General features: G+C 45.5%; 2 long non-coding RNA genes across 5 annotated transcripts; both read left to right on the top strand.

Annotated features, from left to right (window-relative positions):
• The first annotated feature begins 954 nt into the window (after window positions 1-954).
• Window positions 955-22,842, top strand: LOC310838513. The gene is made up of 4 exons (XR_014561003.1): window positions 955-1,121; window positions 18,132-18,182; window positions 18,845-18,965; window positions 20,241-22,842. It is a non-coding gene; the product is annotated as an uncharacterized lncRNA (long non-coding RNA).
• Window positions 22,843-46,938: 24,096 nt separating this feature from the next.
• Window positions 46,939-63,451, top strand: LOC310838502. Of its 4 annotated transcripts, none has more exons than XR_014560990.1 (8): window positions 46,939-47,065; window positions 47,382-47,477; window positions 48,512-48,655; window positions 57,711-57,765; window positions 60,458-60,666; window positions 61,223-61,342; window positions 61,764-61,824; window positions 63,097-63,440. It is a non-coding gene; the product is annotated as an uncharacterized lncRNA (long non-coding RNA). The 4 variants fall into 4 exon arrangements; XR_014560991.1 differs by having other exon boundaries at window positions 61,764-61,820; XR_014560992.1 differs by lacking the exon at window positions 61,223-61,342 and having other exon boundaries at window positions 46,942-47,065; window positions 61,764-61,820; window positions 63,097-63,451.
• Window positions 63,452-65,717: the final 2,266 nt, after the last annotated feature.

Below are 65,717 nucleotides of genomic sequence, written 5' to 3' on the forward strand. Positions count from 1 at the left end.
TGTGTTGTGTAGTGTGGAGAGTAAAGCTGGTTTGTTTGTTTTTAAGACTTGTGCTCACCCCAAGAGAAGAAACCACATATCCAAGTAGAGAGGGGACAGGACAGGTGCCGTAATAGATTATGGAGGATTTCCTAAAACACAGGCGGAGAAGCAAAACAAACAAACAAACAAACCAAACCCAGTCCCAGTCCCAGAGGATGGGGTTGGGGGATTCTCTTGTGTGTGCAGAATAACTTCCCAGTGGATAACGTTGATAGGAAAGTGATTGCCGGATGACATTAGGCTTGTTTTAATGGAACCCTTCTCTCACCTGGAAGTCTCACCTGTCCCTTATTCTGGAGCATCACCACTTTACAGGACATGATGCTCTTATAGTAGCTCTGATTTCCTGAGATGTCAAACTCCCAGCTGCAGCTCTGTGAAGTACAGTACTGAGTATATTCCAGGCATGTCAGAAGAGCTGGGAAGGCCTTACCAGAATCTGGAGTCTGCAAACAGCATAAAGAGGGGAAATGCAGAAGGCCATTTCCTTTCTCTGCTCATAATTCAGGAGGGGGACCTGTGTTAGATCCCATTCCGTGCATGCAGAAAGGTCTCGGGTTCAGTATCTGGCATCTTCAGGGAAAACTCCACAGGTGAAATCCCTAGAAAGCTGCAGCTAATATCAAGCGAGATGGACTAATGTTCTCATTCCTTACAAGGCAGTTTTGTAGCCTCGTCTTGCCCAAAAACAGCAGGAAAAGTCCCTAGACTCGAGCAGTCCACTGACAGACTGACTAGCCCACTTCTCTCCTAGAGGCTGGAGGTTTGTGTCCTTATTTGTGCCTTGCCCATTAATTACGTCTTATCCCACTCTAATCTTCTCTGAAAGCAGTCATGAGTGCCTGCAGGTGACCGGGTAGAAAGCAGCCCTCCCACAGTGGCTTTGCATGCCAATCTCCACCCCACAGCACCGGTGAGTCAGAGTCAGGCGGAGGCCAGTGGAGCTATTCTGCCCTTATGCTCCCGCGATAGTGATGCCCCTGGTTTGGTAATGGGGGAAGAATCATGTGCACCACCATCTTGGTCATCAGCACCTTGGCATTTCTGCTGCGCCGGCGCTTCTTCAACAAAGTCGAACCGTATGTCCTTCCTCCCTTCTTGTACATTAGAGAAGCTAGGGTAGTAGATGGTCAGATCTCAGGGAGAGTGTCTGTAGGAAGGATGCCTGGCTTGTAGTGATATGTGCGTGTCTTGTGCTTTTGTTTTGCTCTGATAATTGCTCTGTGACTACAAAGTGGACCGATTCACAAGTTTTTAATTTAAACTTTTCTTTTTACCTCTGTATTCTGTTTGTTGAGGCTGCAGTCTTAGCTCCACTTACCGGGTGGAGTAAGCCCCACTGCAGCTAAAATGATTCTATTTATTGCGGAGCTTCCCTCAAGCATAGAAGGATCACATCATAAGTTGCCCCTATTTGAAGGATCTCACTCACATGAGTAAAAGGTCCGCGAGATGTGGGAATAATTCCGCAAGAAAGGATATCTGTGTGGCTCTTATGTAACACATCTGAAACCGAATCCAGTTTCTACTGCCCGGGGGGGGGGGGACTCAGTGGCAGGGGTCCTGTGGAAATTTGTCCCCAGCTCACCACACCCCGACTTTAAATTCATAGGATCAAGATCTTGAATTTCCTGGTGGGCATTCTAAACAAACTTTTGGACTGTATTATCCATCACCTTTGGGTCCTTTTCAAGAGAGTGTGGGTTATGCCTTTCATTTCATTTCAAAAACATGTGGAACAAAGAAGTTAGGAAGAGACGTTAAGGTGAACAGTTTGACCACAAAGCATCTTTAAACCCTTGCACAGGTCAATAAAAAATATGATTTGGTTTTTCTTTGCTTATAAATAATGTGAATTGGACTGGGGGAGAAATAGCACCGTTTGAGCAAGGCTGGATGCGGTGCTCTATGGATGAAGACACTTAATCGCCCCATACCTAAGATGGAATGTTCCGCAAGGCCTTTCCTCCTGTGCCAAAACATCAAGTAAAACCCTTCAGATCCTACTAAAGATAACAAGGCCTTAGAGTTCTCTGTCAGGCCGGAGGAACACATCCTAAAATGGGCCTCCACTTTTAAGTTGCTACCTTCCAAGATTCTTCAGTGGCTGGTAGACCTTGCCTTTTCAGTAAGAGATGGGGGTTTATTTATTTATTTTGCCTTGTTTCAATTGTATGTATTTACTTTCAAATATATAACCAGCCTTTCCAACGTAATTTGAGCCTTGGGTCTTCATGCCACACAGTAAAGAATAGTATATATTGCTTCCTCCTTGGGATGCCAACCACTCTGTTCTATTGCCTACTCCCAATTTTCCATTTCTGCCCTCCTCCACTGGCGGAGGAAGAGGGTGCGGGGTGTGTGGACAGCCCAGGTGTCATCCCTGAGGGGGGTGACATTGCCCCCCGCCCCCCTGGGATGCTCATCGCCTCGCTCCCCTGGGCAGATTGCCCCGCCCCCAGGTTCACAGCATGTGACTGCTCCGGGTCTAGCTAGCTCCGCCTCTGCACCCCTCCCCAGTCAAATCAGTGTCTTGTGCCCACTGACATTGCTCAGTCCTCTGTTTTGGAACATTGCTCAGTTTTTTCTTTCTTTTTTACAAAAGCTTGGAATTCCTACAAGCCTGCTGATTCTTCCTTATTCTGCATAGATGGTGCCATTTTGGCTGCATGAAGACGAGATCTCAGAGAACTGGGTTTGCTATTAGTAAATCATTTTGCAAGTCAAAAGAGGGCCAGGATAGGGAAATGTTGAATTAATCCTTCCCCCCCCCCCCCGAGCTTATTTACCTCCTAGCAACCTTGTCCCTAGCATCACTTATGAATTTCAAGAATCCTAAGAAGCTGAAAAAACAGAGCAGTTTTGTAATCTATGGTTAAAATCACTGTAGTTTTGAAATGTTTGGTCCGCCATCTTGATTCAAAATGGCATCCAAACATAGGTAAAAACTGGTTCCTCAAACACAGGAACCATCATGCAAAATTTGACTAAAAGCAGTGCTTGTTTTGCAAGGTCCAGTCCACCTTTTTTATTCAAATTGGCATTCAGTTGTCTCCAAACACAGATGAAAATCTGCTCCTTGATATCAGGAAACATCCTGCAGAATTTGTTTACGATATCTTAAGAGGTTTCCAAGTGCATGGCAAAGAAGCAATGTTTCATTATAGTAGATTTTATTTCTGCTCGCTGGGATGTATCATTACAAGATTTCAATATTCCAAGGAAAAAAAGAACAGATTCATCAAAAGCACATTTAAATTACATTTCCCCATCCCCAAAGAATCCTGGGAACTGTAATTTGTTAAGTGTGCTGGGAAGTGCAACTCTGTGAGGAACTCTGTGAGGAATAAACTATGGTTTCCAGGGATCTTTGGGGGGTGGTTAAATGTGTTTAAAATGTGTATGCAGCCTAGATTGGAGCTGGGGAAGCTGTGGCCCACTAAATGTTCTTGGACTCCAACTCCCATCAGGCATAGACAGCATGGTCAATTGTTAGGGATGATGGGAGTTGTAGTCCATCAAATTCTGGAAGCCGCCTGCTTTTCCGCCCCTGTGGGAATTCCAAAATGCTGTGTAATTTTCTTAAAATTCTCCCTTGAAGTTCTAACTTTGGTATCTTAGGTCAGCAGTCATCCTTGGAAGCACCTGACAACCAAAGTCTCCCTTGCACATTGTACAGACAGGAAGGATGTAGGAAGTGGTGTCCCCAAGGACCTATGCTTTTCAACTTGTTCATATATCACCTGGAGTTAGGGAGGAGCATTGAGATAACCAAATTTGCTCAGGGCAGAACACCCCCCAATATTTTTTTTAATAAAACCAGAATAATTGCAAAGAGCTCCAAAAGAATCTCTCCGAACTGGAAATAAAGGTAAAGGTAAAGGAACTGACTCTGGGGTTGCAGCACTCTCGCTTTACTGGCTGAGGGAGCCGGTGTTTGTCCGCAGACAGCTTCCAGGTCATGTGGCCAGCATGACTAAGCCGCTTCTGGCGAACCAGAGCAGCACACAGAAACGCTGTTTACCTTCCCGCTGAAGCGGTACCTATTTATCTACTTTGACGTGCTTTCAAACTGCTAGGTTGGCAGGAGCAGGGACTGAGCAACAGGAGCTCACCCCGTCGCGGGGGTTCGAACCGCGACCTTCTGATCGGCAAGCCCTAGGCTCTGTGATTTAGACCACAGCGCCAATACATTGGGGCAAAATGGTAGCCTTTCAATTCCCCCAAAGAAGATTGTGGCTTTTCTTATTGTAAAATGATATCGGGGGTCAACCATATCACAGCTGCATGGATGTTTTGAGTTGGTTTTTCTTTTAAGTTTTGTATTTGATCAAAAGCTTTGTATCTCAATGGTCTATGTCAATATTTTGAATAATGTGTTATCCACATACTATCCATTGGGTCATATGTGCAAGATAATTGACCATTTTGTTTATAGTGAAATAAATTTTATTTATTTATTATTATTATTTTAAAAAACTATTAGGACAAAATATACTTACTTGACATATACCCGAATGGGGTCTGAACTGGCAGTGATTAACCAAGACTGAGACCTTGAGGTCATAGTGAATAGCTTGATTCCATATTAGGGATCATTAAGAAAAGGATTGAAGTGGAACCTATCAATGTCATAATGACATTATATAAATTTGTGGTGCAAACTACACTTGGAATACTACAGTTCTGATTGCTGAACCTCAGAAAGGATAGTGTAGAGCTGGAAAAGGGTTCAGAAAAGTATGACCAAAATCATCAAGGGGCTGGAGCAATTCCCTTATGAGGAAAGGTTAAAATGTTTTAGGACTTTTGTGCATGATGCAGAAAAGGGGGATAGAGGGTTTTTTTCTCCTTGTCTCATATTACAAGAATCTGGGGGCCATCCAATGAAGATGGACAATTCAAGACAGACCAAAGAAAGTGCTTCACACAACACATAGTCGAGCTATGGAATTAGATCCCACCGGATGAGATGGCCAGCAACGTAGAAGGTTTTAAAAGAGGATTAGACAAATTCATGGAGGAGAAGTCTATCACAGAATCATAGAATCATAGAGTTGGAAGAGACCACAAGGGCCATCGAGTCCAACCCCCTGCCAAGCAGGAAACACCATCAGAGCACTCCTGACATATGGTTGTCAAGCCTCTGCTTAAAAGACCTCCAAAGAAGGAGACTCCACCACACTCCTTGGCAGCAAATTCCACTGTCGAACAGCTCTTACTGTCAGGAAGTTCTTCCTAATGTTTAGGTGGAATCTTCTTTCTTGTAGTTTGGATCCATTGCTCCGTGTCCGCTTCTCTGGAGCAGCAGAAAACAACCTTTCTCCCTCCTCTATGTGACATCCTTTTATATATTTGAACATGGCTATCATATCACCCCTTAACCTCCTCTTCTCCAGGCTAAACATGCCCAGCTCCCTTAGCCGTTCCTCATAAGGCATCGTTTCCAGGCCTTTGACCATTTTGGTTGCCCTCCTCTGGACACGTTCCAGTTTGTCAGTGTCCTTCTTGAACTGTGGTGCCCAGAACTGGACACAGTACTTCAGGTGAAGTCTGACCAGAGCAGAATACAGTGGCACTGTTACTTCCCTTGATCTAGATGCTATACTCCTATTGATGCAGCCCAGAATTGCATTGGCTTTTTTAGCTGCCACGTCACACTGTTGGCTCATGTCAAGTTTGTGGTCAACCAAGACTCCTAGATCCTTTTCACATGTACTGCTCTCAAGCCAGGTGTCACCCATCTTGTATTTGTACCTCTCATTTTTTTTGCCCAAGTGCAATACTTTACATTTCTCCCTGTTAAAATTCATCTTGTTTGTTTTGGCCCAGTTCTCTAATCTGTCAAGGTCGTTTTGAAGTGTGATCCTGTCCTCTGGGGTGTTAGCCACCCCTCCCAGTTTGGTGTCATCTGCAAATTTGATCAGGATGCCCTTGAGTCCATCATCCAAGTCGTTGATAAAGATGTTGAATAAGACCGGGCCCAAGACAGAACCCTGTGGCACCCCACTAGTCACTATTCTCCAGGATGAAGAGGAACCATTGATGAGCACCCTTTGGGTTCGGTCAGTCAGCCAGTTACAAATCCACTGAGTGGTAGCATAGTCAAGACCGCATTTTACCAGCTTCTTTACAAGAATATCATGGGGCACCTTGTCAAATGCCTTGCTGAAATCAAGGTAGGCTACATCCACTGCGTTCCCTTCATCTATGGCTACTAGGCAGATGGCTATATTGTACCTCCACTGGCAGAGGCAGTGTGCATCTCTGCAAAGCAGTTGATGGGCATTACAAGAGGGGAGAGTGCCTCTGGACTCCTGTCCCGCTTGCAGGCATCCGATTGGCCACTGTGAGGACATGATGCTGGATTCAGTGGGCCTTAAGGATGATCCAGTCATAGGTTCTTGCTATGTTCTTAATCTGGTTTTTAGAATAGAGCAGGGCTTACTAAATTTGTGCCTGTGGACACCATGGTTCTCATGATGTTTTCTCTTAGCGTACATGAAAGCTCTGAACCCCCACAACGCTGCCCCCTTGGTCATGAGGCTGCGAGGGTGGCTATATTTGTCTCCCTTGGAACGGGTGTAGAGATGAAGGAGGAAGTTGGAAGAGTGATGTTCTTTCCCACTTCTTCTTTCAGGTTTGTGTGGGTTTTACTCGGCTGAAACACACACGTTAAAAGGAAACCATTATCTAAGGGCCTCCAGGTATTGTCTTTATTACACAGTCAGGATTAATTGTTTTCATGCCGCTGTTTGGGTCGTCACATGCGATCCTGCTCTCAGTATGGTTTGTCACATTGCCTGTGTGGTGTAGTGGTTAAGAGCAATAGACTTGTAATCTGGGGAACCGGGTTCGCGTCTCCGCTCCTCCACATGCAGCTGCTGGGTGACCTTGGGCTAGTCACACTTCTCTGAAGTCTCTCAGCCCCACTCACCTCACAGAGTGTTTGTTGTGGGGGAGGAAGGGAAAGGAGAATGTAAGCTGCTTTGAGACTCTTTCGGGTAGTGATAAAGCGGGATATCAAATCCAAACTCTTCTTCTTCTTCTTCACTTCGAATCAGTGCATATCTCGTTGCATCCTGCTGAAATCTCACAACATTTTATACACCACAAATATTCTTGGTTTTTCTTTTCTTTTCTGCGTTTGTTGTGCCATAGCCCTCAGGATAGCAATATGTGGTAGTACTGGCATCAAAGAATGAAGCAAAGCAGAATAAAACTACCACTAATGCACTAGCAATGTATCAATAACATGTTGCAGAATATACCTGCAACAAAACACTAGTCTGGAGGGGCCCTAAGTCCAGCACAGCCTACTTAAAAAACAACAACCAAAGCAACATTCTGTTATTTCGGTGCACTGCGACATTGCAGAATACAACCCTGGTTACAAGGCACCTCTGCAGAGAGTGCAGCTGTTCTCTGCAAACAAGAGTCTCTCAGCTCAGGGACATGCAAATCTATTTTTCAGCCAAGCCTGGAGTCTGGCTGAAAGTGGGTAGGTGAAATTGACATTTAAAGAGCCGTAATACCTCAGCCAATTATCATCCAAAATTGGGTATAGTTGAGCTCAGTTGCATAGATGAGATGATAGCATGTTCCCTTCAAAGGGAAATTAAGGTGCAGCCGCCATTTGTGTGTTTCACAGATTAACAAGCGAGAGGTTAACTTGGGTTTTTTCAGTTTGCGTGTATCAACAAAATTGGTCAACCAGGAGGTTACAGTGGTACCTCGGGTTACATATGCTTCAGCTTACATACACTTCAGCTTACATATGCTTCAGGTTACAGACTCCACTAACCCAGAAATAGTACCTGGGGGGTTTTTGGAAGCCGCCCAGAGTGGCTGGGGAAGCCCAACCAGATGGGCGGGGTATAAATAATAAATAATAAATTATTATTATTATTATTATTATTATTATTATTATTATTACCTCAGATTAAGAGCTTTGCTTCAGGATGAGAACAGAAACTGTGCTCTGGTGGTGCAGTGGCAGCGGGAGGCCCCATTAACTAAAGTGGTGCTTCAGGTTAAGAACAGTTTCAGGTTAAGAACGGACCTCCAGAACAAATTAAGTACTTAACCCAAGGTACCACTGTATCAGTTTTCCTTGCAGTGCTGTGGCTAGTTAAATAGCAAAGCCCACTGAAGAAGTTGTTACTTGGGAGTACCGGGAAAAGGGAGCGTAGAGTTGTATGGTGAAGCCAAGAAAGAGGGAATTCAGTGGAGAGGAAAGGGTAGTGGAACATCTGTTTTGCATGCAGAAAGTCCCAGGTTCGGTCCCTGGCATCTTCAGGTAGGGCTTAGGAGAGATGCCCTGGCTAAAACCCTGAAGAGCTGCCATCAGTCAGCATGCAGACAATACTGAGCTACATGGACTGATGGTCTGACGGTGTAAGGCGCTTCCCTATGTTCCTATATGGGTCTGTAGCTCATGAGGAGGCCTTATGTGCACTTTTCCATCCTTCTCTCTTTGTGTGAGCTTCCACAAATAGTTTGCAGGGTAGCTGTGATGTGTGTTCGCAGCAGTTAGCATTGGAACTTTATCAAGTTGGATGTTTGTTCACATCAGAGATCGCAGATTGTTTCTCGTTGCTTCTTTCCCCCTTTTTATTTTCTATTGATTTTTTCAAAATTCTCTCTTCCCAAGAACTCAATATACATGGTGGGGCCTGGTCCTAGAGATTTGGGGAGCTGCAGATTAAGCCAAATACAGTTTCTGTACAGAGTCTAGAAATCTCTGTTTTCATTCTCTCTCTTTAAAGGAATTCCTGGTCGAAGCCCAAATATATCTTGTGGGTGGCTAGAATCCAGTCCCCTGCCCCCACCAGACCAAAAAAAGAGGGGCATTTTGGGGAAATCCAGGATGTTGGAAACATTTTTATTCAGAAAGCCCTTTTATGAACAGTTTCTTTTCTAATTTTAAAAGCTGGCTTATACGCGTATAGGTGTGTATATTAAGAAGTAATTAAACGGAGTTCAGTATGCAGTGAGTCCCTGCTTCCAGGCAATCTGTTCATTGAGTCTTCCTCCTGATCTGTTTTGTAGGAGATTAGGCAACAGTAGCTATTTAATGGGCATTTACTTTCGTTTGCAGCAAAAAATGTCACCCACCCTTTGAAGTGCATTTTTTCGGTCATTTCCTGTTTTCCTTTTTGTATGCCGCTTTGGGAACCAGGTGGTGGAAACAGGAGTTATACATCTTGAAAATAAATAATGAACTTCCGCCAGCATTTTAAATCCGAGTTGCCAGGCTCAGTCATAAAAATGGGCCGGCAGAACATGTGCAGGCAATGTATCCAAGCCTCAGAAGCAGAACTCGGAATAGAATCTCACTGTTGCCGACACGCTAATGTGTTTTCCATCTGTATGAAGCGCAGCCCCCTATCAGTCACACAGTCAAGAGGCATATTTCTGAAAGATGAGCAGGCAGCCAAGCACATCTCCTATTAAGCGAAGAGTGATGTAACATAGAGCAGTGATCCCTCTGCAACATAAATGCCTGAGCTGCTTTTGTTGCTGGTACATAACAGAAAAGCGGCAAGTAGCACTTCAGTCAAAGGAGGACTGATGAGCATCATTTCAACAAGCGGAAGAACAATTAGGGGACATCAAGATTCTCTTGTACATTTGACCCTCTTCAGATCCTGTGGTCTTTTTATATCATGTCGGCTTTGGGTGTTTCTCATGGACTTGGCATCAGGTCTCAAATTTCTTTAATGCACACATAGAATGTCTGCAGCTTCAGACATTAGAGCAGCGGCTCAAAAACAGCTGTTTAATAAGCCAGGTAAAATAACTTCTATATATCTATAAAAGCCTGCTCTCATGGTACTGCTACACTCTTTCAACAGAAATAAAGGCAAAAGAGAGTTAGGACCGGGCTAAATTCTCTGCGGCTCCTGTTGGGTTCTTGGAATGAAGTTTGCAAGTTTGCAAACAGGGATGCAGATGAGAGGGGTAAAAGTTGCCCCTTCATCTCAATACTAGGGTTACTAGGTTCAAATCCCTGCGGTGGGATGAGCTCCCGTTGCTCTGTCCCTGCTCCTGCCAACCTAGTAGTTTGAAAGCACACCAGTGCAAGTAGATAAATAAGGTAGGTACCACTGTAGCGGGAAGGTAAACAGCGTTTCCGTGCGCTCTGATTTCCGTCATGGTGTTCCGTTGCACCAGAAGCAGTTTAGTCATGCTGGCTGCATGACCCGGAAAGTTGTCTGTGGACAAACACTGGCTCCATCGGCCTGAAAGCAAGATGAGCACCGCAACCCCATAGTCGCCTTTGACTGGACTTAACCATCCAGGGGTCCTTTACCTTTTACCTACCTTTACTAGGGACAGCAATCAGGTTTTTCCTGTTTCCCCGTTGGTGCCACCCAGGATTCTACTTTGTTTTCTTATTCTCCTTAGTGGAAGAAATCACTGCCATTCACTCTTAATGAGGAAAATTAAAGCACTGCATTGGCAGACACTGTTGCAATGAGGGCAAAAACTGTCCTTAACCCCTGGCATGAAACTCATCTTTCCGGCTGTTAATTGTGTTATAGGAATTCTAAGGTCTTATATATAGAGAGAATAAATGTTCATAAATGTAAAAGGCAAACACACATGCATAAGTATAGTGTCTGAAACAGTGCAGGAGAGCAATCCTGAAGCCATTTTGACTCTCCCAAATTTACTTCAAATATTTCCCTGCAAGGAGGAAGGAAATGGGAAAAGCTTTCCAGTTGTCTTTGGACTGTAGGGGCTTACACCTCCGTTTGCAAATACAGTCTGGCAAGCATCTGTTAAGCTGAGCAAACTATCAACATATAATAATAATATAATAATAATACAATTTTTATATCCCACCCTCCCCACCCGAAGCTGGCCTCAGAGCGGCTAACAACAGTAAAAATAACACAGTTTACATAAAATCACAATCAATTAATTGAAATACATTCCAAAATCAATTCATTCTAAAATCAATTCAGAGTCAAATTAATGGCAACCATTGGGCTAGAGTTCTATGAAAATTACAGAAGGAGGGGGTCAGACTGTGCCTTGGACAAAGGCCTGGTGGAACAGCTCCGTCTTGCAGGCCCTGCGGAAAGATGTCAAGTCCTGCAGGGCCCTAGTCTCTTGTGACAGAGCATTCCACCAGATTGGGGCCACGGCCAAAAAGCCCTGGCTCTGGTCGAGGCCAGCCTAACCTCTCTGTGGCCCGGGATCTCCAATATGTTTTTATTTGAAGACCGTAAGGTCCTCCGTGGGACATACCAGGAGAGGCGGTCCTGTAGGTACGAGGGTCCTAGGCTGTATAGGGCTTTAAAGGTTAAAACCAGCACCTTAAACCTGATCCTATACTCCACCAGGAGCCAGTGCAGCTGGTATAGCACCGGGTGAAAGTGATCCCACAGCGAGGACCCCGTAAGGAGTCTCGCCGTGGCATTCTGTACCCACTGGAGTTTCTGGGTCAGTCTCAAGGGCAGCCCCACGTAGAGTAAGTTACAATAATCAAGTCTGGAGGTGACCGTGGTGTGGATCACAGTGGCTAGGTCAGGGCGAGAGAGGTAAGGAACTAACTGCTTAGCTTGGCGGAGATGTAAGAGATTCAGGAACTAAAGTATTTACTATCACAAAAGAATGGCCAGAGTGCCCAGGTTGAGCAATGATTGACCATTATCAGGTATCCTGGCAGACAGGTTTTCTGCTGTAGACCACCCCACTGTGATGTATGTATAAGGTTTTAGGGGGTGGTCTTGAGCTACAGGGGAGGCAATTTCAAAAGTCTGCATAAGAGTTTGCACACCATTGTTCGGGGGTTTCTCTCCTCCCTCCTTGCGGGGGCGGGGAGTGGAGGACCCTGTTGCAACAGTTTAATAAAGATCATGCTTACTAGCTGCTTTGCTTCTCAATATTCTCTGGCTGACCTCTGTTATTTTATCCTACCGATAGAGAACCTACATATGGACTCTATATGGGCTCTTGGATAAGGGATAAGGAAGCAGTTTTTTCTTATATCAATCCTTTGCGTCTTTCCCTTCATTGAGAGCCTTTGACCATTTTGCTTCCCCAAAAGCCCAGAAATGAAGATGCTTGAAGTCTCCGCTCACATGAAGGTGTGACACCTCTGGGCTCTGGAAAGTAACAACCAATTGGAATGGTCACCTATTGATTCCTCTGAAAAGGAAGGAGTAAATTATCCTTGCTGGAGAATTGCAGAAGTGTGTTTAATAGGCATATAACTAAGGGGTCTAGATTCTAGAGTTTTGCATTTTCAAACAACTATTCTGCAAAGCAATTAAATTATACGCAACACTGTACACTGTTAATCAACTGTCTTTTGTTTTCCAGTTGCAACATTGGGATTTGATGGTAGGGCTGTGCATGTAGGGTAACAAATGAGTCACAGGGCAGTTGTTCTTAGGACACAGACTTTACCAGAGAATAGGATATTGTGATAAAATATTCAGAAGATATGTACAATTCTGAGGGGATGGGCTCTCCAGATGTATCCTGTGCTATAGGGAGCCTCAGCAACAAATATTTGTGAGCATCCACCATTATAGAAGATACTAGGGAGGATGCTGCCTTTGAAATGTCAAATATCTTTTCTATATGAACAGTTAAGAATATATAAGGAGAACAGAACAGAACTGCTATTATAAATAACTGTTCTTGAAGTAAAGCAAGCTGGCAGACTAAATATCTACATTAGTCTCAGCACTATATCCTGTAGTAGGTGGAATGTAATAATAAAATGTCTGCTTTTGCACCATGCAGATAAAAACAAGCCTATTTTCAGAATATAATATCTTATTTGAAATCAGATAATAACTCCTCTAGTTTCTCTGCATATCTATTAGCATTCTAGTTTATTGCCTTAAGTTGGTAGGAACACCTTAGATTTATCATTGATTTTAAGTAAGAAACCTTAGCCACCCCTTCCATTCATCTTCACAGTATCTCATCTTCTGTGCATTTTGCTCGGCAAAGAAACAAACAGCTGTATACTATGTTCAGGGACAGAATGTCAGTCAGATGTTTTGCCCCACTAGCCAAATACCTCATCACTATCCATAGAAGTGATACCTTTGTGTCCAGGGCACTTTTAGAAGGTAGGCTGGAGTCAAGTTGCAGACTTTTCAGCATGTTGAAGGTGATATCACAGAGGCATTGTTTGCTGTACTCTACACACTGAATGACTCCCACTTATAACTTTGGGAAAGAGGTTTTGAAGCTTTTTGCAGGCTTCCCCCCAAAACCCTGCAAAACCTGTTTGACCACATAGGAAATGTGTTTGTGGGGATGAATCATCTAGCAAGGGCTATGTGTCTTCTATCAAACCTTGAAATCTGTTTAGAGGTTTTCTTTATAATTAAGCGGCATACAAATGCTGTTAAAAATACTTTCTTGGAAAGTACCCCTCCTTCTCCAGTCTTACAGTGTCTGCAAAGTTATATTTATTTGAATATTCTCTCTCTCTGTGCACCACTTTTTGGTAAGAGAAACATAACATGACAATATCCCATTTCAATAAAATGAAATCAGTTAAAAGAGCAGTTTAAGATAACTCGCAATTCACAAACCATACCAGAATGAGGTGAGAAACCTCCAGTGTAAATATTCCACTGATGGTGAAAGAGAGTTCACCATCTCTTTCAAATAATAATAATAATAATAATAATAATAATAATAATAATAATATGTTAGGGAGTGTTGGGAATCAAAGATAAGATTTGGTCAGCTTGACATTAAAACTCCAATTTTAGAAGGCAGCAGGGAAAATCAGCTTCTACTTGTTATGGGTTGTGTATAATCCGGAAAGCTCTCCCTTCTCCCATCCTGTTTACAATACATAGCTAATTGCCGATCATTCTGATTTGTGTATCCCCAAGGGCCGTAAGGGAATTTCCAAGTTCATGGCCAGACTTAACTATTGAGAGGTGAAAAATAGTGACTCTTCCTGCAATTATTAATCTGAATGAGCATGGGGAATGGAAACCTCAGCCTGTTCTAAACTTTGTGGATTGGCTTTTGTCACAAGCCCTGCCACTTCCCAGTTTCTATGACTTTATATTTTAATCCTCCAAAAGTTTGGATTGGTTCATATCAAAACTCCTTTTTGCAGTCTTAATGCTGTATCAGTTTTTTTAAAAAGGTACAACAAGACCAGCAGATGCCTCTCATGGTGTTGAAATTTACATGGTGTGTGTATAAGTGTACATATCTGCCCAAAAGCAGCCCCAGGTCAGAGATGACTGGGAAACCATGTGGACGTTGTGCCATTTTGGACGTCTGAAATTCCTTGATCAAAGCATTTTAGGAACATGTAAGCCTATGAAGTCCTGCTTGGTTATTCTACACAAGTGAAGCAGCAAAGAAAGAGACTCACTGCAGTCGTCCTTTGTTTGCTAAATCTGATGATATAGGCACTTTTGCTTCTTTTCTGCAATATAATATTGCATTCCGTGAGAGTTTGTTTAAAGAAGATCATGGAAGAGATTTAGGTTTTATGAAAGAGACTGTCTAGATTGCTACACTATGCAAAGAAAAGAACTTTATCTCCAGAGTGTCCCCACCACACTGTGGCACGTGATTGTTCCAGGTTTTTAGAGGAAAGTGCCAAAAAAGAGAAATATCTCACAATTTCCAGTAAATAGTTCTGGAGGTATTTCTCTAATTTAGCACTTCATTCTTGGATGCTTCCTATTCTAGTTGTTGCTGTTTTTTTTAAAAAAAAAATTTGAGTAGCCTGTTTTAAGGTTTTGAATCCAGGATTGTTTGTCTCCTTGATCCTTGTAAACAAAGGCTAATGAGGAGAAATAGCTTTTGCAAACAGATAAAAGTGGCGGAAGAACAGGGCTGGCAAGAGTAATTTTGCTGCCTGAGGCAGAGGACAAAATGGTACTCTGTCTTCCATGTAACTGAAGTCAACAGAGAGGTAGGGCTTGCCCACATGTGAGTAATATGTTGCTGCAGAGACACTCCTTTTACCATTGAATTTGCTTTTAGTGGTCCACACAATGTTCTCCAGTTACAAAGCCAATGCTTTCAGGCCATACCAATGGGAGCTTCAGTGTGTTGGATCAATCCTGCTGAAAGTTCAAGTCCGTGGCTCAAAATGAGTGTGTTGCAGGACCCCCCCCCCACATCATTTAGTTTGTACAAACTTGACACACACACACACACACACACACACACACACACACGACATACGCGATGTTTCTGTTATAAATTCATAAAAAAACAACTGTACATCAGATCTACACCGTTCCACTTTTATTTTGCTCCATGAAGAAAAGGCTATCAAAGGGGGAAGGTTTGATACAGGGCGGCCATAATCCCTTGAGCGTACCAACACGTACTCAGGAGCCCTACCCAGTTGGCATGCCAACCGTGATGGTCCCAGGCAGAAGACCATCAAGGTCACAAAGAACTTGCATATGGGAGGGGATTCATCATGGACTGAGGCAAAGGACAATGATCAGCTCTTCCCTCTGGGGGCAGGATACTGTAAACTCCCCTTTGTCTTCTGGAAAGTACTCATGGGGAGGGGGAAAGGAGGGACCAGCCAGGTGACAAGATACTCAGGTTACCTCCACAACTCCTCCCGTAACCCCTCCTTTTTGTGATGTATCAATGATGTAGTCGTGATGTAGTTATGATGTAGTATTAGGGGTGTAACATGGGGATTAGTAGTTAATAAAAGTTGGGGTCTTCTTTTGTTCTGGGCTTCCATCTTGTTTCACCTGGTGACAGGTGGGAGTCCTGTCGCGACAGTCTTCAGTAAAGACCAAGCCTACTGGCTGCTGTTTTGCTCTGGTATTCCTGGCTGGTGTCCTTGTTTTTTGTCCAAGGGAGCCCTCAGATTTCTCCGTTAACAGTGGGATGGGGCTGGTGGAGGGGAGCATCATGTAGATTAGGGCCAAGTACTTTGGGGCAAGGAGCTGCAAATACTCATTAAATGTTCATCACATTTAATGGACAAGCACATCATTGACTATTCATTTAATAGTCTAGCTGTAGAATAGCATCCTACCATGCCACTGGGCAACAGGCTAGCTTAAGGAGCGACAGGAAGGCATACTCAACTCTCTTCCCCCAAACCTCCTTGCTGCTGCCAGCCTCCCAGTACCTGCCACCTGAGGCACCTTGTCTCATTCTGCCTAATGCCTAATGGCAGGGCTAGGCCTGCTGAACAGGCCTGGTAAAGAACTTTCCCTTCTGTGTAGAATCAACTAGGAATTTAAAGTAGAAAAATTCTTCTTTTTTTCAAAGACAAAGAACCTTACAGTTGATAAAGCAGAGGAAGCAAAAACTCATCAGCAACTTATCATCTGGAAAAGTCCTAGCAAAAGAATGATGAGAATGGGTAGTTTTTGATTACTTCTGACATTTGAGCTGTCATAGGGTTTTCCAGTTTTATATTAAACCATTCAAGGAAAGGAAACATTTCTTTGATCCAGGATTCCCCCCACCCATTGATTTCCATATGCATTTGTCATGGACCCATAATGAGTAATTTGTGATTCCTTAATGCATAGCAACAGAGCTCATCTGTTGAGAGGAAAGGATTATTAGGCAATCTGGTACAAAGGAAAGACTGGTTTAAACGAGTTCAATTAATGCTGGTGTGATAGGGGACATCCGGCTGTGCTCTCAGCATAGCGGATGGTCATTGTGCTATCTGTTCCTCTATGAATCCAGCAGACTGTGGAGCTTGTCCCCCCCCCCCCTTTCATGGACTCCTGTCATTAACATATACTGCTATTTTTCTTTCTGCGATCTTAACATGTGGGTCACAACTCACCTACCTAGAAATATACTTTGCCCCTTCTGAACCCCCGCCTCAAACAAAATTCTGGTGCTGCCACTGGCCATGTTCCTGCCATGAAACAAACCAGTCTTGTTGTGTGCAAACAGCATTTGAGGCCTCAAGAGGTAATGCTTTACATATAGGCCAAGTTTTCATATAAGGTTCTCATATTACTGTGTTCTGTGTCAGTCACCTGGAAGAATCACCTCCTCTGGTTTGAGAACCAATTCTCACATTTAGAATCCTGCTCCATCCTCAAGAATGTGTTGAAAGAATGGGGGAAGGTACATCTGTTGAGGAACATGCCATTGTGATTCAGGATGGTACACAGAGTGTTAAATCATTTCAAGTATGTGCCATGGAGACCAGGCACTTACTGGGGTTCAAGGAGGCTATTAAGTGGCCCTGAAAGAGCCAGTATCCATCTTGGCTCTATAAGGAGACCAATTAGGTTGGAGGTGGTGCATACTGTCTCTGGTCCTGCATCAGGTAAGAGTGCAACACCTGTCCTCCACCATTCCGTACTTCCTTGCCAAATGGCCCACTATGAAGCTGGCTGTGGCTCTTAGAGATGCAAAATGGCCATTTGCAGAGCTAGAATGAGCCAATGGCTCCTGGGATTTAACTTGATGTTTCAGTTTTGTCCAGTTTATATTTAATTTTTAGCACTCTTGTTTCCCATATAGTAAGCCACAGATAGAGCATCCCTATGGGCTTGTGTTGTCTTTCACAATTAAAACAGACAATTTGGCACTGACTTCAGTGGGATATGAGTTGCACTCAGATTCTCATTTACAGTGGGATAAGGTGGGGGTGGCGCTGTGGGTAAAAACCTCAGCACCTAGGGCTTGCCGATCGCATGGTTGGCGGTTCGAATCCCCGCGGCAGGGTGAGCTCCCATCTTTCGGTCCCAGCTCCTGCCCACCTAGCAGTTCGAAAGCACCCCTAAGTGCAAGTAGATAAATAGGTACCACTTTATAGCGGGAAGGTAAACGGCGTTTCCGTGTGCTGCGCTGGTGCTGGCTCGCCAGAGCAGCTTCGTCACGCTGGCCACATGACCCGGAAGTGTCTCCGGACAGCGCTGGCCCCCAGCCTCTTAAGTGAGATGGGCGCACAACCCTAGAGTTGGATACGACTGGCCCGTACGGGCAGGGGTACCTTTACCTTTACCTTTAAGGTGGGGGTTGCCATCTGGTCCCCAACCTGAAGAAAGGGTCTTCTGCTTCTAGTTGCTGCCTTGGAAGATGTATCTGAGTGAACTGAGGCTCCTTTGCTTTCTATCTTTCAGGGAAGGAACAGAAGGAAGCAAGCAGGAGGTTGGGTCAGATCCCCCGCCAAGGTAATGAAGGATGCTTTTATGCAAATCTCTCTTTCATTTCAGGGAGCTTTGCACAGTTGAAGTTCCTGGTGGATTATAGTTGTAATCAGTTTTAATGCAGCCATTTCTACTTTCTTTAGTTCCATGGTCTTAGTTAAAGATGGATGGGGCAATCCAAAATACACACAACTTTGTGGGAGGCTGAACTGGGTGGGGGTGTAACCTGAAAAAAAGAGACATTGCACATACTTTTGTAAACCAAGAAATCTTAAAAAAACATCACTTCCCTCTCCGTCCACTAAATGTCCAGGTGAGCAAAAGTGCCCCCTGGCAGGATCCATCTTAGCAGCTACAAGAGGAAGGTGTTGGAACAAGTTGTTCCAAGGGCAGGGAGTGGAAGGAGCTAAGATCCACTGGTTTCACTGCTGTCACATGATGCATCAGGCCTGATCTCACCATTATTGCTGAACCAACTCCAGGTTAGTACAGTAATCTTCTTGGCCCTCCATTCTGCCCTGGCCACTGTGTGTCCACCATTTTGGACAGGGGTTCATACAAGGCCGTACATTACTCACACAGAATTGGCTAAAGGATTACAACTGGAAGGTTTTGTCTTACAAGGTGAGGATGGTGTACTGTAATGACGGTAAGCTACACAGTGTTTTGTTTTTTGTTGTGTTCAGGGAAACCAGAAATTAATCTCTGGTTCCTGTGCGAGTCAATCTGATCAGAGATGAGTGGAAGAAAAAGAATAAGTACCAACACCAGCTGATGGAAAATTCACTGCCTTTTTGTAATACAATGGTAAGTGCGTGGGAGATATAGGGGCAGGGGAGAAGAGGGCCTCCAGAATGGGGTCAGAGTCCAATGAGTCTTGAAATTAAATATGGACTAATAAGTAGGGCTGCCATATGTCTGGGTTTCCCCTGAAACACCCGGAAATTGGGCTTTGTGAAAGGCATCTTGGAGGATTTTTGCCAAGTTGGCAAAATGTCTGGGAATTCCCAGATGTATGTGGGCAAGTGGGGTGATGTTTAACAAACAAAAAAGCCGAACAACTTTGTCCGGATTTTCAGTTTTTGAGGTTTGGTTTTTGCTGCCCAACTCTCCATGGAACTCTGAGTCCCCTAATGATCCTTAAGCAATAAGTAGCAATGCATTTCTGCTTCAACCCAATAATGCCACTCTGTTTTCAAATACCATAGGAGCACAGGATGCTGCCTTATCCTGAGTCAGACCAACAGGCCATCTGGTTCAGTGTTGTTGACACTGATTACCAGTAGCTCTCCAGCATTTTACACAGGCCACTTTCCCAGTTCTACCTGCAGAAGCCGGGGATTCAAACAGGAATCATATGCATGCAGAACAGATGCTCTACAGCTGAGCAATGGCCCTTCTAGAGAGTCTAGAAATCAGTGGATGGATACTAGTCTAATTCAGAAAAAGTCTAGCCATTACATCTTTATAAAGTGAGAGATCACTTATTTTGTTTTTACTTAGGCTGCAGTCCTGTACATACTTAGGAGTAAGTCCCGTTGAACAAAATTGGATTAACTTGTTTAGCATTGCACTGTTGTGCATTTAGCGTCACACAAGCAACAAGTATTTTGTTAAAATAGCCATGTTGGACCACTTGACAAAGCATTAGCAGCAGTAGCAGCTATATTTGGTTGCTAGTATCGCAGCAAATTTCTGGAGCCCATTATTCCTCCACTGCCCATTCTAATACAGTGGTACCTTGGTTTATGAACTTAATCCGTTCCGGAAGTCCGTTCTTAAACCAAAGCCATTCTTAAACTGAGGCACACTTTCCCTAATGAGGCCTCCTGCCGCCGGTGCCCTTCCACTGTTTGGCTTCCATTTGTAGACCAAGGTAAAGTTCACTAACCGGAACACTACTTCGGGTTTTGCGGAGTTTGTAAACTGAATAGTTCGTAAACAGGGCTGTTCTTAAACCGAGGTATCACTGTAGCTTAAACCGGATGAAGCTCTGACTAGGCCAGGCTCTGTAGGGAAAGGGTACTGCTCAAAATGATTCTGTGTCACAGTCGTGTCCTCACATTTTGCTTTGCCTTTCAGGTTCACTCAGTCACCTCCCTGCTCAGGTCAAAAAGCACAGGTGATGCCAAAGCCTCAGCTTGCCTACAAGAATGTTTAATGTCAAGCTAGTTACAGAAGTCCAGAATGGTGGGCTGGAGGAAGAAATGTTGAAGGCAGCCGGCTCTGTTTTAATAACTCCCTGTAACCAAGGTGGGCCACCTTTTCAAGTGAGTCTTGGGAAAGAGGAAATGAGGTCACCTTGGAAAACATGGTGGCTGAGAGGATATGGCACACAGCCTGGTAAAAGAAGTCACCCCCATGGTATCAGAAGCCACATGGAAGTCTCTGAGATCTTATATCAAAGTAGTAAGAAGAGGCACCTGGAGGAAGGTTTCTCCATTCCCTGAATTCAGGGAGCTATACGCTGTGTACAAAGATGTTAATACCATTTTCTTCAATGGTATTTTTTTCAATAACTCTTTCGTTATTGGATCAGAACAGTAATAGGTAATTGATCACACAAAAGGTTTGACAAACTGGGTGAAGTATAGGTTGCATTTTCAATTGCACCCCACAGTATGATCACATGCTTTTGACAAAATGAAGTTATTCCAAATTTAGGCCTAAAGCATGGTTTGGTCTTACATGAATGAGCACGGATGGATTCTCAAGATTGCAAATTCCCAATGTACCCCCTTCTCCCTCTCTCCTTGTACAGTACATGACAATTCTCTTCCTCCTTTCTTGGTTTGGGCACAAAATGCCAAGGTAAACTATGGTTTGGTCTTACACCTAGGTTCTCCATATCTTTCATGTTTGGCTCTGAAACTCAGTTTCCTTATATATAGGAATGATACTTGATAATTACCTACAGAGATTAGCATTGCTCATCATGTTCAAAGTATTGGTATGAGTCCTGTAAGTATTTAAACAGCAGTCACAGGTGTAAACCTGGCTTTGCAGTTTTCAAAACACACATACAGTTCAGCAAGTCAACTCCTGGATCATCTTATATTTCCCCCCATATCTTCAGGTAGCCTGTCCAAACAAAATTTAAAGCAGCAATTGTGGGGCCGTCTGTTGCTCACAACGGTAGCTGGCAGGATGCTTTAAACAGTGGGAGTGCACCCTCTTCATCTTCCTTATGCTTTGCTCACCACAAAGGAGGTGGTGTGAATGAAAGAGTGAATGAGATGAGAGTTCGGATTTCTTATTCTGGATTTGGAGCTGCAATATGAGGAACAAGAGAAAAAACACCCCTTCAGCTCCCATGCTGAGGTTTTCACTGTCCGGCATGCTGCAAGACATCTGGGGTTGCTCCAGAACCTGAGATGCTTGGTGGGAGTGAAATGAACTGAGTAGCTTGGTATTGTATACTTGTCTAAACTGTAGGCTTTCTAGGGGAGATTGACCTTGGTGCAACAGTACAAATCGTGAACAGCATTGAAGGCAACCTCAAGAGTTTCCTTCCATGAGCTTCCCAACTTCTCCTTTAACTCTGGGCTTAGATTTTTTGTTTGTTTGTAATGACTACAAAGTTCTTTTAATCAGATTTCCTTGTCCCTCCTGGAGCATTTAATTAAGTCTTTACAACCCCCTGCTCCATACTCCTAATGATGTTTTTCGGTCCGGAAATAATGTCTCTCATCAAGGGGGAGCAAAGTCGCTACTCTGTTGGGGCCTTTTCCATTTTTGCAGCTGATTACAAGCAAAAAAAGGAGGACACAGAAGGCACACCTAATTAGAAATAGATTGGGTGAAGGAGCCAGAAAGGCAATTGCAGGCTTTGAGGAAAGGCTATGCAAATGAGGGAGTAGAAGGCTGAGCTGTGAAGGCCGGACAAAGAAGTTTTATTTACATGCTGCAACAGGATCTTTTCAAGCTTGTAGACTGGTACCCTGTGGCATCTTCTCTTATGTGACTTTTCTCCACCTCTCCATCTGTTGTAGCACACTTTTATCTGCCTCATTGTTATTACATACACACACACACACACACACACACACACAAAGCAGATTAATAACATGGAAAAAACATTATGCAAATTAAGTAAAAGTGCACAAGTTTAATCTTGGCTATAGGGAAAAAAATCTGCTTTACACTGACCACTTCTGGTGAGATAGCTCCAAGGTGTTTTCTTAGAATAAGCTTCCTTATATAATCAGTTTGTTGATCAATTCTTTGTTGATCAATGTTTCGTTTGGATTTTTGAGCAGAGTTAGTTTTAAAATCAAACTACAACCTGATGTGAACTAATCAATAGTGGTAATAAAAATATAGCTGTCAACTAAAATATAGATTGCCTATAACAGGCATAAATCTACAACATTATCAATAGAACATGGAGAATTGCCAAAATGGCAAAGAAAACAGAATACCTGTATATAATGATAGGGAGCTTTCATAAATTTTGACTTCATGTACTGACTGCATGAAAATGAGTTCAATTTGTTAACATATATAAGTGTTTTCCGTTGACTACTTCATAAACTTGTATTTGTAATGTTGTATAATCAGTGTCTTTTTCTTCTTTTGTACTCCTGCATTTGAAAGAATGACTAAAAAGAGACGTGAAAAAAGGAGCAAAACATCTGATATTGCTCCAGAATTTTACATCCATTAAAGATTCATATGGACCAAAGGGGTGCTGTTTGAATCATAATTTATTTAATCCGTATCTGTCTTTGTGGATTAATTTATTAATCTGGTTGTGGGACTGACTTGCTTGGTCAACAGAATAGCAGGAAAAGCCAGTCATATATGCTGGGTCTCCTCCACACGCAGCACTCCTTTAGAAGATAAATATCCCAAGACTTGGAAAAAGGCAGTTCTCTGCTCAGAGATTTCCATGGAAGTTGATCCTCTGGGAATTCTGCCCTGTGTTATTTTGTCCAGCTGTAGCCAGAGGCTGAGCTAATATTGGGTGGATTTGTAGATGAGAAGTATGTGATTAAGGGTTTCTGGCCCACCCTGAGCACTTACTGTCTGGGCTAAGATTTGTGGTCATCCCAGAAGGCCTTTCATGGGTGGGAATGGGAAACAGTTCCATAATGTTATATTTCCACCACTCCCGTCAGCCAAAACCACAGGCAGTTTCATGAGAAAAACGAAATTGATTCGGATGGGCCTGTAGGCCTCAGATGAGAAGCTCTCGCCATTACTCCATGTTCTCCTCAAGGGCCCTCTTTTGACACCCATTGAGCCTGTGTGGAATTCAGAAGACTTCAGTGAACTACTCCTAAACAAATAGGCCATAGATACTAAGCATTCCACCACCACCTCAGAGGTCATTCTGGGATCAAATCAGAAACTGGGCTGGCTTCTCTGAATCAGGGACGTCCCTGGAAAATAGGGACACTTGGAAGGTCTGCCAAAATGCGCTATATCAAGGGACATTGCTCTACAATAGTGTGTGTATGTATGTATGTATGTATGTATATTAGACAAAATAGAATCCATTGGATGTGCATATTGGAAGAACCTTGCACTAAAAGGTTGCTGAATTTTCAAGAGGACTTGTTTAATTTAAAAAAATGCAAACTGAAATGTGGAGAACTTTAAGATTGGAAAAATGAGAAACTGAAATGGAGATATTTGCTTCTTTCAGTCTGCACTCCTTTCCTGGTGCTGGAGCACTCCGGGTGAGTAATAAGTATTAGATCGTCCTTCATCACTAATTAGAATTATTCCAATATATATATATAGATCAGGACATGTACACAGTCTCCAAGACCAGCATCTCTAGTCATCTATGCAGGAAATACCTTCACAGCTCAACTTCATTCTCGAACCCTAGCATGTTAATAAATCATCATCATCTACATATATCACCCTTCACCTGAGGATCACAGGGACCACCACTACACACAATGTTGTGTATCAAAAGGCACTTCCAAATACATTGTCAGTGGAACTGTATGCTAATTTACTCACAAATAAGTCCTAATGAGTTACTCCCTTGTAAGTGTATATAGGATTGCAGCCTGTGGTTTCCTTAGAGACAGTGCTGCTTACTTTAATTAGCATATGCTTCTCCACAGCTTTCAGACTAAAATGTAAATATTCAACCATTATTTAACAACTTGGAAAGTTAATAGGTAGAGAATCAGCATCCTGGGCTGTACGTTGAAAAAGCAGAAGCCACCACAATGATTCCCACTAGTGCAATGGGGCTTTCCTCCCCTCTCCTCCCCCTACATCGCCTCACACTCTCCCCAATTCTGCTCTGGAGGGTTGGGAGAACCCACAGAATGGTGCACCGGGGACTAAGAAGAGGGGAGTTTGTTCCATTGGGAAAGCAGAAATGCTTGCACCAACGGAACAATCTCATTAATCCCGTGTTGAATACAGCCCATTCAGAATGGCTGACTTTTTAAAAATCCCGACTGAGAAGAACAGCCTTTCTTTTTCAAAAGGAAAATTTTTGAAGGTGGGGTTTTGCCTTGACCAATTGGGCTAGTCATGGCACCAGCAGATTTGGCAGCCTGTTTAAATTATCTTGACTAGCCAGCCTTTCTAATGATTATTTTGTTTTATTTTAATGGTACTCTAGGTTTTATTGTAGTTGCCCGTTGTCATACACCACCTTGATAGTTTATATGAGGATGGGGACTGTCAACAAACAAACAAACAAACAAACAAATTGTGCCGGTTGCTTTATGCTGCTCTGAATGTTTTATTGTTGTGCTCACTTAGCCCTCCCAGCTGGCCGTATACAAAAGACAGAGGCTAACTCTCTATACCTTTGCACTTGACTCTCAATAAAAGTTGCCACAAAGCTTCAAAAGCTCATCTTTGCTTTTTGCAACTCCATGACACTCTGGACCAAAGAAAAGCAGCCACTGACTGGAGGCCTTGTACAGTGGTACCTCGGGTTACATACGCTTCAGGTTACAGACTCCAATAACCCAGAAATAGTGCTTCAGGTTAAGAACTTTGCTTCAGGATGAGAACAGAAATCGTGCTTCAGCGGTGCGGCGGCAGCAGGAGGCCCCATTAGCTAAAGTGGTGTTTCAGGTTAAGAACGGACCTCGGTACCACTGTACGTTGTTACCTCTGATGTATGAAAAATCTCCTGAAGAAAAAATAAATGCAAAAGGAGAAAGAAAAAAGGAATGCTTACAGGCCTAGAATTTAGTGTAAAGTTCTGATATTTAAACCCATCTGGCCCCATGAATCCAAAGGTGGGGGGTGGGGTGGGATTTTGAGAGATAATTAATAGTGTTCACAAGATTTCCATTTGGGAAAGAGGCAGAGCTGCGAAAGAGATTAAATTCACCCCTGGTGGAAAGCCCGCTGAAATGACACCAGGACCGTGATTGGCCCCAAACATTTTAACTATCCCATTTAATGCTATTCATGCTCTAGTGGAGATGAAAATGTTTATACTAAATGAGAAACTCTAAATGCTTTGCAAATATAATAGAGTGTGAGGTTTATATCTGTTCTCATTTATGGGGATGGCTGGAGAGACACAGCCCTGGGCCTCGGCAGCCTCTAACTATTTCCCTCAGTTCCCGTAAAAAGTAAAGTGGCTTTGGAAGTGGTCAGTACTTATACGGAGCCCAAAGCCTCTGAGGGAGAGGCTGCTGCTGAAGTCTGGCAAGACTAGAAAAACTGGAAAGGAAATGACTTCTGAGGAGGGTGGAGGGGACAGCACAGAAACCTGGCAGGGGCTTATCAGGGAATATCTTAGGCCAGGAGCAAAACAAGGCAGAATGCGGATGAAGGGTAAGGGCCAGAGAGAGAACTGGGACCCAGAGCCAAAGGGCAGGAATGAAGTGGCAGGACAGCTGAGATGATCATATTCCACTAAGTAATACAGTGGTACCTCGGTTAAGAACTTATTTCGTTCTGGAGGTCTGTTCTTAACCTGAAACTGTTCTTAACCTGAGGTACCACTTTAGCTAATGGGGCATCTCTCTGCCGCAGCACGATTTCTGTTCTCATCCTGAGGTAAAGTTCTTAACCCGAGGTATTATTTCTGGGTTAGCGGAGTCTGTAACCTGAAGTGTACATAACCTGAAGCGTATGTAACCCGAGGTACCACTGGGCAGAGATCTTCCCAGTAGAAGAGGGACTAGAAGAGGGGCAAGAAGATTCTGGTAGAATCCGAGGAATGGATCCAGATTGGGGGCCAGTGTCAGCTCTAGGCTTTGGAGGGTCCATGGACAATACACCATACCCTCCAATATTTCTCTGATGAAAATAGGGATGTCCTATTCAATAATAATAATAATAATAATAATAATAATAATACCTCACCCATCTGACTGGCTTGCCACTCTGGGAAACTCCCAGCATATATAAAAACATAATAAGACATTAAACATTTTTAAAAAAACCTTCCCTATATAAGTCTGCCTTCAGATGGCTTAGGGGTCAGATAACCCCATACCCTCCAACAATTCTCTGATGAAAATAGGGACATCCTAAGGGAAAGCGGGACATTCTGGGATCAAATCAGAAACCGGGATGGCTTCTGTAAATCTGGGATGTCCCTGGAAAATAGGGACACTTGGAGGGTCTGAGACACTCCTTGCCACTTGTGTCAGTGTGTTGACCTCCGAACTGCCATTATCGTTGGCTCCTTCTCCTCCTTTCTACTGCCTGCTTGGTTGCTAAAAAGAGAGCCAGCAAGGTAGCAGGGAGCTCTTCCTCACGGCCAGTTTGGTCTGGGCTAGGGTGAGAGGCAGGTAAACGAGCTGAAGGAAGCAGAACCTGGTCCAGAGGACTAAGTTCCTGTTGAGGTAGTGGACCTTCAGAAGATACTTGACTCTGCCGATCTTTGACCCTGGCCCTGATTGCTAGATATAAGTTACCCGAAACAAGGACCTTCCTAGGCTGCAAAAAAACTTACTTTTCTAAAGGTGCTGAGCAGCTCTACAGCAGGTGCCCCTGAGCATAAGAACACAGTTTATGCTCTTTTGCAAATCCTGCTCATTTCAATGAGGTAGGTTTGCATGGGAGAACACGATTTCTGTTCTCATCCTGAAGCAAAGTTCTTAACCTGAAGCACTATTTCTGGGTTAGCAGAGTCTGTAACCTGAAGCGTATGTAACCTGAAGCATATGTAACCCGAGGTACCACTGTACCAAAATACTTCCGCAACTCAAAACTTAAGAATTAGAATTTTGAAAACTGCATGTAATTTCATCTCAGCTCTGTGTGATGCCTCCTCATTTTCAGTGAAGTAAAAGAGGAAGGGTGAGTATATCCACACACCACTATCTCTCTTCAAGCCATGCCTGATTTGTCTTCATTAATTTTGAGACACCAACAGGAACAGCCCATGGTCTTTAAGATTAATAAGAAAATGTGGGATCACTGCCCTGGAGTGCAAGCGCTGTGTGTGACTTGGCTCACAAGTTGTCTAGGCTAAGACACAGCATGGGTGTCCTGTCTGGCTAGTGCTCCTAGCTGTCATCCAGAGGTTATTTCATTCACTAAACAATCTGTCTCCAAGGCCTTCCAACTCACCACCCAAATGCAGTTCCAGGAACATCTTCGAGCTTGGTTGTTATGAAAGGTTATCACACCCATCACAACAAATCTCTCCAAGTTATGTGATGGTTGCCAGTCCTAGGTACAGGGAAGGAGCTTCTCGCTTCCTACAAATGAAATTGGTGATTGCAGCAATAAGAACTCGCTTGAAACCCTTCTCCCTGCCACATGTATGGACTTACAGATGGGACTACAACTCCCATCATCTGTGACCACTGTCCTTGGGACTGATGGGAACTGGAGTCCAACAATGTTTGGAAGGCCACAGGTTCTTCACCTCTTAGTTAGCTCATCGCCCTGCCTTCAAATGGAATTTCCACTTATGAACAGAGTCGTTCCTTTAGAAGCTGGATGCCAAGCATGAGCCTTGATGTCCATCTTTGCTATTGTTAATACAAGGAGAGACTGGAGCTCAGTAGCAGAGCACATGCACTGCATGCAGAATGTCAGTCCTGTGCACCTTCAGTTAAAAGGCTGTCTGAGAACAAATGCTGTGAAATGCCTCTGTCCTTTTGGAGAGATGTGGTTCCTTAGAGTAGACTATACTAGACTGGAAAGACAATTAAGCTGCCAGTATACAGCCTAAGTCCCGTTTCTGCCAGTACTTCAGCACTCCAAATGAAGGGTAAAATATATATTGACAGGGGGAGTAAATATAATTTCCAGGTTCCCTAGCTTGGTTGTTGGGCTGTCTCCTTTTTGATTGTTTGGATTACTGGAAACAAGTTGCTGACACATGTTTTACCAGACACATTTGTGATGCATCATGGCCTACTTGCGGCTGTGTCATAAACTTTTCACTTACCCAAAATCATATCCCTTGGATGAATAATCACATAAACCATAGCTGTACACATAGAGTAATCCTGACTAGTTGGCAAGAGGAGGTCTCTGAAATAACCTGGAATGTAAGTGGGAGTCCTTCTATGAGGATTAACAACCTCTAAATCTTGATGCTTGATCTTGGAGACAGATAAGGGATGCGGGTGGCGCTGTGGCTTAAACCACAGAGCCCAGGACTTGCCGATCAGAAGGTCGACGGTTCAAATCCTCGCGACGGGGTGAACTCCCGTTGCTCGGTCCCTGCTCCTGCCAACCTAGCAGTTTGAAAGCATGTCAAAGTGCAAGTAGATAAATAGGTACCGCTCCGGCGGGAAGGTAAACAGTGTTTCCGTGCGCTGCTCTGGTTCGCCAGAAGCGGCTTAGTCATGCTGGCCACATGACCCGGAAGCTGTACGCCGGCTCCCTCGGCCAGTAAAGCGAGATGAGTGCCGCAACTCCAGAGTCGGCCACGACTGGACCTAATGGTCAGGGGTCCCTTTACCTTACCTTAAATCTTGATGCTGTCAGCAAACCCTAACAGCAAGCTTTCCACTCTCACAAGATTATTGTTCCATTAAAATGACGACACTTGACGGAAGCCTGTTCAGGTTTGCAGCAGATATACTTGTGAAAACTTGTTTTCTACGTGCACAATATAGCAAAGGGTGACACTACCTCTCTTCCACATGGACCATTTCTCTTGACATTGCCCTCTTTTGTTTTCCTACCAAGGTTGCTTCCATGCAACCTGTTTACTGAGCCTTCACCCTGATTGATTTGCAGGAAGATTAGACAATGCTGGAGCATTAATTCTAATTTGCTTGTGGGGACATTACATGACATTGCATCAAAGCAGGTGCCACCCCACTTTCCATTTTCCTGTCTTGCAAAAGTCGGTCATTTTCCTGTCTTGCAAAAGTTTGATCTTAGGAGGGAGCTAGTTTGTTGTGCAAGATCTCCCAATCAGCTAAAATCGTGCAACGTGAGTTTGCCAATAGGTGATGGAATCTCATCCAAAAATAGTGACAATCTGGAAGTGCCCTTCATTTTTATAGATAAATCCAATCGTTACAATTAATCCATTGCATTCTGGTATTTTCTGCGCTGCCATTCCATCTGGCTATCTGAAGTAGAGCTGAGTAACTACAGTCATATCTCGGGTTACAGACACTTCAGGTTGCGCGTTTTCAGGTTGCACACCACGCCGAATCCAGAAGTACCGGAACAGGTTACTTCCGGGTTTTGGCAATCGCGCATGCGCAGAAACGCTAAATTGCACTTTTCGCATGCGCAAAAGCGCCAAATTGCGACCCACATGTGCACAGACATGGCACTGCGGGTTGCGAAAGCTGTGGGTTGTGAACGTGCCTCCCACACGGATCACATTCACAACCTGAGCATCCACTGTAATCCCATCAGTCCAAGGGGACGTCCTTTTCCTTTCCCTTTCTCCCCCCACATGCTTCTAAAATCTGTTGTGGGGGTCTCCCAACTATCTAGACCGGATTTCGGGAGGGCACATGCAGGGGGATGAGTGGGGGAAATCCCAATAGGGAAGTGCAAATCCTTGTACAGCTAAGATACATTAGTTGGCAACCATTCCCAATTTTTGGGTTTGTGTGCAAAAAAAACCACCAGTAACAGCACCAATGCAACTGCAGTTCCAAGCTGTCTAGTGCAAGCTGACTATGGTGGAATCTACACACACATAAAAACTGTTCTGAAAATGCTTTTTTTAAAAAAGGGTTTTAAAAAATACATTGAATTTTCCACCAGGCTCATCATCACCACCTAGTGTCACATTGTGTATTGCACTTAAAATACACTTAAAACGTTTTATTTGCAGCTGTATAGCTGAGTCCTATATGCTAGTGTGGCCTTTAAGCAGTGCTTTTTTCCAGGGGTACTGAAAGATATGCAGTACCGGGACCTTTCGCCCCTAGAAGCAAAACATTTACTTTAAGGATTATTTTAGCATAAGAGTAAAATACTGTAAGAAAGGGGGAAAGGAAAAATTAATGTAAGCCAGCAGTTCATCACTAATCTCTCAGCCACCCTGAACAGGAAACAATATAAGCAGTGCTGGATTTAAGTATAAGCTAAACAAACTATAGCTTAGGGCCCCACTCTTTTGGGGACCCCCCCAAAATTATGAGTCTTTGTAAATTGTGTTTCTAAAGGAACTTTTGTTATTGCCAAATGGCAATGTGTTTGTATTATTAAGTTTGCTATGAATAAAAAATCATTTTAAGTTAGAGCTTAATAATTATTTCACTATTAATATACTTCTTCTTAATTGTATTTCAGTTCAACAATTACTTTGATAAAATACATATTTTGTTATATGCAAATGGCTTTAGATACCTGTTAGGTCCATAAATTACCATATAGCATATATTCAACACAAAAAACTGATAATTTGTTGTTGACAAAGGACAGCTGGACATATAAAGGGCCCCGTTACCTTCAGTAGCTTAGGGCCTCATCAAACCTAAATCTGCTCCTGAATATAAGGGATAGAACCTCCAGGGATAAAATAATGAATTAGTGTTACAGGTAGGATGGCAAGTTCTAGCGATCCTAGTTACAGGGATTTTTGCTGAACAAGACATACTTTTGTGAGTAACACAATAGAAAGATATTGGCCATGGCAAAGGCCATTCATTGCTGGAAACTCTATTACTTCTGTCTACATTATTATTCCCAACTGGAAATTCAGGCAAGTTCCCTTGCAGCTCTCCATCCTCCACAAACTGTAGCAAATACAGACTTGTGCTTTCAAATGCAATGCCCCACTGTTTAATGAGACCTTACCTTTTGTTCCTGAGAGGATTATTCACATCCATTCTCTCCCCCCACCCCCCCTTTTAAAAATTCCCAGACATTTCAAAGCAAACAGCTCTTAACTGAAACTGTCTTTAACTTGCTTCAAACTTTCAACCACTGATTCCTTCTGATGTTTGTGTAACTCCATAATTAACTCAAGTCACTTCTAATTTGCTAAACCCGGCCAAAGAGAGCTGTATAAATGCAGATAGAGAAGTGGGCAGAAATGAGGATTCCTTTAGATTCCAGTCTTCCCTGGTGACAAGGAGAAATGGGCCTGTCTTGGGAGAAATTTGATTGACATGACACCAACAGAGTTGCATTAGTGAACATGAAAGAGGAAGAAGAACCCAAATCATCCCAAACTAAGTATACAGTGGTACCTCGGGTTAAGAACTTAATGCATTCTGGAGGTCCGTCCTTAACCTGAAACTGTTCTTAACCTGAGGTATCACTTTAGCTAATGAGGCCTCCTGCTGCCACCACATGATTTCTGTTCTCATCCTGAATCAAAGTTCTTAACCCGAGGTACTATTTCTGGGTTAGTGGACTCTGTAACCTGAATAGACTGTAACCCGAGGTACCACTGTACTTTGTGTGAGGTATGTGTGCATGTGTGGCGATTTAGAAAAATATGGAGAGAAGCAACGTTTTCTCTATTTTAAAAAATATCTTCCAAAAACTTACCTGCTTTCTCCTCATACTGCATATGGAAAGCACTGCATTGCTATGAAAACAAGAGATCTGAAAAACCACTCAACATGCCTCCAGAGACGTCTCTTAGCAGAGCAACAGGCCATGGCCTTGCTGGCGGGCCACTCTGGGATCCATTTATCGCCTCGTCCAATATCCCCCCCATCCATCATGCTTCTCCTCCGCCCTCCTTTCCCGGCTCCAGCATTTCCTCCTGCTGCCTCTTCCCTTCCACCTGCTGTGCTGGGCTTTGGAACTCTCCTGCTTTCCATTAATAGTCTTGCTTTTCAGATAAACAATGATTGAGAACCATCTCAGAGTGGTAGCCTATAAATCAAACAGCTGCCACTTTTGATTTGGGAAGAGAGGAAGTTGTTGCATAGTGCGGGGAGAGAGAATACTGGAAGGGATGATGCAAAATGTTACTATGGAGAAGAGACTGATTTAGAGGTGAGGGGGGAACGTGAAAGGGGGCTGATTTATATCAGAAAAGAAAGAGTGGATTCCCCCCCCCAAAAAAAAATTAATAAAAAAACATGGAAGAGCAAATTGAGCCATGTGGGTAGACCAATCATTCATTCCTAAGGTTATTAGCAATTCATCTAGTGGCATCACAGGACTGCTGGGGGGATATCAGATGGCTCCCACTCTCCTCCTCTTTGCATGGATGCAGGTGGCGTTGTGGTCTAAACCACTGAGCCTCTTGGGCTTGCTGATCAGAAGGTTGGTGCTTTGAATCCCCATGACAGGGTGAGCTCCTGTTGCTCTGTCCCAGCTCCTGCCAACCTAGCAGTTCGAAAGCACGCCAGTGCAAGTAGATAAAGAGGTACTGCTGCAGCAGGAAGGCAAAGGTTTCTGTGTGCTCTGGCTTCCATCACGGTCCACCGTGTACCAGTACAGTAGTGGTTTAGTCATGCTGGCCACATGACCTGGAAAGCTGTCTGTGGACCAACACCAGCTCCCTCGGCCTGAAAGCGAGATGAGTACCGCAACCCCATAGTCGCCTTTGACTGGACCGAACCATCCAGGGATCTTTTACCCCTCTTTGCATTGTTACTGGATCCTCCACACCAACAACTTGTAGTGGAGGTAAGGGTGATTTGCAAGAGATCTGCTGTCTAGAATTAAAACAATCAATGCCTTTCAACAAATAAAGAGGCAAAGATAATGCAGTAGCCGTAGTATTCATTTGTTTAGCTGTAAGCTGTAATAAAGAAAAAAGACATTCAGAGTTGAGTCAGAAATTTGGTTCTTAATTTCCTGACAGCCAATACAAAAACACATACAAGTTAACAGCACACATCTGATGTAACAAAACTTTCCCAGCAGCTAAAGTCAAGACAGATATTTCCCACAAGGATCTTTATAGGAAGGACTCTGGGTAATGTAGTGAACAGCATCAATTTTAGCCACCTATAATTCTATGTCTTAATAGGTTTTATTGGATTTGCTGGTTTTGTAACTGATTTGTAATGGCTTTTAGTCAAATACAACAAATAAATGATTGATTGATTGATTGATTGATTGATTGATTGATTGATATAAGAGCATCTTGCTTTAAAGAGAACAGCATCCCGATGAACTTTCCAAGAGGAATTAGCTGTTGAAGTGGACCTTTAGAGGAGAAAACAATTTAGCTTGTTGAATAGAAATTTCTCAGTTAAATGTGGCAACTCTAACTCAGTTGGTAGAGCACGAGACTCTTAATCTCAGAGTTGTGACTTTGAGCCCCACGTTAGGCACAAATATTCTTGCATTGCAGAGGGTTGGACTAGATGACCCTTGTGATCCCTTCCAACTCTACAATTCTGTTCTTATGAACTACTTCAAAATTTGGTAAAATTAATGCCAAGCTGTTCCTTCTCACAGACGTTACCAGCAGGTCTATTTCCTTTTTCAGCCTACCCCTGGTCAGAGGCAATGTAACTGTATCAGCTGAACTTTCTGTTTCATAAAAACTATTCAATCCAGAGTCTAAAGTTACTCTGAGGGCTACCTACCAAAAACTATTACTGCAACAGAGCTTTTGCCTTTCCCTGAAGGATACAAAACAGCGTGTAAGAAGCAGTGTGTGCAAGAGTGAGCTGGGAGCTGTTCCTCAGCAAACACTTCTGTGCTTGTAGCAACTGGTGTCCAGAAACAGTCTGATTACTGCAGTCTGATTCAGGGTGATGGAGAGGTGGTCCTGCTTCCATTCATGAAAGTCCGGAGCCATTTCCTTTCCTAGCAGATGCAGGTCTTTCCAGAAGTGCTTGGAATACCAAAGTCAGGATGACTTATCAGCCTTTCTCAACCTGTGGGTCCCCAGATGTTGTTGAACTACAACTCCCATCACCTCTAGCTAGCAAGGCCAAAGCTCAGGGATGATGGGAGTTGTAGTCCAACAACATCTGGGGACCCACAGAACATCAAGCCAGATGGATTCTTGAAGGTCGTGATGACTGGTCACCATAAACAAAGCCACTGTTTCTGGGTGAGAAGGAACAAGGCTTACCTGCAGCCACAGGATCCAGCTATAGCTTCAGAGGCATGTCTGATTCGTTAACAGGCTGTTTTAATTATGGGCAGCACTACTAGCTGTATATAGTTCTGCAGCTTCATAATAGCACCATAGTTCGTTTTATACATCATTAATTCTGGAGCTCCAAAAGACAGCAATGATAAGTCTATGCCAGATAGTTCTACAAATGATGGGTAAAAGGTAAAAGTAAAGGAACCCCTGCCTGTACGGGCCAGTCTTGCCAGACTCTAGGGTTGTGCGCTCATCTCACTCTATAGGCCGGGAGCCAGCGCTGTCCGCAGACACTTCCGGGTCACGTGGCCAGTGTGACAAGCTGCATCTGGCGAGCCAGCGCAGCACACGGAACGCCGTTTACCTTCCCGCTGGTAAGCGGTCCCTATTTATCTACTTGCACCCGGGGGTGCTTTCGAACTGCTAGGTTGGCAGGTGCTGGGACCGAACGACGGGAGCACACCCCGCCGCGGGGATTCGAACTGCCGACCATGCGATCAGCAAGTCCTAAGCGCTGAGGTTTTACCCACAGCGCCACGCGCGTCCCCACAAATGATGGGTAGTTACTCTTTTTTAAAGATCGAAACCTGGAATCTGGGGGTTGTGGTTCATTCTGCGGGACCAATTGCACCCTTGGTGCCCGGAGGCCCCGAGTCTCAATGTAAGAGCAGCCAAGAGCCATTAGTTCTCATCTGAAAGCAGGTGGCTAGAGAAGTCAGGACTGAAAATCCTTCCTTCATCCCACTCACCAATGTACAGGTTCTATATCTGAGCAAATAATAATTCATCTACTCATCCTCCAACTTATCTCTCTTTTTCCTTCAGAAGCACTAAAAAGAAAACACAAGGAGCCCAAAGCCCAGAGCTGCCACGTTGTGAACCTGCCTTTCATGTTTCTTGACAATGTCAAGACATTCCCTTCATTTTTGTTTTCCCTGAACTGTCACGGGTTGTCGCATTCCTCCGCTCATGCCCTTGATCGAAAAACTTTACTGAGCCTGAAGAAAGAATATGCTGGTTGTTATTGTGTTTGTTTATTGCTTTTGCTTCTTCTCCTGCTGGTTGTTATCGTGTTTATTTGTTGCTTTCCCTTTCCCTCTTGAGAGCATCAAGAATTATAATGTATGCTCATAGAAACATAGCAATGTATGCCTCTGGCCCAATCCACTCCCAGCATGCGACCCATGAGGGAAGGCAGTTTGTGGGTTGACCACAGAGCAATCCCACGTGCAAAAGCAGTTTTATAAACTGCTCTGAGGTGTGTTTTTTTAAAAAACAAAACAATCAAGTGGTGTATAGATTTTATGAAACAGATAATAAATAACTGCAAGCAGACCACACTTCTTTCCAAGTTGCCTTGTTTCGGGGAAGGCGGTTCGGCAACCTGTAGAAAATTTTATGGAGCCCTTGGACTGGTTGAAGAGAGACAATGAACTCACGTCACTTGGTAAGATTTGCTGAGTGTCTATGCATAGTTTTTATTTTTATTTTGAATACACATATAAAAAACCCCTTATATTTTCTTTTGCACGGTGTACATGCACCCAAACAGTTCCCAGAATTCCAGTAGGTTAGAGAGAGAGATGTGTTTTAAATATATAGTGTGGTTGTGACCTATGGCAGGGTAACAATGCCACAGGGTGAATGCTTTCATTTTAAAGATTTTAAGAATATTTGGAGGGTTACTAAAGGCCTGTTGTTCACAGATTTTACACAGCCCTATAGTTATGCCCCACTCTAGGGAGAGGAAGGATGGGAAGTGCATTCTTATGAGTGGGTTGCTGGCAGCCGTCAGCTTGTGTTTACAGGCGCCTCAGCCAAGTGCTTTCTCCTGGTGACCCTTTTATCCTGACTAAGCCTGGTTTCCTGTATACATGCTGCACATTTATCCTCTCCCTCTCTCTTTCTTAGCCCCCCTCCTTTTCTCACTCATCTTCTTGCAGGGCATACTGCTTCCTTCTCATTTTTTCAACTCTACCTGTCAATCAGGCTCAGCAGCACTTTTGATTATTGAACTGTAAGGTGTCGGACTGAAAGCTCACCCTGGCTTCCCTTGCTTATACCACACAGAGGGCCAAGCAAGGCATTCTGGGTAAACATGTCATGGTGGCCTGACATTCCTGTTTTGAAAGGAAAAAGCTCCTTCAGGAGAACATAGGAAGGCAGCAGATTTATAGTTAAGCGTAGCAGTAGGGCCCCCACGCAGATGACGGTTTCCCCCTTTCCCCAAGTTCTTAGGATGCACCATTCAATTAGAGAATACCTTTAAAACATGGCTATAAGCAATGCCACTGCCACTGCTGAATTCTAGTATTTTAGTTTGTTGCATTGTTCTTGTTCTTCATTTCTCCTGCTCCCTTGTTAAACAGTAGCGGCCATGACAGTGCATTTAATCGGGATAGGTTTCCACAGCACAGCCGGTTTTTCATCAGACAGGAACAGGTCAGTATCGCACGGAACTTCATTCCTGCCAACAAGGTCAGATAGGATGCAAGTCTTTTATATGGCTCGCCACAAGATGCTGGTGACGCTACTGATAGGAGTAGGATCTTGCAAGTGTGCAGAGAATTGCTTTGCTGAAGAGCTTTGCTTTGCTACTTAAAGATAAAGTGACCCCTGACCATTAGGTCCAGTTGTGACCGACTCTGGGGTTGTGGCGCTCATCTCACTTTACTGGCCGAGGGAGCCGGCGTACAGCTTCTGAGTCATGTGGCCAGCATGACTAAGCTGCTTCTGGCTAACCAGAGCAGCGCACGGTAAACGGCGTTGTGGCCTACCTTCTGAAAGGCATGCTGGGAATGCATGACACCAGCCTCTGGCACCATCTTCTTATGGTTCATGGTCTCTCCAGGCTTCAACGTCATTCACTAGGACAGCGGCTCTCCAATGTTTCTATAGCAGATTGCTAGCAATAAAATGTTTGCTTTTCCTCAAAACCCAGCCATAGGTCCCTTGGCATTGTGGCTGTATATGATGGCCCCAATATATCCACTGCTGGAAGATCAGCTGTCCATCTGTAAAGCACTGTCCGCATGACCCAGAGCTGAGCCTTGTCCACCATTGGACAGGCGGGCTTGGAATCAATGCGCTAGCAAAGGGTTCAGTAGGACTCTTCCCATTTTCTTGTTTCTAATGATAGGGAAACAGAGGACAAAGATGTGGGTTCTCCAAAGCTGAGCACCCAGCCAGAAGCCGATGATTTTCTTATTCAAATCCTCGAGAGCATTTCTTGGAACAAACAGCATGAATGAGCAGTGCTGTTATTCCCCCAAAATGGCTATGCTGAGTGATAATTGTCAGGGCATTATTGGAGGGGGAGGGGAGAGAGAAAGAGAGGGAGAGGAGAGGAGAGGAAGGAGGATGCCACTTGTGAGTTATTCCCCTCTCTCCTTCACAAATAAACACAGATGCCAGAAAAGATCAGCCATCTCTGCACAATGCACGTCTTTCCTTCCCTCCCACTCGTCTTCTGCAGGGAGACTTGTTTTAGATGACAGCTGTGGGAAAATAAAGGGGAAATGCTTGACTATATGGAAGGCCAGGAGCAGCTGAAGATATTTAGACCCTCTAAAGCTACACACAGCACTTTCTATTGCCGGATTTGTTTTTGTTTAAAAAGGAGAGACGTGGGGAAGTCTGACATTGCTTGCCTAGGGTGCTTGAAGTTAGGTTGTTTTTTTTGCCAAGCAAGCTAGAAGTCTTTTGCTAAACTCACACCTCCTGGATTCCATGAATCCCACTGCGAAGCCTGTCCATAGCCCTTTAGGTTAGTCAAAGTGGTTGTCTGCAAACCAGTGCTGGTCCGTGAGCCATTGGCTGCTGGTCCACGGTAATTCCACCAAACCCCAAGTTCCGTGGGATGCTTCAGGGACTAAATATGCAACTCGTCCCTGGCATGTTTGGAAAATTACCTGCCCTCCACACCACATCAGATAGTTTGAGAAGCACTGCCTTAGGTTTCTTGTGATGGAGCTACTAAGCGCTCCAATTTATCAAGCAGCTTAATCCTCTCTCCGCAGGGAACACTGGGAACTGTAGTTCTTTAAGGGCGCTAGAAATCCTTAGCAGACAATTCCCAACCTCCTCAACAAATTCCACTTTGAATGATTCTTTGGAGCAAACCATGACAGTTTTGCTGGTATCCATTTAAGGGTGTATTGTAGATCTGTCTGTATGAGATTACTCTGTGGCATTTAGTCATTTTTCCTTAGAAAAAAAATTGCTTCAAATATACTGCCTTTCAAGAGTAGTGTCCTGGAAAGACCTCTTCCATGACCCTTTGTATAACCTTACAAAACAAATAATGTTAAATAGAGACCCACCTCCAAAAAAAATAAAATAAATCCACATCATATTTTGTACAGATTGTATGACAAGACTGGACAGGACTTTGGAATTGTTATCTAGACATTCAGTCCAAATGGCTGTATCCGTGAAGTTGCTAATTCCTTAGCGATGAGTTATGGTGCATTCATCCATCCATCCATTCATCCATCCATTACAGAATGCCTCGGGGATCTCAGTTATCCGCAACCAATCCCATGAGGAATTATTCAGGAAATTGCTTATTAGGCTTTATGTCCACATCAGAACATGCTCTTGCAGAAAGTGAGGTCCAAGGCCCTCTGCAAGAACATATTGCCCTCCTTAGATGGTGAAGTGTCTGACTTCACTTCTTGTGTGTTGAGGTCCCCAGGGCCACCCCAATAACTCACACATCACACAGAATTTTTGTTTAAGATTTTGGCATAATTTTGGCCACAACTTTATTAACATACAAATTTGTGAGTGGTTGCTTAGGCATTGGTTGCGACTATCTGCCCCCACCATGGGGGACAGACTGACATTCCGCACGATGTGAAAGTCAGAATAGGGGAATACACTTGGGGGTAGCGACGGAGCAGGGAACCTGCCCTCAACCCAAATGCAACCAGGAGCTCATTGCTATGGCCCGAGCCCCCTTGACAGAGTGGACAAGCAATAGTTAGCCCCCAATTCCTTTAACAGAATCCCTTGCAGCAGCAGCATTAGAGGGGCAGGCACAGCCAATCCATGCCCCTCAACCAACCAAACCATAAACCAATGCCTAACCGCAACCGCAAGTTGTGACAATTTGCTACGCAGTAGGCAAAAACCAAATGGCCCCAGCCAATCAGCCAAATGGACAAAATTCCAACTGGGCCCCTGCCCCAAGAGCAGACAACCCCATGACAGGCATAGCAAGTTCAAAGTGAACAACCCTAATTCTAAAGGGGGGGGGGACAGGCAATCCGATGCACGGGCAAAAAGAGGAAGCCCTAGCCTCGTGCAAGGAGTTTTAGCATTTCTGGCTGTCGATCAACAAATGGCAACATTAACTTCTTCCCAACAAGAAAAGCCCCAATCGCATCAGTGGCCAACGATCAATTAGCCCGCCCGCAACTTTGGAGTGTCCTGGCGGCCCCCACCGCAACACGTGCTCTCCATGAAGGAGAACATGCTTTTCCAAATGTGGTAAGTCTGCTACATGAGGGTGTGTGTGTGTCCTCCTGCTCATTCTGTTGAGTAGAAAGTCCTGCCCTGTGGTGCCACTGCATATGTAGCATCATACATGAAGCAGGAGCAGGAGTCTCTTTGTGATGACATCATTTGCACCACTTCCCCTCGTTCTCAAAGGCGTCTGCATCTGCGACCACCACCCTTTCTGCGCATCCAGCATAGAGCAGGCATCCCCAAACTCAGCCCTCCAGGTGTTTTGGGACTACAACTCCCATCCTCCCTGACCACTGGTCCTGTTAGCTAGAGATGATGGGAATTGTAGTCCCAAAACATCTGGAGAGCCGAGTTTGGGGATGCCTGACATGGAGCAGTGGAGAACAGAGGAAAGTGTGTGGAGGGGGAAGGAAAACACAAGCACCCTCCTCAAAAAAAGCTGCCTCTTTTCTCATTTGTTTTCCCCTCCTCTTCCAAGGAGAGGAAGGAGAAACGCACCATTATTTCAGAGCGACAACTTATCTAACTGCCTGCACGCCTATCAGCTACTGGTTTGTTTGCTCGTTTGTTTGTTTTGTGCGTTTGAAATCTTTCCCAGCCTCACACATAAAAGGATTTCTGTGCAGCTGAGATAAAGGAGCTCAAGATGGAGGTGGTTGGGTTCCAGCTGGAATAATCCAGCCGGCAAGCCCAAATGGCTCGTCTCCTGCAGCTATTGATTCTGTCCCGGACTCAGCACTGCTCGCATGGCCATTGGCAGATGTTGTTGGGCTCTAACTCCCACCAGCCTCAGTGAACATGGCCAATAGCTGGGGCTGATGGGAGTTGGAGTCCGACAAGAGCTGGAGAGCCACATCACCTTGGTGCTATTCAAGTGTGTGTGTGTGTGTGTGAGAGAGAGAGAGAGAGAGAGAGAGAGAGAGAGAGAGAGAGAGAGAGGAATCGTAATGGTGGAGAGGAACATGGGCTCCATTACAGTGCTACCCTGGCCTAAACTGGTTTAGCTTTCAAGGTTTCCACAAAGGGACCAATTGGAACTTTATTTTTGGAGTATACTCAGGAATCTCAAACAAGTCTCTACTCAGTTATCTGATGGAGTTGTAATTCCCAAGATTCCCTGAGGAAATAACCTAAGGGTGCTTCCAGACTGTCACTATTTTCTGGTGGGATTCAATCATATATTGGGAAATTCAGGTTGCACAGCTAAAGTGCATTGGGAGCTCTTGTGCAACAAACTTGCTTTCTTTCCCCTGCCCAAATCAGACTTTTTTTTCTGCTGATGGGGAAATGTCTTGGAGAGTATGGGATAACAATTTCTTGAAGTAAAGTTGTCTATCCCCGTGGCAAACAAATTGAGATGAATGCTCAACAAACAGGTTGTCTGGAAGTGACCTAAATGGTTAAGCTTCTCCTTACAGACTTGATGTGGCCTCTCTCTCCATAATCCCAAATCCTGAAGTCCATAAGAGTATATGTAAATATCTGTTTGTAAAAAAATATATATTAATGCACAGAAAGAAGGAAAAACAGAGACTGCATGAAGAATGGATGCATGGTTTTCAGAGAAAAGGGCTTTGAAATGGGAAATGAGGGTGACTGCATTGTTTAGCATGCCTCTTCCTTTGTCTTCTTTCTCCAGGCCAAGCACTCTGCTCCAGCTAGACACCTCAGATCAAGAAGAGATGCCCCTGCTGTTTGAGAGCAGATGTATCCATTTAGAAACCTCCAGGCTACCCAGCCACTATGCTCCAGTAGTTTGGTTTCTCCTGACCTTGGAATCCATTCTCCCTCTGGACTGCTGCTTGAAGGAGCTGTCATCGTGGAGGTAGTGAGCTCTTCACAACCCATTTACCCACTTTGGCCATATGTTGAAAGAGATGATCGCTGCAGGAAGGCTGTCCTGAAATGCTGCAATGCAATCCCAAGGCTCCAAGCAAGCCTTCTCTTTTTAAAAAATAAATAAACTGCAAGAGGCAGCACTCTGCGAAGGAGCGGGCGTGATACGATTCTGTTGGCTTCTCCTTTAGAAGGTCCCAAATTCAGTCCCCAGCATCTCCAGATAGGGCTATGAAAGATTCCCTGTCCAAAACCCTAGAGAGCCACTGCTACTGTAGGTGATATTGAGCCTATTTTCTTCTTCAGTTGGGCAACTGATGGGCAAAGGCAAAAACTAGGGGAAAGGAAATGGAATGGTGTTTCCAGATAAAAGGGTGTGGCTGGCAGGCGTCCAGAATACTCCACATTGCAATATTTTGCTTCTGATACCCCTGGTACAGGTTACTGAACACGAAAGAGGAATCAAATATGCCATTGTAGGTGGAACATTCACATTGCAGACCTATTTGAGAAAAAGCCGATTCAAGCCCTAACCGTGAGTATTATCTTGGGCTCTGTGGCACTAAAATTGTTTCTGTGTTTTCTCAGGCTTAAGGAACATCCTCAAGGCTGATATGAGGCGACATTGGTTGCTTGTTAAAAGTAATGGCTGCCTGTCAAGTGATGATGAGCAGAATAAATATTTGTATGTCAAAACATTGTTATCTTCCACCCTTGCTTCAGTTTTAAACATAAGCACCCCTCCAGATGACCTGTTTATTGAGCAATCGGTCCGATTTGCTTGCCCAAAGCTTATGCAGAGCTTAGATTACATCAAGCCTTTATCGAGCATTCATGCTGGTTTGTTTGTGGGGAGGTTATATGACATTGAGCAGCCATCCTGCAATCTTCCTGATTTGTTTGTGAGGTGTTTACACATCCTCCTTTTGGTCCAAATCCAAAGCTGCGTCTGTGTTAGATGCAGCTGTAGTTGTTTTGTTATTATTTAATGGATTTCTAGTCTGCCAGGGAAACATACAAATACACGTGCACAATCACACACCCAGTCCCACGAAGACACATTTTACACACACACACACACACACACACACACAGGCATTGCAAGGTTAAAGGATACGTCAGGGTGGGGGCAGGGGGCAGGGAACAAACAAGGCTGTGGGCTGGAAGAGGGAGGAAGATGGAGGTTAAGGGGAGGGTTAAAATTGTTATGCCAGGTGCTGGGAACAGGGAGAATTGGTGAGATTTAGGGATGAGAAGGGGAGAAAGAACATGCCTCTAGTCTAACACAACATCTTTAACAGTCTTGCAAAAACTTGTCATCTGTCTCCAGCCACAGCTTGGATGAGAGGGCAGGGTTAGCCCACCCAACCTAATGGTTTCTCTGCAGACTTGCTTGACCCATCAATCTCTTAAGCATTGGATAAAATGGTGTACTCAGACAAGTTGCAAAATGACACCCCCCACTTTCAAAATATTAATTGAGAATCAATTTTTACAATAATAAAGAGAACCAAGGAAATGTCTGGACTGTAGCATCTCCACCCCCATCGTCCAGCCCAGACACTGAGGTCCACCTTCGAGGGCCTTCTGGTGGTTCTCACTGCAAGAAGTGAAATTACTGGGAACCAGGCAAAGGGCTTTCTCGGTAGTCACACCCACTCTGTGGAATGCCCTCCCAGCAGAGGTCAAAGAGTTAAACAACCATATAACTTTTCATAGACATCTGAAGGCAGCTCTGTTTCAGGAAGCTTTTAATGCTTAATGCCCCCCTTCCTTTCCCTCTGTATTTTTGTAGGAAACTGCCCAGAGTGGCTGGGGCAACCTGGGGCTACTAGGCTGGGGCTACTACTACTACTGCTACTGCTACTATTACTATTACTACTAAAGGTACCCCTGCCCGTACGGGCCAGTCTTGCCAGACTCTAGGGTTGTGCGCTCATCTCACTCTATAGGCCGGGAGCCAGTGCTGTCCGCAGACACTTCCGGGTCACGTGGCCAGCGTGACAAGCTGCATCTGGCAAGCCAGCGCAGCACACGGAACGCCGTTTACCTTCCCGCTGGTAAGCAGTCCCTATTTATCTACTTGCACCCGGAGGTGCTTTTGAACTGCTAGGTTGGCAGGCGCTGGGACTGAACGACGGGAGCGCACCCCGCCGCGGGGATTCGAACCGCCGACCATGCGATCGGCAAGTCCTAGGCGCTGAGGTTTTACCCACTACTACTACTACTAAATATAGCATCAAGGTCCAAGTATGGGATGGGGGGCATATTTTATCAGTGTCCAGAATGAATGTGGTGGGTCTGGGCTGCAAGCATATGACCTTGTAGGAAAAAATCCCTCAACCACCAAGTTGAAGATTTGTAGATCAGCGGCAGACCACATGCCTGAGATGCAGAAGGTCGCAGGTTCAATCCCTGGCATCTCCAGGTGGGGCTGAGAAAGATTCCTTTTCACAAGGCATAATGCATAAAAGTACCAATAAAATGTAACTGTGTACCAATTTTCCTTCAGCATTGCTACATTTTGAGGGTATGCTATGCAAAATCCATTTCCATATATATATATAGTAATGTAGAATAGCCAAGTTTATACCTTCTTGTTTGGTCAGATATGGATGAGTTGCTAAAGAGTCCTGCTTACAGGTGACTTTTTAAATTATTAATAAAAAAAAGCTCAATCTAGATTTTATTTACAGATAGGTAGCCGTGTTGGTCTGCCATAGTCAAAACAAAACAAAATTCCTTCCAGTAGCACCTTAAAGACCAACTAAGTTAGTTCTTGGTATGAGCTTTCGTGTGCATGCACACTTCTTCAGATACACATGTGTGCATGCACACGAAAGCTCATACCAAGAACTAACTTAGTTGGTCTTTAAGGTGCTACTGGAAGGAATTTTTTTTGTTTAGATTTTATTTGCTGGTGATGTCCTTCAGCAGGGATGTAGTAAGACTGTTCATTTCATTTCCCCTTGAAATGTTAGCCAAGGGCTGCTGCTAAAAGTTTGTGTGTGGCTGGAGCACCCCCTAGTGGAAAAGTGTACTCAAGCTTCAAGCAGCAGAATTTGGACAAAATATTCCAGAATCAGGAAAAGGTACATTTCCAAATGGATGCACTGTACATCCTGAGGGGCCTGATTTGCTTGCTGGTTCATCATTTAATGCTGCCAGTGGTCTTCTTAACTGGATGCCTCAAATAGGTTCACCTTCCACTGCCATCTCTGCCACTCTGCCGCTTACCATATCCCTACCTACGGTACCTTTAGATGGGGCCAAGGCACACCTCACTATCCCCATGGGGATGCTGCTGGGAGAGTGGGGAACAGCCTACCTATGGCAAGAGATTCCTGTCCTGGGTGGAATATATTATTTCACTTGGATCTCCAATCATTATGAAGCTCTACATCCTAATTCCACCACTGCAGGAAAGTTAGAGGTATGGAGATGTACAGCAATAATAATACAGTGGTACCTCAGGTTACATACGCTTCAGGTTACATACGCTTCAGGTTACATACGCTTCAGGTTACAGACTCCGCTAACCCAGAAATAGTGCTTCAGTGGTGGTTTTGTAGGCATCCAGTAGTCTTGTTGGAATAATCCAACAGGCCTAGATTATTTCCGGACTTGGAACTCCACACTAAGTTCTTCTTACCCCAGACATTGTAATTGGTGATGTGGAGGGAAGAAAGCTGCACTCTCCCTCTGCTATGTGGAAGTGAAGTCCATTAATAGCATGCATGGGCTCATTTATTGATGCATATACAGTGGTACCTCGGGTTACATATGCTTCAGGTTACAGACTCTGCTAACCCAGATATAGTGCTTCAGGTTAAGAACTTTGCTTCAGGATGAGAACAGAAATCGTGCTCCGGCGGCGAGGCAGCAGCAGGAGGCCTCATTAGCTAAAGTGGTGCTTCAGGTTAAGAACAGTTTCAGGTTAAGAACGGACCTCCGGAACAAATTAAGTACTTAACCCGACGTACCACTGTAATATCAAGCCATAGGATAAGTAATACATGCTCTTGCTGGGATGAGGAACACCCAGTCCTAGCCCAAGTGTATGCTTTAACCAACATCCTCGTGGCAAATGCAGTGTGCTCCAGCCATTAAATTCTGTGTTATGTAATGAGTTCACAGTGCAGGAGCTAAAGCAAGCAAGGCGAGTGGAATACCTATGCTATTGGGCTCCAGGTCTCATCATCCCTGGTCACTGGCCCCATGGGCTAGGGCTGCTGGGAGCTGGCAGGCCCTGAGCTTAAGAAATGCAAAATGATACAACTAGGCAGTGTGAATTAATGGTTAGAGTGCTGGTCTCTGAATACCAGTTTCTGGAAACGACAGGAGCGGAGAATGCTCTTGTGCTTGTGAGTTTCCCACCGGCATCTGACTAGCCTCTTTGAGAACTAGAAGGATGCTGGACTTGAAGGGTCTTTAGTCTGATCAAGTGGGACTCTTTTTATTCATGAATGTTCCTTTCCATCAACTTGAAAATGAAATAAAGGCTACCCTGCCCAAACTGCAGAACCTAGTGCCCATTCACTGGAGAATGTGCCCCCTCCATATTCAGAAGCGTTTACTTTTGAGTAAATATTCAAAGATTGCATTTAAGTCCACATTGCAGTCACTGGGACTCACTCTGAATAAGCATGATTCGTTGATTTGTGTAGTAAGGACGTCTGTGCCTATACAAAGTAACAATTATACAAAATAATAATTGTACAAAACAGTAATTGTACAATTATGAATATTTAGTTTTTGCTAAAGGGAAAAGCAAACTCGACTCTGATGAATCACACATGCTGTTCCTGTCAGTTGCTCCGCGGTATTTGCTTAGGCAGGATCATAAACGCTCTTACTCAGAAGTAAGCCTCAATGATCTTCTTATAACAGGTCTTGCTCTTTCGTTTTTAGTGCATTTAGGGTCTGCCCAAAGGAGGAGGCAAGTTCTGAAACGACGGTGAGGCTGTTTTTCTGCAGGCTGCATTAATTAAACTACAGTTCAGTGAAAAGCACTCGAGACTACAGTATTTGCATCTGAACTGAAGCGGAGGATTTAAGTTATAAAAAACTACATTTCCCGAAAGAGCTTTCGGTCTCGCGAGAGGAGCTCTTCCCCCGCCCGCGGGAAACCTCGGTCAAAGTTTGCGCAGGCGCTTCTGCTTTCTCTTTCTTCGCTACCGGCTTCAGAGGTGCAGTGATGGTGAGTAACGCGGACTCTTTCCGTAGGATCCCTTGTAATCCTCTACGGCTGCCGCTCCTAAGCAGAAGTGAACTTGTGATATGTGTCCCGGGGGCGCTTGTGTACAGCCAGGAACATTTATTTATTGGTTGGCTCCTTTCTGTCTTAGCTTTTTTTGTGATTCTAACTGCCTCCCCCCCCCCCCGACTCTACACGGGCTGTTGGTGCGTAGCAGGCCAGTAAAGCGAGCCTCCCCACTGTAGGTTGAGAAAGACGAGTGTATTGATGAGTTGCACGGCCTTAAACGTTTTGAATCGCATCCTTTATTTTTTTGCAGGAGAAGAACACGAGAGGAGGGCGAGTATGGAGCCACTCCGGCCTGTGCTTTACGAGCCTCTGGTCCCAATTGGAGCAAGTAGGTTGATTTAAAGGGGTGTGTATTTGGTGGTGCATATTGTACTGGTTTCAGAAAGTTGAGGGAGAGAGTAGGGAATTGCAAAAACTAACCATGGGTTTGTTTGCATTCCTGCTTGAAATATACATAAGGTCTTTTTGTATAGGTAAGGTTGGTCGGGCATTCTTTTAAGTACAGTACCAAGAAGTTACAGATCCTATAAGTTCCTCTTCACTCCCTGCCCTCATGTATTTTCTGTGAAGGGTGTGGAGCCCCTTGTCTACATTCCTGCCCATCCTGGCCCCAATTTCATGTGGTTGGCAAGGAGAGTAGAAAAGAGGGTGCAAAGAGAGAAGGGGATGGCCAACTCTTGGCTCCAGCTTGCTTGTTTTCGATTGCCAGCATGTGGTCCCCAACAAATTATTGTAAGATTTATTTGCAAGATTAATATTCTGCCCTCCCTTCTAAAGGAGCTATGGGGAGACAAAACAGATGCAGCCAGTAGGTGCTGAAAAAAACCACAGAGAGGGCACCTGTCTAATATTCAAGTGAAGGAAATTTCAAAGAGGAGGTGCCACCTTCTCCAATGTCCATGCCAGCAGATCTCCTGATAAGATGGGATCTGCAGGAGGCCCTCGCCAGCAGAGGCAGTGATCCATTGGGTATAGATATAGATACTGATCTGATACAGAGTAGAGACACTGAAATTAATGGAGCCAACTTAGTCATGTGTTTTATTTTCTGTGGGTCTACTCTGTATTTGGCCAGTACTGGATACCTACCACCCCTTGAAGTTAAGGGGGGAAATGCCCACCCCAAGTACCGGTAAGTTTTGTGCGCTGTCCGCTAGATGTCGCCACTAGGAAGAGAAATGAAGTTGCTTTTACCATGTGCATTTTGCCAGAGTTGTCTAGAGCTGAGCTTGTGATGATATAAAGTTATCCCTGTCTGAAAAGGAAATCTTTCTCATTGTGGAGTTGTGAATTCTGAAGCTCAGCTCTAGGGAAATCTGAAAGCCGCAGAATAGCTGAATTGTACAGCGGTCCCTAACCTTGCATTTCTCCCGTTCTCAGGCTGCATGTGACTTTTCAATCAAACCCATCAAGAAGACGCAAAGTTTCTTTGTGTTGAGATGTAAACACCTGAGACCTCTTCCCTTGAAAAGAAACGAAGCCAGTGTTAGGCATGGTGTGGTTATCTGATTCATATGCACAATGGTAAGCGTGTGCCTACAGTCTTGTTGGTTGCTTGATTCATTTATTTATTGTCAGGACTGCCGCTAGGTCCCAGCTCACAGAGGACCAACGCCCAGTGGATATTATATACAAAAGTCTTTATTGAAGTTTAGTTTCCATTTCCAAGCTCTGGGGCGCGCAGGCCCACGTCTTAACGCTAGACCGGCTAAGTCCCCTCTGACTCACTGCTCCACCCACACCAGTTTAAGATTCTAGCCTGGCTCCACCTCTTGCGCTGCTCTTTCCTGCGTTGGGTCCTTCTGCCCTCTGGGGTTCCCTCCTTCCTGGACTCCTCTGACGCGGAGCCTCCTGAGTCTTGCCCCTCCCTCCGGCGGGCTTTAGGACCTGGCTCCCTTCCCGGGCTCCCCGCTGTGCCGCGCTCCTGTACATTTGAACTTGGCGCGCGCGCCCAGCCGGTGACTTTCCTTCTGACCGTTTCCCCGCTTCCTGATGTGGGTGTTGCCAAACCTGACTCCTCTCCTCCCTCTGGTGGTGAGGACACTGGTTCCGACTCCTGGGACTCCCCCTCCCCACTGCGCTCTGGTGGAGACGCTGGCCCTGATCTCCAGCTGCTGTTCAGAGACTCCCCGCTGGCCCCTCCCTCTTGAGGTTTCTCCCTTGGAATCTCCCTTGCTCTGGCCACCGGCGCTCCCTTCTGTGAGTCCTCCGATTCGCTAGAGAGGCTTGTGGAATAACTCTGGCCACTGTCACTGCCTGCGCCCCCCTCGTACTCCTCCTCCTCACTCTCCATTTGCTCCCCCTCCTGTGTCTCTCCTTCTGAACCCCTGACATCCATCCCCCCCTCGAAGCCCCCCCTTCCCCCCTCCCCCTCTTCCGGTGCGGGTTCCGGGTGCTCCATTGTTGTAGGGGTGAGTCCAGGATACAGCTCGTCCCCTGAGGCTTGCAACCATCGAGATAAGTCCGGGAAGTCCCCCATGGGCTCGTCGACGACGACCTCCTCCGCTTCCATCTCCTGCGCGGTGTGCTCGAAATCTGCGCTCGACCCCAAATCACCCAAGAGCCCTCCTCCCCCTGTTGTTTGATGGGGGTCCACCTCCCAGGGCCCCTTCGGCATGTCTCTGCGCCAGCCCACCTCGGGTTGGTCCTCCCACCAATAAGATCCCCCCGTGCCAAAACCTGAAAGTGATCCCTCCGGAGAGCTGCCTCCCGGAGCCGAGTCCTCAGCTGACGAGAAACCCCGGAAAGTGCTGGCCGAGAGTGTGGGTGTGAACAAACAATCCTCGAAAAAGCCCGCCGGCATAGGCTTGTGCGGGAAAAGTGTGTGGAATTCTTCCTTGAGCAACTGCTCTTCCACTGCGTAATCCGGCACCCACCTGTTGGCGCTGGCCGGGGTGTCCTCCGTGGCGAGAAGATATTCAATCCCGTCCTCCCCCCACCTTGAGTCTAAAATCTCAGTGGCTTCATTAAGTGGCTCCCCTTTCGGCGACCCCCCTTTTTTGGGCGCTTCTCTGAGCGGGTCTGGCGCCTTCCCCGGTGCTTGAAACCTGTGGGGCTCTCTGTAGGGCGTGAGCACTGATCTATGAAAGACCGGGTGCATTCTGGAACCCTCCGGGAGTGTCAACCGGAAGGCCACTGGGTTGATCTGCGCCTCTACTTGGTAAGGCCCTAGCTGCTTGTGCCCTAGTTTCTTCTTGGCTAACGATCTGGCTGGAACTGCTTGTGCTGCCAACCAGACCCAGTCTCCCACCTGGATGTCCTCCCCAACCCTCCTGTGTCGATCTGCCTGCACTTTGTAAGCCTGTTTTGCCAACTCTAACTGCCTCCTGAGCTGCTCGTGGATCTCCTGCAACTCCGCTGCCACTTCCTCTGCTCCCTGTGGCTCCCCCTCCCGCACTGTGTCCAGACCCGGGAAGGTTCTGGGATGCCTCCCGTAGTTGGCAAAAAATGGGGTCACCCCCGTGGACCCGTGCTTCGTGTTGTTGTAGGCAAACTCGGCCAACGGTAGATAGTCCACCCAGGTCGATGGCTGCTGGTTCGCGTAGCATCTCAGGTACTGCTGCATGATGGCGTTGACCCTTTCCGCCTGCCCGTTAGTTTGCGGGTGTCTCGCCGACGCCAGGCTGACCTTGACGTTCAGGAATCCCATCAGCTTTTGCCAGAAGTTGGAGATGAACTGGCGCCCCCGGTCGGACAAAATAGACCGTGGTAGGCCGTGCACCTTGAACACGTGGTCTATGAACATCTTAGCGGTCTGCTCGGCCGTGGCCACCTTCGCGCACGGAATGAAGTGGGCCATCTTGGTGAACAGGTCCACTACCACGAGCACTGCCGTCTTGCCCCTTGAGCTGGGTAGATCTGTGACAAAGTCCAGGGCTACCCTCTCCCACGGTACGAACGGTGTCTGTAGCGGTTCCAACAGGCCCGCCGGCGGCTGGTGCACAGGCTTAGCCCTTTGGCAGGTGTCGCACCTATTGACATAGTCCGCGACATCCCCCCGCATCTTAGGCCACCAAAAGTCTCTGGCTACTAAGTCCACCGTCTTCTCCTTGCCGAAGTGCCCCGCGCTGGGCGCGTCGTGCAGCTGTTGCAGGACCTTCGCGCGGAGGCTGTCTCCTGGTACGTAGAGGACTCCCTTGCGTAGGAGCAGGCCGTCTCGCACTTGGAATTCGTCGCCCCTCGCCTTGCCACTGCACACCTCCTCCATCTTGGCTCGGGCGAACGAGTCTGTTCGCAGCGCGCGGCGCACCGCGTCCAGGTCCACCGTGGCTGACGCGCATGCCCACGCCTGTGGTGTGAAAATGTGCTTGGCCGCCGCCGGTGCCTCTGCCTCCAGATACTGCGGTTTTCTGGACAGCGCGTCCGCCAAGACGTTGCTGTTTCCTGGGATGTACTCAATTCTGAAGTCGAAATCTGCAAAGAACTCCGCCCAGCGGATGTGTCGCTGGTTCAGGAACCTCGCCGTGCGCCAGTACTCCAAGTTCTTATGGTCTGTGCGGACCTGCACCGTGTGCTTGGCTCCGACGAGGAAGTGCCGCCACGCCTTGAAGGCTGCATGTATGGCCAGCAACTCCCTGTCCCAAATGGTGTAGTTCTGCTCCGCTTTGCTGAGTTTTCTGGAGTAGAAAGCGCACGGCCTCCAGTCCCCCTGGTGGTCTTGCTGCAACAGAACGGCTCCCACGGCCCTGTCTGAGGCGTCCGTCTCCACTCTCATGGGCCTGCTGGGATTTACGTGCAGTAGGTTCTCTTCGGAAGCGAAGAGCTGCTTGAGCTTCTGAAAGGACTGCTCTGCCTGCTCCGTCCAGACGAACCTCTTCTTCTTGGAACTGAGGGTGTCGGTGATGGCCGCTGTCTGCATGGCGAAACCCTTGATGAACTTGCGATAAAAGTTGGCAAAACCGACAAACCTCTGTACTTCCTTCCTATTGCGTGGGCTCTTCCAATCCAGTACTGCACGTACCTTGGCACCGTCCATAGCCAGTCCCTTGTCGGACAGTTTGTAGCCCAAGAAATCCACCTCCGTCTTGTCGAACTGGCACTTCTCCAGCTTGGCGTACAGCCTGTGCTCCCGCAGCCTCTGCAGAACTTCCCTAACATCTCTCTCGTGAGCCTCCGGCGATTCCGAGAAGATTAGGATGTCATCCAGGAAGCAGACGCACTTCTTGTAGAGGAGACCCGCCAAGACATGATGCATGAAGGCTTGAAAGCAGTGGGAACCATTTTTTAATCCAAAAGGCATAACTCTGTATTCATAAGTGCCCAGCGGCGTAAACATGGTTGTTTTCCACTCGTCGCCTTCCCGTACGCGAATGAGATTGTACGCTCCGCGCAGATCCAACTTGGTAAAGATGCGACCCTTCCTCACCGTCGCCAGCAGGTCATCGATCTTGGGCATAGGGAATGCTGAGGGCTTGGTCTTGAGGTTCAAGAAGCGGAAATCAACGACCAGCCTCTTTTGGGGCGTGTCCCGCTTCTTTACAAAGAACACGGGACTGCCTCCTGCCGCCTTGGACTCCCGGATGAATCCCCGCTTCAGGTTGTGATCTATGAACTCCCTGAGCTCTTGCAATTCATCCTCAGACATGGAGTACAGTTTCCCCGTCGGGAGCGTCGCCCCGGGCAGGAGGTCGATCTTGCAGTCGTAGGGTCTGTGGGGTGGCAGCTTATCCGCCTCTTTCTCGCAGAAGACCTCCAAAAACTCCTTGTATTTGTTAGGCACCGCTTGCAACATGCCCAAGTTCAGCTGTGGTCCATCCTCGTGCCCCTCATCTTCCAAGTCCGCCAGGATGCAGTGTTCTGCGCAGTAAGAGGAGCCGAAGGTCAGTTGCCGCTGGTACCAAGCTAATGCCGGGCTGTGCCTATCCAGCCAACTCATTCCCAACACTATGGGCGTGTCTGACAGGCGGGTGACGTTGAAGCTGATGACCTCACGGTGGTTTCCAATGCGCATCACCATTGGCGGCGTCTGCTGTAGCACTTGCCCTCCCAGTAGCTCCCTGCCGTCCACTGTGACGACTTTCAGAGGTACCGCCGCTGGCAGAAGGGCTATGCCATGTTGCTGGAGGAACTGCATGTCTATAAAATCTGCATTGCTCCCCGAGTCTACGGTGATGGGAATTTCCACCAGTAGCCCATTGGGGAGCTGAAGGGATGCGGTGAGCTGCACTACTGGTTTGGGTGGGAGGGGGTCGGTGGGCTGTAAGATCCCTGGGGATTGCTTCACTGACTTGTCTGGCTGGTCCCCAGAGATGCCATCTCCAGCCAGACAGTGGAGTTTTCCTGCTGCGACTCCCTCTGCTGAATTGCGTCTGTTACTGTCGCTGCGGCTGCAGTATGCTTGTGAAACCGCTGGGGACACTCTTTTGCCATATGCTGAGCACTGTCGCAGATGTAGCACTTCCTGGTTCCTCTAGGAGGCTTCATCTTGACTGCTCCCGGAGTTAGGGCTCCGACTGTGGAGTGAGCCTTAGCACCACCTATCTCCATCGGCTCCTCTCCCCCTCCCAGCGGAGGCATGGATCGAGCGCGCGCCGCCTCCTTGGGGAAGGGAGGCAGTCCTTTCGCTGGCGTGCGTCCCAAATGCCCTTCCTCCCTGCCCCAAGGGCGTCCTTCCAACCGAACCCCAATGGAGAGTGCCCGTTCCACCACTTCCTTGGTGGTTTGGGGTCTTCCCCCCCTTGCGATCTCATCTTTCACAGCTCCGCTCAACCCCTCCCAGAACAGGTCTCTGACGGCAGGCGATTCTTTCTCCCAGGCTAGTACATTCACCAATCCGAAAAAACGTGCATGATATTGCCTCACAGTGGCTTTACCTTGTCTTAGTCCGTGAATCTCCCTCCTAGCGATATCCACATCAATCTCAGATAAAAAACACGCATCCATCACTTTAATGAAGGCAGCCGCATTTTGGAGGGCTGGATCCTTGTCTCTCCATAGATTGCGCAGCCACGATTTTGCCTCCCCCCGCAAATGCGAAATAATAAATCCCACTTTCTCTCCCTCATTTTTAAAGTCTTTGTCAAGCAGCTGCAATGTATAAATCACATCTGCTCTGAAGTTAGGATACTCCTGCAGGTCCCCATTGAAGTGAGATACCAGGCTCCCTCCTCTGTTTCCCAGCCCAATCCCTTCTGGTCTGGTGGCCGGTAGCCTCTGTGTAGTTAGCACTTCTAACCTGGTTCGCAGATCCTGGCAGGCAGCAGCTGCTTCCTGTTCTTTCTTTCTGGAAGCCGCAATTTCTGCAGTCAACTGCGTCACTGCGTTTTGCAAACTCGCTATCCTCTCTTCGGTAGTCATTTCCCTGTTTTTCGTGAGCTCGCGAAGCACCAATCTTCACCCCTCGCTGCTTTCCCGCACTCCACGAGGTTGCAAAATTGGTGAAAATGCAGAGGGGACTTACTGTCAGGACTGCCGCTAGGTCCCAGCTCACAGAGGACCAACGCCCAGTGGATATTATATACAAAAGTCTTTATTGAAGTTTAGTTTCCATTTCCAAGCTCTGGGGCGCGCAGGCCCACGTCTTAACGCTAGACCGGCTAAGTCCCCTCTGACTCACTGCTCCACCCACACCAGTTTAAGATTCTAGCCTGGCTCCACCTCTTGCGCTGCTCTTTCCTGCGTTGGGTCCTTCTGCCCTCTGGGGTTCCCTCCTTCCTGGACTCCTCTGACGCGGAGCCTCCTGAGTCTTGCCCCTCCCTCCGGCGGGCTTTAGGACCTGGCTCCCTTCCCGGGCTCCCCGCTGTGCCGCGCTCCTGTACATTTGAACTTGGCGCGCGCGCCCAGCCGGTGACTTTCCTTCTGACCGTTTCCCCGCTTCCTGATGTGGGTGTTGCCAAACCTGACTCCTCTCCTCCCTCTGGTGGTGAGGACACTGGTTCCGACTCCTGGGACTCCCCCTCCCCACTGCGCTCTGGTGGAGACGCTGGCCCTGATCTCCAGCTGCTGTTCAGAGACTCCCCGCTGGCCCCTCCCTCTTGAGGTTTCTCCCTTGGAATCTCCCTTGCTCTGGCCACCGGCGCTCCCTTCTGTGAGTCCTCCGATTCGCTAGAGAGGCTTGTGGAATAACTCTGGCCACTGTCACTGCCTGCGCCCCCCTCGTACTCCTCCTCCTCACTCTCCATTTGCTCCCCCTCCTGTGTCTCTCCTTCTGAACCCCTGACATTTATGGTTGCAGGTATAAAATCCCATGAGCCTGACTGATACGATATGAGACTTTGTCTAAGTTCTGTCTACTCCTGCATGTGACTTCCTCAGAAGAGTGTGTACACAGTTGCTATTGTGGAATCCAAATTAGTACTTTTGCACACAGAAGGTCCCATGTTCAAGCCACTTAAAAGGACCTTGTTTAATAAATAATGAAATAATAATAAAGTCTTGCAATTTGCTAAAATGAGGAAGGCTACTAGAATGCACAGATTCCTATAGGGTTGTAATGAATTTCTGAATGGCAATTGGAATGAATTAATCAAATGTGATTAGTTGTTTACACACTGACTATTTATTATTATTTTGGGGTGGGTAGGTGACAGTCTTTAAATGTCAAAAGATTGCCCTTCCAAATGGTCACTGGCATAGAATGTATCTTGTTAAATCTCTCCTTCTACCCTTGGTTGCATAAAATACCAAGTGCATTGTCAAGTGTTTGTAGGGGTGAGTGGGAGACTTTGACACACCTATCACCATTTTGCAAGTCTCTTGATTGCAGGTGAGGGTAGAAATGACTGGAGGTGATTGGGCTGCATACAGCCTTTGCCCAACACCTTGCTGTGGCTATTTGGAAGGGCAGTAGTTTTCTGCTTGGTCATTTTGGCCCCTGAAAATCACTACATAGGCAACACATCCCTCTCGACTTGATGCATTCTGGTAGTCATTCAAAAATTCAGTATGTTCCTGTGGCCAATAGCGTTTATTCAGAAATTCAGCCCGACACCAGTCGGAGTAAACAATGTTGGGCTAGATGTACTGATGATCTGATTCAGTATAAGATAACTTCATGTTGAAATAGTTGTCCTTCATCTCCATGACATTGGTTGTGCACCCCTAGGACATGTAAAATACTTTCTGGGCTGGATGTTTCTTGCAGAGTGTTAAGTATGCACACACACAAAAATGTAAGGGATTTTTTCCCCCCTGTAAAAGAAGGTGTGCTTTGTCTGCTGGACCACATTGTTTGAATGCTCTGAAGCAAGTAAAGATGAATTCGCTAATATAGTGGAAATTTGATGCTGCTCTTCACGTGCAGATGAACACAATGGCAACAGTTTGGTATGCTGCAGCTAGCAGATTATCATCTAGGGTCATTCCTGGGGAAGAGTGAGGGTCAAGCTAAATGTGACTTAGAGCACTTTTTAAAAAAAATTCAGGTTTTTTTGTGACAGCCTACAAATTTTTGTTGACAAAGCAGCCAGGGGCTGCAGAGGAATCCAGATGAGGATTGGGAAAGAGGTTTAACCTTTTCCACCTTGCACTGTTTTCCCAAATTTAAATATTTTTTTAAATTGTGACATAATAACTTTGTGTATAGGGTGGTTTTGAGTGGGGGGGAGTTGGTTGGGGGAATTTTCACTTGGAAAATGACATTGGAGGAAAGCATTAAACCATCCATGGCCCTGCAATTGTTTTTGTAAACAAAGATGTTGACAGTTGCAAGCGCATGATGCAAAAATGTGCTTAAAGTCACGTCTACTTTCATCTGGAGCTGGACAGACGTGTCAGTGATGAATACAGTTGGGGAAAGCAGATGGTGGATTAACTGTCAAAGTACTACTGCTCAAATATGTTTTGGAAGACAAGCTTTAGGCCTGATTCAGACACAGCAGTAATCTACGACTTGCTGCTATCCCATGTGAAGATGAGCTGTGGGTTTGCACACTTCCCCTCGCATCCCCATTCTTTTGTGGCACACCTTCCCAACATAATGGGAACTGTGGTTAGTTTAAAACTAGATGCATCTGATCTCTTTTCAGCAGCAAAAGGAAGAGGGAGAGAGAAGTGTGCAAGCCGAAGACTTGCCATGGCTTGTTTGCGTCACTGCATTCGCTTGCAATATGGTTGCTGTAGAACTGGAAGTAGGCTTGTTGGTTGAGTAGATTGCAATAAGAAATATATGATACTTTGGTGGTATTTGAAGTTCTTAAAATGCCCATTAGAATCCTGTTACGTGAACCTTAGTAAGTCAGAAATCCCAGTTATCTGAAATCGTGTGTACAACACCACCCCAACGTATGTTGAGCAGAATAACTTTGTGCCACAAACTGTAATGTCTGGTTTTCTAAATGTCTTGTTTATCCCAGGACTGAAATGAGGCTGCTGAATTCACTAGAATTAAATTTGGGTCTTGATTTAATTCCACATTGTCCTCATTTTGCACAAAACAGATGAACTCTCAAAGACAAGATCGAATTTTTTATCTAGTAACAAGATGAAGCCCTTTCCCTCCAAACTGGACTCTTGTTCCTTTTGAATAATAAATTGTCATGGGGATTGTGATTCAGTTGTTATTCAAGAAAGTTGTCTGAAAGCAGTATGCAAGTTTTAAAAGAAAAATGAAGAAATAAAATTGATATGTTTGGCTCCACAGGATGCAGACCATTTGCTTCTGGACTCAGAAGTCAGTTTGGAAACAGCTGCTCAGGGTAAGATGCTCAGGGTAATGCTTAGTCATTTGTTTGGCTTCTGACAAATTTGCTAATCCCTTCATGTCAGTGGAATGTGAGTTGCCAAGGTCCAGACTCCCTCATTTCAGTGAAGCCTGAGAAGTTATGACTGGATGGGGTTTAGGTTTTGGCCTCTAAATCAAGTGTAAATGCTTATTTGTGACATTTTAAGCAATGCAAGTGGTTGGAAATAATACTTGGGTGTTGCTAGTCAAAGTCCACCATTCTGTCCACAACATCACATGACTGAAAAATCCTGGGCAGGACTTGCTTGTTTGATAGAAATGGCAAGGACCATTTGATAGAAATGGCAAGGTTACCCTGATTTAATGCCTCAACATTAAGCCAGCAGCCTCCATATTTTAAACACTGTTCCATATTCAGATAATAATGTGACCCAAGCAAAGAATAGGGGAGGTGGACTTGAGGGTGCTGGCCTGGTGTATAATTGGTTGTGTCAGGCAGCCACATAAATGGAGGATCCTCCATGCTACCGGGCAAGGAGAAAACTCTCAGAGAGTCTGGAAAGTATCTCTTTGAAACACAGCAATCACATCCTCTTTGAGGGGGCAAAATCCACCCATCAGCCAACACCAAAGAAACGTTTGCACTTTAAGATCCTTTTTAATTCTTTGGAGAATATGGAAAAATCCTGAACTCTTAAATGGAGGCAGAAGATGCAATTTCATGATCTCAACAGGTGGTTGCTGAGAAACCAAGTGAAAAGTCATCACACCCTAAACTTTGCATATTTCAGAGCTGGTGTGGTGTAACAGGCAAAGTGCCAAACTAGAACTGGGAGACCAAGGTTCAGGTCCTCACCTTGGCACGAAACTGTCTGGGTTACCTTGGGCTGGTCTCTTTCCCACCTCACAGGGTTGTTATGAGAAAAAGGCCATGTACCCGTATTTTTTTGCTCTATAACATGCACCGGACCATAACACGCACATAGTTTTTAGAGGAGAAAAACAAGAAAAAAAAATATTCTAAACGAAACAGTGGATGTATGATATTTCTGGTTCATGCTGTGGCCACAAACGTGATCTGACGGTGAGTTTGGGGCAGCCCAATGCAAAAATCCTGAGGATTCATGTGGATCCATGCTTTGTAACCACGTTTTAGGTGGGGAGGGAAGGAAAAGCACTCGAGGGACAAGGAGCATGCGTGGGGTGGGTGGAGAAGGATGCTGTTAATAATGCAGGAGAGGGGTATAAGAAGAGAAGGAACACGCGTGGAGAAGGATGCTGCTAATAATGTAGAAGGGGGTATAAGAGGAGAAGGCTCCTCTCCTCTCCCGCTTTGCTGTTTCAAAGCGAGCCATGGAGGAGGGAAGTAAGGGGAACCATGGATCCTCTGCTCACGACTGCAACTGCTCCCCCCGCCATCCGTAGGCATTCGCTCCATAACACGCACAGACATTTCCCCTTACTTTCTAGGAGGAAAAAAGGGAGTGTTATGGTGCAAAAAGTACAGTATGTAGCCTTGGAGGAAAGATTGAATATATTTTAGCCACAACAGAAAAACAGTTGAAGAACTTAACAGCTTTTTTTTGGATCAGTCCTGATGTTGGCTTTTTCGTCTGTCACACTCCTAAAAGCCTGTGATGTGATGTTATCCCTGTCTGAAAACTCAGCTATGAGGGAAAATAAATATCCACTGAGGCTTGCCCGCTTTGCCATCTCAGTTATCTTCAGCAGGAGTGATTTCTTTGGAGATAGGTGTGACCGCTGTATCCTTCCCGCAGCATCGTGATTCAAAATTCAGCTGTTGAGCTATATTTTCCAGTAGTTTCTTTCTCTGGCATTGATTTGAGATGGAAGGGTTTCTGAAAGCGGGCCTTTAGCAACACCGATTCCCTTCTGGAGGCTATTACAGTAGCTACAGGGTACTCCAGAGATGTCTACTTTTAAAGTTTCTTGAATCTGCTAGAGATTCATATATCTGAAGCTGGTATCAGAGGCAAAGAGTTAATGTATGCTTGGCTGGGAACAGGATAGACAAAACTGAATGTTCCTTGTGCCAGTATTTTGACATAGATGGAGGAGCTGCCTGGCCTCCTTGCAGCACTAAAATCATTGGAGCAAAAAGAAAATGCCATTTTTCTACTGCCACTTTTATTGTGTTGACTGGAAGGAGAGGCCTTGGCTCAGCAGCACAAGAAATTTCTTGTGTTTGAGAACTAAATTGATCGGCTTTACAGCGTCGTATCTTCAGGGTCACAGAGGCCTTTTCTGCATCTGCTTGTCTGCCATAAAACTCTTGAGCGTTGTGGGGGGTTCAGGAGAATAAACTCTTCACATGGGGTGCTGCTCCAACTGTTGGGCCTCTGTGCCACCCTGAACAAACGACATGCACAAACACCCTCGAACACCCAACATTCCCCTATGGCTGCACAGGCCGGTAGTGATGATGAGCAAATTGTTTTCCTGCGTAGGCGTTCCACCATCACTGAACCTCTCCCTGTGAAACTTCTGATAAGCTGTCAGGGTGTCCTGAACATAGTTTGCGTCCTCTATGGCTGGGGGAGGGTAGTAGGGGTGGCATTGGTGGATGGGCACGACACTTAAGTACAGAGCGCTCTTTCCACAGTTATGCATATAGCAAGCGGTTGTTACTTTCTCATTGGGGAAGAGGCCTTGTTGATGACCTAATTCCCTCTGGTCTTTTACAGTTACAGCTAAGAGGCAAAAAAATGATGGGGAGAACATAGACCAGTTTTTCCATCATGCAGTGATGTCTTTTCCTTCAAAGAGGGTGAAGCTTCCTTGGAATCATACAATCCCTTCCGCCATGATATTATAGGACAGAAGTAGAGGGATCTCTTCTTTTGCCTTGGAACTTTGCCTGCAAGTTGCCTCTCCATTAACTGCAAATGCCCTGGTAAGCAGTGTGTTCCTGCTTTTTTTGCTTCTCAAAAAATTCTCAAAAAAAATCCCTCTTGGGATATGATTGCTGTTGTTTCTTTTCTCTCGACACCCCCCCCCCCCCCGCTTATGTGAAAAAGGAGTAGTGACCATTTGCCTGGGGAATAATAAAAGCCCATCAGCCCAGGATACAAAGCAGAACAGCCAGGCTTTCTGTTAGGACTCTCACCCAGCAGTAGGCGGGCGAGTAGAAGACTCTGTATGCACATCTTTGCAGAGGGAAGAGCGACAGTTTTGTTAAAGCAAATGCCATGTCTCATGCAAACGCCTTGCAGTGATGCCCTGAACATAATCGCTCTTGTTGTGCCATGTGTAGGTGTCTTAAATGTCACATTATTGGCATAGTCTCAGGGCTGTTTATACTAGAGGGTGTAATCAGTTGAGGGATATAAAGACTAAAACTGTTAACTCTTTATAGTCCGCATGCACCACACAAGTGGAGTCAGACTTTTGTAAGGCGCAAGAAGTGCTGGTGTCAGGTTAGTAAGGGAGTTTTGGATTGCTCTTTACAGCATCAAAGCAATAGCATGTCACACACATGATAGCTCAGAGAGGGTGACAAAACATCTGTCAAAGAGTGACAGATGAATGTCTGTGGGCAACATGGATGCCGAAGCATTTCTATATCACAGGTATGTCCAAAGTCCATCTCGGGGGGCCTAATCCAGCCCACCAGTTAGTTTAATCCAGCCCCTGTGGCAGTTTATTTCATAGGGCAAAACACTCAACAACTTTGTTCAGCCCCCACGGCCGTTCAATTCATCAAATCTGGCCCTCTTTGAAAAAGTTTGGACACCACTGCTATATGTCGTAAAGATAGTTTGAGGGAAATAACACGCAAATAGTTTGAGGATGAAACAGGTTTTTTATTATTAAAAAAAGGCAACACATTCCTTGAGGCCATTTAGCTCTGCTTTTGCTGTTAATGTTTAGTGATCTTTTTATGGTTTTACTGCCTATGTTGAGAAACTTCTGGGTTTTGGTGTTCTTTCACATTGAGCACAAAAAACCTGAAGGGCAAGGTAAAAATGAAGAACCTTTATTTTGCTACAGGTGCAGCTGTAAGAGAAGAATGCATTTCAAGAACGGAGGAGTTCTTTTTTATTATGGGTAAGTAAGTTGGACTATTTCTGTTTTCATGACCTAAAATAACTGGTTGAAGGACTCCATTTCATAGCTAACGTTTTTTGCAGCTCTTGGTCCTTGGCTGTGTTGCCCATTCAGATTTCACTGCAAGACTTTTATGTTGGTCTCTGAAAATACCATTAGCTTTCTTTGCAGCAGTCCTTGATCTCTGGCAGGTCCCCTGTCCCCCTACCTGGGGGGCCTTTCTGGTTTCCTTTTCAGCCTGAAATCATGTAGTGTTTGACCAAGTGCTGCTAGTAACACACTGTACTCAAGTAGCTTGTTGTAGAAATTAAACGGCCTGTTGTGTTAAGCAGTTTTCAGTGGGGATGCTTTGCTTTGGCCCACCACTCGGATTTTCCTAGGAGCAAAGCACTTGGTTGCATCTTCAGCCCTTTTATGAGCAGTCCATAAGGATGGTGCTGGCTGCTCCACCTGTTTTCTCTTTCCCCCAAATGAAGAGGCAGAACAGTGCGGCTGCAGCAACACAACACCTGCAGTAGCAGCAGAGGTTGGATTGGGGTACAAACATAAGAAGCAACCTTGCTGGGTCAGAACCGAGGGCCCATCTAGTCTACCAGCAGCCAGTGAGATGCTTCAGGAGGCTCATGCCAGATGTGGGTAGCCTTCCTCTGTCCTCTACAAGATATTGCTTTGCTGGCTGTTCACGTATGAATTAGTTTTCCTGGCAAACAAGTGCTGCTAGTCCTAGTTACCTTGAACGTCTCTAAATCAAACTATCGTGTCAGTCTGCATTGAGAGAGAGTGTAGTAGAGTGGTACCTCGGGTTAAGAACTTAATTCGTTTTGGAGGTACGTTCTTAACCTGAAACTGTTCTTAACCTGAGGTACCAGTTTAGCTAATGGGGCCTCCTGCCGCTGCCGTGCGATTTCTGTTCTCATCCTGAAGCAAAGCTCTTAACCCGAGGTACTATTTCTGGGTTAGCAGAGGCTGTAACCTGAAGCGTCTGTAACCCGAGGTACCACTGTACACCACGTGTTGAAGAAGGCTGCCTTTTTGTTAGCTCTGAACATAATGCCAAAGGGCTTCATTGCTGCCCATGAAGGAACCCAGCCACAGAGATATGGGGTGAATCCTTTCTGCCCTGCTGCCCATGGGCTCTATGCAAGCTGCTGGAGCTCATGAGATCAAGTGGTTCCAACACAGCTATTCTGGCTTCATTCTCTTTGACCAGCCGTATTCTTTCAGAGCCATCATTTTTTTATTTGTCTCCTCTGCCATCGTTTTATACATTTTACAGGTGCTGGCTTTTAAGCAGAAGGGCCTGGAAGTGCCGAGCCACCCAGAAGGGGTTTTCCTGCATTGAACAAGAAAGCAAACTTGATCAACAGTGGTGGAAAAGTGCAGTCTGCCTTGGTAGTGAACCTTAAAGGAGGAAGCCATGGATTCTAAAGTAGCGTATCCAGCGTAGCTGAGCAGTTAGAGGTTTGGACTAGTCCATGAAGCTCACCAAGTGACCTTGGGCCAGTCACTGCCTCTCAAGTTAACCTACCTCACAGGGATGTTGTGAGGATAAAACGGGGGAGGGATAACCATGCACTTTTTCCACATCCTTGGAAAAAGAGAAGTAAATAATAATAATAATAATAATAATAATAATAATAATAATAATAATAATAATAATTATTATAATAATATCTTTCCCCCAACAACAAAAATTTCCCCTCCTGGTGTGTGATGATTGTGGGAACAAGTGGGAAAGCTAGTGTTTGTTTTTCAGCCCTAAAGTTCTTTCACCTCTAAAGCAAGATTTTCATGTTTACTCAAAAGTAAGTCCTACTATTCTCAATACTGCTCGCTTCCAGGTATGCATGCATAGGAATTCAACCTTAATAACTTAACACTGATAGCAAGGTAGGCATCAGAACTGTTACATGGCAAGTGGTCTTCAGGCTTCCTTGCCAGAGGGAATCCACATGAAAACCTGTGCATTGCAGAGGGCTCTGGGGCACTTCTGCACTATCCCCACTGTTTGGGTCAGGCCCTTAGCCACAAAGTGTTCCCAAGAAAATACCCCACACTCCCCTGTGGCAGCACAATGCTGGGGAAGATGAATAAGGGCAGACAAGTGAGCTTAAGGGAACTTGTTGATACTCTCCTAGGAACACAAAAGACCACTGTTTTGAACCCTAAATCACTCGCAGATTTGGGCACAAAGAGCGGTCAGAAAAGTGATACTTCCTGTTGCATGTGAGCAAAATTTGTTTGCCGGACTCAAGCCACCCATTTGCCCCTGCTTTTGATGGCAGGAGATTATGCGGAACAGTTAACACTTCCTAGAGTTTATACTTTCATTTTGCAGTCTTCATCTGCTGCTGGTGGTTTAACATTCATACAGTGCCAACAGTTTGTCAAGAATGCTATATCTGGTTGCTTTATCAAAGAAGGAAGTTCAGGCTGTCAACTCTTTCTGGATCACTTCCTTCCAGTTTGAAGCAGGCAAGAACCACTGATGAGAGATGGAACAAATGTTTGGTCTTGCACCTTGCCAGAAGGCAAGGCTTTTCCCCCACTACCCTAGGGTGAGAAGGCCATACTAGGCCCCCTTCCTCCTAGGACAGCAGGCTAGTCTAAAGTAGAGCCATTTTTTTTGGATAATAGAATTATTGAGTTGGAAGGGAAGGGTCTTCTAGTCAAACCCGCTGCAATGCAGGAATCTTGCCCAACGTGGGGCTCAAACCCATGATTCTGGGATTAAGAGTCTCAAATTCTTAAGGCATGAGCTATAGGGATTTCTAATTGCAGGGGAGCAGGAAGTAGGATATTAAATAGCAAAGTTGTTTTGTGAGGGGAAAGAGGGTGTCTCCTAACAATTCTGAGCACCCTTCATAAACTGCAGGCCCCAGGATTCACTGGGAGAAGCCATGACCGTTGGAAGTTATATGGTGCTTGCATTAAACGTATAGTGCAGATTGGGGAAGTGGGCATTCTTTGCAAAACTGCATCCTACAAAACAGGATTATTATTTTTTTTAAAAAAAAGGTTTCCCAGGATGTGGTACAAAGCATATCTGTGAACATCTACTGCTCAAAGTTGTCAGTATTACCCCGTACAACTCCATAAAGGCAATGCCAGTCTGCTTCCTAGATTCAAAAGGAGCTGCTCCACCAAAGCCCTCTAGGGCTAGGACAAGCTTTGGATCATTTGAAACTGCTTGTGTAGTCCAGTGTCCTAGTGGTCAGATGTTTGACAGGAGGTTGCAGCCTTCTTTCCTCCTAAATAACTTTAATACAACTGTTTAATGCACAAGAGTCAACATAGCCAGTTTTGCACAGTTTACCATATTTGTAGCCTAAAGAAGTGTAACCCGTATCATCTATGCAATAAATCACAGGTGCATTTGAAAAGGTCATTGCTCGGGGTGCGAGCCTGGAATACATCCCCATTTGTTTCTCAAACAGATGCATGGATTCTGTTAACAGGCAGCAGGAGGACCCTATACAACTGATAGGTACAGTGGTACCTCAGGTTAAGTACTTAATTTGTTCTGGAGGTCTGTTCTTAACCTGAAACTGTTCTTAACCTGAAGCACCACTTTAGCTAATGGGGTCTCCTGCTGCTGCCGCGCTGCCAGAGCACAATTCCTGTTCTCATCCTGAAGCAAAGTTCTTAAACTGAGGTACTATTTCTGGGTTAGCGGAGTCTGTAACCTGAAGCGTATGTAACCCGAGGTACCGCTCTATTTAATATTGCAACAAGGTCATTCAGATACTGCAAATAATTCTGCAATGCATTGTTGGCAACAGTTTGCCATTTTAGTGCTGGCAGTGCTAGGTGGATGCTGTAGAAGTGCATGTGTTAGCAGCACCTGTTCTTCAATAAGCATCCATCTGGAAGCACCCTGTGTAGCCTCCCAACTGG

This window comes from Podarcis gaigeae (assembly GCF_964106915.1).
Source record: "Podarcis gaigeae genome assembly, chromosome: 2".
NCBI lineage: Eukaryota > Metazoa > Chordata > Lepidosauria > Squamata > Lacertidae > Podarcis > Podarcis gaigeae.